Source organism: Cryptomeria japonica, chromosome 11 (genome assembly GCF_030272615.1).
Source record: "Cryptomeria japonica chromosome 11, Sugi_1.0, whole genome shotgun sequence".
In the NCBI taxonomy this organism is placed as follows: domain Eukaryota; kingdom Viridiplantae; phylum Streptophyta; class Pinopsida; order Cupressales; family Cupressaceae; genus Cryptomeria; species Cryptomeria japonica.
The window spans coordinates 54,744,179-54,816,267 of NC_081415.1; the positions used below are offsets into that span (position 1 = coordinate 54,744,179).

The 72,089-nt window shown below is 37.0% G+C and overlaps 1 protein-coding gene across 3 annotated transcripts; it reads left to right on the forward strand.

Moving 5' to 3' along the window:
* Positions 1-9,993: 9,993 nt before the first annotated feature.
* Positions 9,994-57,202, forward strand: LOC131051351 (uncharacterized). 3 transcript variants are annotated; one of them, XM_057985824.2, is made up of 5 exons: positions 9,994-11,048; positions 11,645-13,109; positions 13,218-13,344; positions 13,670-13,737; positions 56,744-57,202. In XM_057985824.2, the coding sequence occupies exons 1-4, from the start codon at positions 10,357-10,359 to the stop codon at positions 13,702-13,704; spliced, it is 2,319 nt and encodes a 772-aa protein (XP_057841807.2). In that variant the 5' UTR covers positions 9,994-10,356; the 3' UTR covers positions 13,705-13,737; positions 56,744-57,202. The 3 variants fall into 3 exon arrangements, with proteins under 3 accessions (XP_057841807.2, XP_057841809.2, XP_057841808.2); XM_057985826.2 differs by lacking the exon at positions 56,744-57,202 and adding an exon at positions 55,469-56,238; XM_057985825.2 differs by lacking the exon at positions 56,744-57,202 and adding an exon at positions 15,912-16,273.
* Positions 57,203-72,089: the final 14,887 nt, after the last annotated feature.

The following is a 72,089-nucleotide window of genomic DNA, read 5'->3' on the forward strand; positions in this document are numbered from 1 at the left end:
TATACAATATGAAAACAATTTGAAGGTGAGTAGTCTAAATGAGCTATTTGAGGCAAGACATCATAAAATAATGCTCTTCTTGATCAAGATTAGAAGAGCTGACATTGAAAGGAACTAGAAAATTGTTAAGGATGTGGCTCTTGATCCCTTAGACTATCGGTCTCATGGATGTCATTATAATTCCTTGATTGATTTATTCATTCATCAAAGTATCTCCAAACAATATCTAGTAAAATCCACCTACAAAGGGGTGTCACAATCTTGACTTGATTGTGGTCTACAACCATCTTGAGTTCTATGATTGAACTTAAATTGTCCCATAATTCAATCTGATTAGACACATTAATGGATTTTGCCTACTTGCAACTGTGGTTAGCCAGGTAATTTTCTACAAAATTGATTCTTGGTAGATGTGCTTTATTACGTAATGAAGGTATCAAATGTTTTAATTTATTTTTAATGATGATCTGTAGATCATCAACACACATAGAAATGTAGAGACACATCAAAAAACTTATAGTTGATCATGAATGAAAAATGTTTATTTATACATGATGATCTAGAACTGAACCAACTAACTACTACCTAATTAATGATAATTATCTTCTAACAACAACTAACAACAATATTTAATATCCTACATTCTCTCCTATAATGAACATTATTTTTATTTAAAAAACAACAAAACAAGGTTGTTGACCCTATACAAAGGTAGGCCAAAAAAACCACTTACAACTGATCAAGAACAAACCTCTAACGACAAAGGCCAAAACAACCCACTTACAACACATTAGTAGAGCAACTAGTAACCCACATCAAGGGTGGGTAGAATTTTCACCTACAACTCGGGGAAGAGTTTGGGAAGAGGAGGAAGAACAATCTTGTCGATAAACAACACTCTGAGTGATACTATCATTTGGAACACCAACACAAAGGGAAGCAAGAGGGAGAATCCCCTTAGTGGTATTTTTAGCACCAAAAGTAGGATGTTGACCAGGTGACAAATCCACCACTGAAGGTTGGAGTAGAATAGGAGCAATAGGCCAAGAAGGGTCCATGGGTCCAAAAGGGGCCACACCAATAGAAAGTGGTGGAAGAGGATCCATAGACCTTGGGGAAGACAAACTAGTAGTAGGAGGCACACCATCATCCTATGAGGAATCATCACCAGCCTATGAAGAGTCATTCGAGGAAGAATCAAAAGCCAAGACAGTCAGGTGAGCATCATTAGCATCCTTCCACCAAGTGGCAACACCTTTATGATGTGAGAGAGAACAATCTGTGGCCAAGTGACCAGTAGAGAAGCAACAACAACATTAAAAGGGGAGGCCCTTATAATCTACTAAGTCCATGGCATATCCTCAATAATGAGAACCATATCCCTAAGAAGAGGTATGGAGATGTTAATATGAATTAGAGTGTGTGCAAATGTAGAAAGAACCATGAAGGAAGTAGTATCATCAACTTTCAACAAGAAGCTAATAGAGTTACCAATGACCTCAAAACAATAATTCTCCCAAAAATGAAGGGGAAGATTAGGAAGGCAAACCCACACTGGATGCACATTGAGTGGTTCAGTAAAAGGGTTGAAGAAGGCTATCCATGGTTTGTCCAAAAGAGAGTGAACAACCCAAACCTACAACTTGCTCAACACTAAAACATGACCAACAGAAGAAACAAAAGAAGGAAAAAAAAAACCCTTAGCACAAGGAAAAGCTCAATGTTACCAGTGCACATTGAGTGGTTCAGTAAGAGGGTTGAAGGAGGTTGTCCATGGTTTGTCCAAAAGAGAGTGAACAACCCAAACCCACAACTTGCTCAACACCAAATCATGGCCAACAAAAGAAACAAAAGAAGCAACAAAAAAACCCTTAACACAAGGAAAAACTCAATGTCACCAACAACTAACAACTTCCAAGAATCCAACACCCATTGATGAAGATCTAAGAGAGAAGGCCAAATACCAACAAATCTACACACCAACCTGCAACATTGGTAGAAATCCACTTTTTCCACCACATCTTGGCCACAAACCACAAAAAGGGAGGTCTTGACACAAGCAAGAGGATGAGATTTGCCTTGGTAAGCATGACAATAACAAATTTGGCAACACAAGAAAAGCTCCACCCACTAGCAGTAGAAGAAGGCCTTGGAGGATGGACCTCACCACCAGAGGGAAAAACACTCTCACAAGTAGGAGTAGTAGCATCACCCAACACCAAAACAAAAGGAGTTGTAGAGGGAGAAGGTAACCCAGACCCAACAACAACACAGGAGGGCGTAAAAACCCCTGTATGAGAGGCAAAGTTCATAGGAACAAGGGGAAAAGACACCAAACTAGACGTAACAAGGACATCGTACATTATTGCAGGAGTTGGAACTTGAAGCACTGAAGTATCTATTGCAACATGAGCCATGTTCAAACTAGATGCCTAGGTGGGAGACGAGTTTAAAATAGATGCATGGGCGAGAGCCATCACTTCCTTATAATGAACATTGATAAAAAAGAGAAAAAAAAACATAACCCCTTTTCTCCTCATAATGAACATTGAGAAGAACACTGAGAAAACTTTGAAGTGCTTGGAAGTGATCATGAATAAGGTGTTTAATGAAGTATTTGCATATTGTGTTGCAATGGGACAATACACATGTTCAACCAAGCCTTGTTGAACCAACTCACGAATATGGTAGTGTTGGATGTCAACGTGCTTAGTCTTGTATGGAACACAAGATTTTTATTCCTCCGATTAGTACTTTGATTGTTAATATACAATGCTATGGGAACATCGTAGTGTTGTTGCAAATCCTATAACTTCCTCCTCAACCAAACAACCAAGCAAGCATCATAAGTGGCAACACGGGGGCTTCACTGGCTAGGCAATATTATATCATGTGCATTCATTTTGGGGGGTTTCATATCCCAAAAATTGACAACAATATATTGCTTATTTGGTGAAAATAGGGGGGTTTTTAATTTGGGCTATGAAACATACAATATCTTGTGAAATATAGAGGGGTTTTTTAATCTGGGTTGTGTATTGGGAGGGGGTGACAAAAAAGTAGTTTAGGGCAATATTTTTTGAAAATAGGGGGATTCTTTAGTATGCCATGAACACACGTGATATAACCCAAGTTCACTAAGAGAAGCCCTCGTGAGTGGCAACTTTGTATTCAACCTTTGGAGTAAAAAGAGATATTGTGGGTTGCTTCTTGGATGTCTAAGAAATGACTACAAAACCAAGAATAAATGTATAACTAGAAGTAGAATTTTGATAATCTATAGAGCCTTTCCAATCAAAATCAATATGTCCAACCAACTTACTCTCCTTGGAATGCTGAAAAATAGATACTATAATGCATTGTACCTCTAAGATACTTGAGAATCCTTTTACGAGCACCCCAATGTTTCTACTTGGCCCTAGACATGAACCTAGAGACCAAGTTTACTATATATACAATATCGGGTCTAGTAGTGGTCAAATAGAGAAAGCTTCCAAGTAACTATTAATAGAGAATGAGACTCACAAAAGAGAATCACCAAAATCAAACAACTTAACACTAACTTTTATAGGTGTAGCCACAAAATTGCAATCTTGCATAAAAAACCTTTGAAGAAGATCTAAAACATACTAATGTTGTGACAAAAATATACACTCATATGTTGCCAAACTTCAAGACCAAGAAAGTAATACATCTAACCTAAATAAGTCATTTCAAAATTTGAAACCACAGTTGCTCTAAATTCAGGAAACAAAGATAAATTGTTCCTAGTGTATATTACATCATACACATATAGAACAACAATTAGAATATCCTCACCATCATGTTTAATGTAAATATTAGAATCAAATTGGCTTCTTACAAAGCCTTTTTGTTGAAGATAAGAATCAATTTTGGAAAACTTGATGAGCAAGACTCCTTGCCCTATTCCTCCACTTTTGCCAACAATGAAGTTGCTATTGTTGTTTAATTGCTACTCTTCAAATTTTTGTTAAACTAATAACTTAATGATTGTTTCATTTGTAAGACTACCTTATATTGTGTGTTTGTTTCCTTTTTTAAGACTACATATTTCAACTGTGTCCTAACTTCACCAATTTAACTCTAATACATAATCTTATACCAACCATATTTAAAAAAAAATATAATACACATTCTAGGAGAAGAGCAATAGTTACCGTTCATGTTCCAATTACTATTCACTCTTTGCAAAACCCAACCCCCCAATTACTAACTTTTAAAAAATAAAAAATAAATAAAAATTAAAAGTCTATTAACAAATTTCACATGTACCAATAGCTGCTCATTTTTTAGCATTTTTGGACCATATTGGCCCAATTGTGCACATTTATTGGTACCCACAATGCACGACTATTGGGGCAATAGTGCATAAGTATTGACAATTTTAAGTGCACGGTTATTGGGGCATCTTTAAACAGGTATCATGCGACACTTTGAAATGTATACTTTTTGACCTGTGCATACATAACGGATCCCACAACATGCATCATTACTACCCAGAGGCCAAAATAATAGCTATAAACAATTAAGTCGCATGAAGAGACAACAAAAAAATCGTCAAAATCAAATGTACCATTTAAAATTTATAAATATTCCAAGTTATTTATAATGACCATTGATATGCTTCCCCTTACAACTAATTTTTATATATAATCTTTTCATAAACAATTTAAACAACATTTTTAAAAAAAAAGAAAAAAAAAGTACATGCACTATTTATTTCATGCTCGAAAGCAGAACTTACAGTCACAAGTGTCTCTATAACGGCTGTATAGCATTTTCAATCCATGCTTGCAATCAACTCTTTGTCAACATCAAAAAAGAATGTGATAATCCTTCAAAATGTAATGGATTCGCATGATAATGTGGGTCTTGAATGTTTTATCCTACGCATGCAACTCTTCATACATCCATCTAATCATACTCAATTACTGCTCTGGTTTTGTACTTTCATCAACCTTCTAATCATAATCAGCTAATGGTCTGGCTTTATGTATACATCTGATTTATTTGGGTTTATTTATATATTCATTTAATATATCTCTGGTTTTATATATGTTTCTGATTGTTCATTTGATCTATTTGTTGATTTTATACATACATATGATCATAATTCATCTAATTTATTTGGTTTTATATATGCCTCTGATTGTTCGTCTGATTTATTTGTTGGCTTTATACATACATATGATAGTATTCATCTAATTTATCTGGTTTTATATATGCTTCTGATTGTTCGTCTGATCTATTTGTCTTGATACATACATATGATTGTACTCATCAAATTTATTTGGTTTTATATATGCATATGATCTTGTTTGTCTGATATATTTGGCTTTATACACGTGTAATATACTTATCTAATTTATTTGGCTTTATACATGCGTCTGATTGTACTCATCTGATCTATTTGGTTTTATACATACATAATCGTACTCATCTAATCTATTCCGTTTTATACATCGGCTTTATATATACATCCCATCTAATCTATTTGACTTTCTACATGCATCTGATCATAATCTTCTAATCTATTTGACTTGGCTTTATATATCTGATCATAATCATCTAATCTATTTGATTTAGCTTTATATATCTGATCATAATCGTCGAATCTATTTGACTTGGCTTTATATATTTGATCAAACTTGATTTTATACATCTGATTTTATACATCTGATCACACTTGTCTAATCTATTTGACTTAATTACACTGGTCTAAAATCTTCTAAACTTGTATTTGATCTATAACATCAGTTTTCAATCATAAAATCTTGTGGTTTGTATTCTCCCTGCAAAATTCTATCATTATTGTTAATTGAAACAATAATTGAAAAAGTTGACATTTTCTCATTACAGAAAACAACAAACTTTATATGAGACTATTCAATGAAGAAAGAAACAAACACCAATTCAATGACAAAAAAACAAGGCAACAAACAGTCTTAATTTCATGTAAGCAAAGTATCAGATTGTCTGGAATATGCTGATGAATGCCAATCAGAAACTTCTAGTGGAGAGATCTGGTGTTTTCTTTCAACTTGTCAATAAACCAAACGTATAATTTTGTTGGATCCACTTAAAATTTGAATGTAGGGCCAGTGAGTGAAATGTGGAGATCCACACACAACTCAAGGATATATAATGGATAGATTAGCCACAAAGCCAATAGGATCCTTAGCAGATTTAATACATGTGAGATTTATCAAACTTTTTCTCCTTGCATGGTTCTTTATCTTTGGCAACATTCAGAGTATGTATTACTGTTTGGATTGGAATGTTTATCAATTATATATCTAGGTAGGTCTAAATATTTGTATAAATTTTTATGTAATAATATTGTCATAAATTTTAATATTATTTTTTTTATTGTAGAAGATTTGAATTCAATATCATTTAGGTGTCTACAACATGAACTTTGTCATTAACTCAAGTGTCTTTCGGCGCAAATTTTGATATTATCATAATGATAATAATGATGATTATGTGTATATATGTTCGATGGAATAAATAGATCTAAACATTTGTACTTACTGTTTATGTTGTACCACTGCCACAAACTCTTTTGTTATGTTGTTGCAAACTTTATTGTTATATCGTACCATTGCTGCAAACTTTAATGTTATATGCGTACAATCTTGTCACATCTTTCAACAATATCTAGCATACAATATGCGTACAACCTTGTCACATCTTTCAACAATGTCTAGCATACAAAAAATTCCAACATTATCTGTCTGCCATCTTATCACATCCTCCAACAATATCTAACTATATTATATACTATTTTATAAATATGATATAACCAATTTATTTTAAATAATTTTAGTCTAAAATTATTTCAAAATTAATATTTTTATTTATTTGAACAACTATTTTTTTATTGGTGGATTAGACATAAAGGAGTTATCACCCATAAAATTGCATAATTTGAATAGCTTCAAAGTGGAGAGTTTTAGCTTTGCATTAGACCCCCTAACATGAGTGCATAGAAAAAGGACCTTAGAATTCAAGACTAATCTAGTATTTGGACATCAACATTATTTTTGGAATGAGATCATAGGTGCATAAATGTAGTGGAAATCATCCCCTAAATACAAGAAGCTTTCTTTTTTATTTTGCATTATTTTGTATGCTTTGTTATTTCTTCTTTTATATGTTTCGAGGAAAAGAGGGGATGTACACTCCCATCTTCAAATGTCCAAAGGGTTTTTTTTTTTTTGGTATTGTTGGTATCTTCTTTTTTATTTTTTCTATGACTTAAAATGAATCATATTATGGACATAATCACTTCTTAAGAAGGCTCTAGATCACTAGAAGAACTATCAATAGTATAATGTTGAGGAGCAACATCTTTCCATCATGTGGTAGGCTGGCATAATCTATAGAATTGAGATTGAAGCGATTTGTAGTAAGGTGGTCAATATTGAATCATTTCTAACATAAAAAAGGTAAGCCTTCATTATTCTTGTAGAAGGTCTTTTGTAGTGTCTAAATCCACTAATATGTGGGCAAAAATTTATGTATATAAAATTAGAAGAGTAATTTCCAATAGGCAAGAAGCAATCAAATGAATCACTGATAACTTCAAAGCGGGATTCATCTCAAAGTTAACTGGGAGATTGGGGCGGCAAACCCAAACATGCATAACATTAAACGATTCAATGGAAGGATTAAATGAAGGGTTCCAAGGTTTTAACATAAGAAGATGTTGATTTCATGTCCAAATGATGGATAATAGTGTTTTGGTCCTCCACATTGTCAAATACCACAATAAAGAAACCACAAGTATAGGGGTAAATTTCAAATTTATATTCCATAATAGCCAGACAACTATCAATGATCCATTAATGAAGCTCAAGGAGGCAAGACTAAAAACAACATGGAACCTAATGATCAAACCATGCTTTGAAAATAATTATTCATTTTCTAAAACTTCCTTCTTTGCATCATCGCCTAAGTTTGAGCTCAATGGGCTTAACCATGCATAGGGGCCTACAAAATTAAGTAATTTTACTATAGGGGGGTCAAGGATTTGTTGAGACTAATGACTTAGTAATGTACCAAATTTTTTTTGTCCTGTCTGAATTGATACACCAAAATTTGGAGAAGGCTCTATGATGCTTAAAAAGAAGGTATGCCCTTTTCAACACCCACATGTTTGCAGAGACTTGTAGAAACCCTGCTCAAATGCTTGGACTTCAAAGAAGGGTGTTTAACCCCCTAAAATTTTTGCTACTTAAAGTTAGAGCCCAAATCCAAGAATGCATTGCTAATTGCACAAATGTCTTGATCAACCAAACATGCGAATGAGCTTTCTAAAACCCTATAGAAAGAAACTTTAGTAGCAACATCATAATCTTTGTGGATATTTGAAAACTATTTTTATTTAATTAACAATTATTTTAGTTTTCTTTAAAACTATTTAAAAATTACTTTATTTTTATTGAAGGAAACATTTTTACTTAAATACCATTTATAATTTTTACATTTACTTTATTTTATTTTATTTTACTTCAAAATTATTATAAGATTTATTTTTATTTAAAAATTAAATTAAATTTTAATTCTATATTTTAATTTCTATAAGGGGAGGAGGGCATATAAGAGGTTAGCACAATCCTACAAGAAAAACAAAAAATAGACCCACATTTGATTTGTTTTTAAAAAGTAAAAATTGGATTTGGTTTGTTTTCAAAAAGTAGATCCACCATATAAAGTAGAAATTGGATTTGATTTGTTTCTAAAAAATTGTCTTAATAATGATATATACCAACAATTTTTCTAAATATAAGTATACCAATTATACGTACAAATAAAAAAAAAATCCATAATACCATTATACCCCTTTAACATAATTACAAATTATAAAATTACTCAATATTTTTCAAAGAACTTTAAACCCAAACATGATTACCTTTACCAAACAAAATGAAGGGATATACTCACATTATGTATGCAAAAACATCTAATCAATTTATTATTATTTTTTAATTTTATATTATTTTATCTTCACTTCAACATCTCGTGAGGTTGGGTTCCATGGAGGGGCTTCCTAAAGAACTATTTTTTAATAGAAATTAAACTTAGATGTTTGACAAGTGGGAGATAACATCCCCACCCCTTTTTTATGGCTCAAATTTGCAAGCCTAAAAAGTAGGAAAAGATTCCAAATAATCCCCTAGCAAGAATTTTTTTATTCATGGGACCACATCTTCCTTAAAAATAGAGCTTAAGACCTCCTCATGGGACCCCGCCTCACTACAAGTTTAACTAATCAATCATTTAAACTCAATCAATGTTATCTATCTCCATCACACAATTACTTAAATTCAACTTCATAATTATCTCAATCAATTCATCTCATCAACTTCTCATCCAATATAAAATAAAACTATAACAATATGATGATGTAATTTTAGTAGATTTTTTTTGCTTTATCAATAGTTTAATAGAAATATAATATTTTTATTATAATATAATAATTTTCTAAATAAAATAATGAACAAATATAATATCTTATATATTCCTTTAAAAATAAATATGCTAATTTAAAATAGACACTAAATTTCCAACACATTAATATTTTATAATTACGGTAAACAATGAGTCTAGTTGCTGGTAGAAAACAACAAATTTCTCAACTGAACCTGCTAAGAAAATTCAGAGTGAATTCTCTTGCTGTCCTAGACTGCACTTTTTTTTTTGTTGGGACCGTCCTCGACTGCATTTGAGTCTTTCGTATTGCATTTTTTTCGACAATGAAAAGAAAAAGTGCTATCACTCCATAGGACCACTGCCTAAACTTCTTTTTGCTGATTTAATCGACATGCCTTCCTGTCCTTACAATGCATGATATGCTGGAAAACTAGGCCACCGTACCATGCCAATGTAGTACTGACTTGATTTTTCCTCTAAAAAACCCATCCTTTTGGACACTAGTCCAATGAATTATCAGTTTCAAAGGTTTGCTCTCGTCACAATCTATCTACACCGCTTTGATATCATAAAAAATATATTCTAACGGTATAACCTCAGTTCAGGCTACATGTTTTTCATGTTTGTTATTATTTCAATACACAAATATGCTTGCTACCCGATTTATTCCTGCCTAGATCTCTGCATTCTACCTCATTTTCAGTGCACCACATATACCCCCACGAACTTTTGCTTGTTGCTGATTGAGAAGAAGAATCCATCCTCAATACCATAGTCCTAAACTACATTTTAGGTCCTTATGTATTACAACTGAAATTCCCTTACCTGAGTTTCAGCTCTGATTCTTGTCCAGTTTAAAGCTAATTGCATAGGACTTGATGAATTCATAGAACCCAAATGGAAGATTCTGGTAGAATTGTGCGGAGAAAGAATGCCTCAAATCTTAATAGCAAGTACTCTGCACCCACAAGACACAGACCTGATATCCATAATGTCAGAATGGCAACCAAGATCCTTGATAGCATCTGCTTTGAAAATAAAAGATTCAGCTCCATGGAAAGAGACCCACATAACCCTGTGGAATACAATGATGTCTTTGGGGGCCCTCCTAGGTGCTTTTCTTCTAGAAAAATAGCAGAAGAGCCTCCATTTCCAAGAAGATCATGTGACGGACTATACAGAACACTTGGAAAGGAATTGAATTCGAACAGAAGTTTCTGCAGCTTACCAGTGTTTGAGCTTCCTGTGTATGAAAATTCTTCTTTGCCAGTGTTTGAGCTCCCTGTCTTTGGGGGTTCTGAGTTCCCTGTCTTTGAATTTCCTTCAAGCAGAGATGACTTGGGTAGCAGAGTTACAAGCCATAAATCCTCTAGTGATGAATTCTATGCTGATATTTTCAGAGGTGGTGATGGGCATCCTAATAGTGTATATGAAGAGTCAACATCTAAAAGTTTGTCTTCAAAGCCTTCAAGGTCCAGATCGAAGTCTTCCTCATCGCAGCCCAGCTCTGAGAACCCAAGCCCACACCAATATGCATCGTCTAGGATGTCAGGAGACCTTTCTTTGTCTGCATTGGCTTCCAAGCTCAGGTTTTTGCTTAATATCTTCCCTCTCAGATCTAATTTTAGATGTTTGTTTTATTTTTTCAGTGAAATGCATCTTATATTACTTCCAGGAACTAAAAAGATACACCAATTTTACAACAGGGTTACAGGGTTACATCAAATTTAGATATTTTATTTTTAGTTGGTGGAGTTCATTTTAGCAGTCTTAACCTACTTTGATTATTTATGAACAATAGTATTGTTTTAACCCTTTCTTTCTTTCTTCAAACTTTTGAAGCTGGAAAGGTTTTATTATTATGGTATGCATCTTAGAATGTTATCTGACCTAATAGTATGTTAGGGAAAACATGGATCTACAGAGTTCTTCATGCCAAATCAATTCTATATATAATTTAATAGACAAGTTTTTATATACTATAGTTGGTGAGATTAGCTTCACCATAACTAGCCCAGAAGGGCTATCCATTGTAAACAAGTTATCATCACGCAGAAGACATTTAGAATTTTTTTTATAAAACTCCGATGTTTCATAATATTTTATGTCTCCGAAGAACAAATTTGAATTCTATGGCTTGTCATGAGGATATAAAATCTTTTGAATAGTTGTTATGGTTTTACAGGCCAATTGCTCTCTCAAAGCGAGATAGGCCTTTTGTCTTTGGCTCCTCTGGTACACAACATACAGGCTATCAATCTCAAGGTTCTGATAATGTTTCTGTTTGTTCGAGTTCTTCCTGTTCCCCATCTCAATTCTTTTCAGATTCAGCTAGTTTTCCTTCTGTCCATCTCAATAAGCCGAGGACATTAAGCAATAGGACAGGAAGGCGGAATGTGGATGATGTTTTTGGTGGCTTCCCCAAACGAAGGCCTTTCCCACAAATGCAAACTTGCCAAAAAACAGAAGAATTTAAGACTGGACCAACACTAGGAAGGCTAGATAGGACAAATGTATTTGAGAAATACCCTGTTCTCCTACATGACTCAAGCAAGAACTCGCTACAATGGGTGAATGCAATTGGATGCATTGCAGATGATGATCTAGCCACAAAACCTATAAAGGAGGTACCCTTTCCAGTAGCCACTGTTCACCATATGACCCAAAATACGTTTGACTCCTCTCCTTCAGAGCACTTTTCTGCACCGCAAAAGGTGAAAAGTTGGAGAGATTGGGTACCAGAAGTAAAATATGCTCAATTAGGTTCGAAAAAAGATTCATCTACTTGTTCTTCTATGTGCATGTCACATGTTTCTCCAGTAACAGAGGCTAGTTATTGGGCACAAGAAGAACCAGCTGAGATCAATTTAGAAACTCCAGGAAGAAACTCACTTGATGGTGGAGACAGTTATGATATCCCTGGATCATATGGAATCAACAGTGTTTTTGACAGAAGAAAAAACATGATGTTTCATAATAAAATTGATAATCATCTAGATGACATTTCAGATATAGCCATAAAAGAGGCCATAGCCTGGGCAAAAGAAAAGTTTCAGGGGAACTTGAATGAAGGGAAAGGAGATGCAAGTATGTTTGTTCAAGAACCTAATGACAAAGATGAAGCACAGGTAGGTGATGGGAATATAAATGGATTAAGACAATGTGGGCATGATGCTTATACGAATGGAGAGGAAAGAAAGCAAAAGGCAGTTAATAGATGTTTACATCAGAGAACTCTTGAAAGGACTGAAGATCATGGAAACAGATCAATAGATCAATCAGACCATAGTTCAGAGTCTGATGATCAGCTCTTCATCTGTAAAAACGAAATAGACCGACATCCACAAGAAACAAAAATAAACAGATCAATAGATCAATCAGAACATAGTTCAGAGTCTGATGATCGGCTGTCTATTTGTAAACAAGAGATAGAACGACATCCACAAGAAACAAAAAAATGTCCATTAGCACCACACCAGTGTACATTAACAGATTTGAAAGAGAGACTGATAAAGGAAGTAACAAATGATGTTACAGGTGATTATAACCCACAGACAGCAAATCAAGACGATGCAGAGACCCTTCTCCATACACCAGAATTACAAGATGCTCATGCAGTGGACACATTGTCTAGTGGGGGAGCTAACCAGGTTGATATTTTCTGCTGTTGTTTTTTTATCTTAAGCGTCTTTTACTGTGCTGTTTGATTGACAGAAAATAATGCTTGTTTTTAATGCAATCTTTTGTATGTTAATCAGATGAGTTGTTCTAGATTAGTGGATGAATGCACCTGTTATGAACTAGAGAGATGGAATGGCCATGCTCATGCTGTGGATTGCAGAATGTCTCAATATGAACGAAGTTGCACTCTAGCAGTATCTTTAGGTTAGTATCAACAACTGGTGTGTCTATTACTTTTAAAGTAGCTGATTTTGTGTCCATTGAAATTTAGTTGGTTCATTCCAGAAGGATATGTTACTTTTTGCTGCAATGCTTGCAATGTCTACAATCCTGGGTCAAAAATATTTTTGGGGATCTACAATTAGTTATTACAGAATATAGTGTAGTGGCACTTATGACAAAAATTTAAATACACACATTATTTACTTGAAGCAAACACTCAAATTGATCTTTTGAAGAGATCTTTTAGCATATAGCTATGAATAAATTTATGTTGATTTAATGAGGGATGATTCTTTGGCGGATGCAGAGACTGCAACAGTAAAAGAAATTCCTGAAGGATAACATGCGCAGTTCAACAATGGGATAATACACATGGTATGCCACTCATTAAGACATCAACGCATAGAATTGCTACAGAATTAAATCTTGAAGAATAGCTTTTAACCATCTTGAATATGACTCATGTATACATCAAATACATGTATACCTGTAGGGTTATTGCTTTTTCATAGAGACCATAGGACAATTGTTTACACAAAGTAAAGGAAAAATAAGATAAGTTTCCAGTTGCATTAACTGCTATTTTTACATAAGTTAATTTGCAAATACTTAGATAATACATTTTGCAGTTCTTTAGAAGCATAATCTGATTTAAATAGGACAACATGAATTTCCCTGTCAAAACGTTCCATTGTATCCAAGTCCACAGTTTGGCCTAGTCCAGGCGTCACCTTATGATCTTTTGTCCTTTCCTGTCACGTCTTTAAGTTTTGTCTTCAATATTGCTAACGTGTTTAACAGTGTAGTCTGTTTCCCTTTGATTAGTGAATTTCTCCAATGTGTGATCGAATGCTTACCTCCGATTTGGACATCTACTTCTCTTTGTTTGTCAAAGTGCTTTTGTAAGCTCCATCTTGTCTAATGATGGCTCTCAATCTTTCTTCCCATTGTTCTAATTTCTTAACTTCTTTAATGAATATTTGGTTCAAGTTCTCAGTCATATTTATTTATCTCTTCAATCTCTTGCTTCTGTTCATTGATGTTTTAGACCCTTGAATTTTCAGTAGTCCTTTCTACTCATCTCCAAATTCATAATAATGTAATTTTCTTGTGTAATTCGAATAGTTTCTTTTCCCTTTCTTGACTTAAACTGTCATTTTTTAGCATTTCTTATTCTATATTGTTATTCTCTGAACGCACTAATTTTTGAAGTCTCTGACTATTTTATCCTTCAAAAGGCCAAAATTGTGGTAAGCTGAATAAAGATTCTAATTCTCAATGAAAATTAAGGCAAGATGAGAAATATCATAAAAATGGTTCATAATAATTAAAATATACTGGACAAACCCTTAGATCTAGTACCATGTAATCCAAAAACTTGGTTTATTTGTGCCCTTAGTTGATTTTTAGTTGCTGTGCTAGATTCAATCTTCCTTTTGAGTAAAATATTGGAAGTATCTATTGGGGTAGTAGGTTTGGTAAATCCCTACCATATTTCGAATCTTTCACTATACTTCTCTTATCCTCATTTTGTATACATATTGGGCCATCTCACAACCCCAATTATGTGAAGGATTGTTATAACCTCAAGTCCATGATAGCGTAAAGGGACACAAATTGAACACAACATTTAAATATGCATGAATTGAGAGATATACTATAATACTACAGTCTTATGAAGCCAAACTAACTAACTCTGACACCATTTAAAAGCTGGATATCAACACATCCGATTCAAAATATAAATCCACTGCTATAGCATTCATTTAGATTTCTATGTAACCAAATAACACTATCCTCAGATGAAAGTGAATTTTTAATAGTGGGCATAATATAAAGAAAGGTTTGAAAAATAAAAAGATTCAAGCTTGGAGCTTTCTTTGCCTCCCTCCTCCCAGAAAGGTTAAAATTATTGACAAAATTCTTCTAGCAGACAATATTTACAATCCATCTTGCCACTTTCAGTTTCAAACCACCTAAAGAATTTTGGAGAAGGTGCTCAAAATTCTTTTGGGGGCAAACAAAGTTGGATGAAAGTGATTCCCTCAGTGCATTGGGATGTCTGCACTTTGGCAAGGGATAGAAGGGTGTTCGGAATCCCTAACTCAAGAGTTCACTGTGTCCCTTGCTGGAAAGTGTGCAGTGAGAATTGTGTAGAGTGATCCCCCATAGCATATTTTCTTCTGCCACTATATCCCAGATGATGAACATTTTCAAGATGCCACAGGCTTGTTTCCGTATCATGGCAATTGATAACGCTAATGAATTCATGCTTTGCAGTTCAGGTTCACTTTAAAAATGTGGGTTTCGTAACATATTTTTTCTCTAACTTTCTTCAATTGTAATTTGAGGTGTCACAAGATGCTTGGAATTTTTTTAGAAGACCTATTTGGATGTTTTGTCTCCCAAGAGTGCAGAGCCATGGAACCATGAGCTTCAACAATGATACACCTAGTGCAATTTAAATGCTCAAAATTTAAATAGAGTGGAGAGTGATGCTTAGCAATACTTGTAAATTGACTCCTAAAGTTATACTTTTTTAAATGCAGCTTCAATGGATATGACCTTTTTGGGATTGGAAATGGAGCAATTTGAAGGCTTTCTACATTCATGAGGCAAAAGATAATGACTCAATGAGACATTTTAACTCTTTCTTTAGATTTGAACAAAAGTGGAAGTTAGGAATCTTCTTGTGTGTTGGCTAAGGCAGCGCTCTTCTATCTGAAATTTTGAATGTAATGACATCTTTCAATCCTAAATTAGTGTGGTGGTTAATCGTTTATCACTGTATGGAAATCAAAACAATGCTTCAGGATTTTTCTCTACACATTCTTTGTGCAAGCCGTGTGGTAGAGAGGAAACTATTGATCATTTGATTTGAATTTAATGTTATACCAATATATTTTTCATTGTTCCCTTTGTTGAAGAGACCCTCTCCATGGTGACACATGGATCCTCAGAGACAACTGCAAGTTCTTATGGCCTTTGATTGCCATTGGATTTATGGGATTCCATAATCTAAGACTAATTTTAATTTTCAATTGATATTTTATTGATATATTCCTCTACAGATATTGAAGAGATGACACTATATTAGGAGACTCTCTACTGGACTTTCAACAAACAAGAACATTGTACGATGCTCCAGGAAGTGCCACATAGTTAACAAGGATTAAGTCATCCTGTCAAAGACATTAATAGGAAGTCAATGGACGGTTGAACAGTGTTAAAAAGGACAAGGAATTAGTTTATATCAGGCTATATTCTCTAGATCCCAGTCCAAAACTGTCAAGTGCAGCTTTCAGTTATGATTGTGCTAAGTTTTATTTATCAGGATTCTCGAAAGATTATTGTTCAAAAGCATGTCCTTTTTGAAAGATCTTCTATTTTCTTTTCTATATATGTTACAAATGAACAGTATTTTTGATAAGGGTAAAAAAGGGATTTTGAAAGGGCTGCGCCCTAAAGATCAGAACAGAGATATCAATGAATCTTAGCAAACAGAAAAAATGCAGCACCACAGGTTAGACAGCATTGAGGCAGTAGACAAATAGCAAGACTCACTACAACTCCCAAAAAGGGACAAAAAACAACAATAAAAATCTGAATAAAAACTGGAGACCAGCCAACTCAAGGCAGCTTGAAGCTATGTTGCTCCAAAGAGCTCTAAATACAAACAATAGCCCCATCTATAGAATCATTGAGGCAATTTTCCTTCCTAGTTGTTCTCCCTTTTTTATTGCCAATCCTAAATCTGAAGCACTTCTAATAAACCTCTCATCCAAATTCATCTTCCTTATATTCTTATTAAAAGAAAGTGAGTTAGGAAAAAGTTGAAATTCCCACATACAGTTGATAGCATTTTCTTCTTGGAGTGCTCCTTGTAAATGATGTTCAATTTACAATTCAATATGCAAGATGTATTCTTAATTGTATTCTCTATATCTATGTAATTTTCTATCTCTATTATAAATCTGACTATCTTCTTTCTTTGACAGGTGAGAGGAGTATTTTTTGGATTTCAATATCCTCTTCACAAATATCAAATGATATATATATGCAAGAGGGGAGGATCAAGTAGTGCCTTGACCGGTCATGTCTTATGGACATGACCGATCAAGACACTACTTGATCGCACCCTTACTTGATCGCACCCTTTGATATATGTTATCAACCGGTGTTTAATTTATTACCAGCCCAATACTAATTGGGGTTCACATAACATAGTGTATATGCCAGTCGGTATTCACAATGGTGTTGGCGTGGCATATTAACCGATGGGAATCGGTGTCTAAGTTAATTGACACCGATCACTAACTAAAGGTTATATATCCCAAGCGGTGCATACTTTGCCACCCGAAAGCAACTCGATAATTATTTGTTTATTGCTGGGAACATATCCGATGTGAATCAGAATACATAGTTAACTCGATAACCATTAGTGATCACCGATATACCATGCTATAACATGATTATCGATATTGATCGGCTAAGTAGATTTGATATTTAAAAGAGGAATGATTATCAGATGAAAATAGCTTGAAGTTTTCTTGATGGTTTATCGATAGGATAAATGATTGAATGAGAGACTTCATTTATCTCTCATTCAATCATTTATCTTACCGAAGCTATCATGCATTAACACTCCCTCTTAGCTAGGTAAGATAAATGAGAGCAGTGCATCAAGCATCACAATTCAAATGATAGTTAGCATTCTTTACACAATCTAACTTTCTAGGAAATCATATCACCTAATCCCATGATATGAAGTATCACCTAAACACGTGATACAAAGTGTCTATCACATCAATCTTGTGATGACAGGATATCACCTCAGCATGTGATATCAGTATTGCCTAAGCACGCAATACTTAAGGATAATTATATGAGAAAATATTCAATTCTCATCTTTATCCAAGTTGTGGTAGGTGCACTAACATCTCATATAAATGTTTTACCACAACACAATCATGGCTCATCCATGACACACCAGAGATCCAACATGATAACTGGTTTGGACATTATAAGATCGTTACCTTATAATGTCTCCATACAAGTGTTCATTATCTTGAGAGATCGTCACCTCTTAGATATGAACCCAGGGGATAAAAATCCAAAATGTCCTATCATGACAAAGAGGTTTACACATTAAACATCTTATTGATGTGTAAATACAGATTACAAAGCAAATTACCTTTCTATCATACCTAAAGCTTTTCTGAAGTGATCAACCTTCACTCTGGAAAGAGGTTTGGTCAGAATATCTACCGTTTGATCTCCTGTAAAAATATTCTAATTGAATCACATTTCTGTCTACCATATCTCGCACATAGTGGTATGGGATCTCAATATGCTTGGATCTGTCATGGAACACTGGATTAATTGAAACTTTTATGCAGCTCTGATTGTCACAATGTATAATAGTGGGTTTCAAAGGTTCTCCAAACAACCCCACAAGCAACTTCCTAAGCCATATTGCCTCTCGAGCAGCCATAGAAGCTGCAATGTATTCTGCCTCGGTGGAGCTTTGAGCTACAGAGGACTGCTACCTGCTGATCCAAGATATCATGGCTAAACCTAGACTGAAGCAACACCCTGAAGTGTTTTTTCTGTTAGTTACACTTCCAGCCCAATCTGAATTTGTAAATCCATGTAGGTTTATGTCAACTTTCTCATATTTGAGACCAAGGTTTAGAGTACTTTGTAGGTATCTCATGATGTGTTTTACTGCAATCAGGTGTATCTCCTTAGGTTCACACATGAACTGACTTAAGGCATTAACTGCATAACAGATATCTGGCCTTGTATTCACTAGGTACATCAGGGACCCAATCATCTGTCTATATTGAGTAGAGTCAGTGGGTTGTGACTCTGTTGCTGCTTCTTTAAGTTTATGTAAATTGGTTTCCATAGGAGAGGTCATGGGCCTGCAGTTTAGCATTCTGAATCTCTTCAAAATATCCAAGGTATACTTTCCTTGGTTTAGTATAATGTTGTCAGAATTCTGCCATACTTCCAATCCTAGGAAGTAATGAAGGAGTCCTAAGTCTTTCATATCAAATTCTTTGGATAGATCTTTCTTTCATTGATCTATAAGATGATCATTTCCTGTGATTAATAAGTCAACATATAAAATCAACATTAGCATATCACCTTTATTTCTTTTGTAGTAGAGATTAGGATCTGCATCATTTTTAGAGAAGCCTAGCCCTGAGAGATAGGTGTCAATTCTTTCATACCAGGCCCAGGGAGCCTGTTTAAGCCCATAGAGAGCTTTCTTGAGTCTGCACACATGAGACTCTGCATTATAAATTTCAAACCCTTCAGGTTGCTCTAGGTAGACTTCTTCTGAGATCTCACCATTTAGAAATAATGTCTTAACATCCATCTGGTGTACCTTCCAACCCTTAGCTGCTGCAATGGCTAATACAACTCTTACTGATGTATATCTGGCAACAGGTGCAAAAGTTTCTTCATAATATATTCCTTCCCTTTGTGAGAACCCTCTAGCTACAAATCTAGCTTTGTGTTTTTCAATACTACCGTCTGCAGCATGTTTGATCTTAAAAAGCCATTTAGATGAAACAACAGATTTCTTAGTTGGCCTAGGAACAATCTCCCAGACATCAGTTTTCATAATAGACTGATACTCTTCAGACATAGCATCTTTCCATACTTGATGTTCAAGAGCTTCTGATACATTGTTTGGTTCTGCTTTAGAGAGATCATTCATAAGAGCAACATAGCTAGTGAATTTGTTAGGCCTTTTGTTTTCCTTGAAGGTCCCTGAAGGAGTAACAAATTTCTGAGCTTCTGCTACAGTCTTGGTGGCCCATAGTGGTCTTTTCTTGAGGTTTTCTCTAGGTGGACTTTGAGTTTCACTTATAGTTTCCTCAGGATTCTCCCTCTGAAGCTCAGGAATAGGATCTCTATCTGTGCTAGGGGTGGGGATATAGACTTTAGGGTCTAGAGAGCTTTGGGCTCTTTTGAATGCTAAGTCTTCTTCAAAGATCACATCCCTGCTTAGTTCAATATTCTTTTGACCAGGTATATAGATCCTGTAGGCTTTGGAGGTTTCACTATATCCTACAAAGATTCCCCTTTTTCTAGAAGGCTCTAATTTTAATCTTTTCTCCTTAGGTACATGAATATAGATAGGGCATCCAAATATCCTAAGGTGGCTAATGTCAGGTTTTGAATTAGTAAATACTTCCTCAGGGGTCTTATCTTCAAGATGAGAGTGAGGACATCTGTTTTGAATATATACAGCAGTGCTAGTTGCTTCTGCCCAAAGATTGACATTTAGATTCTAATCAAGAATCATAGCTTTGGCAGCTTCAACGATTGTCCTATTTTTCCTTTTAGCTATCCCATTTTGTTGAGGGTTATAAGGTATTGTTAACTCCCTCTTAATCCCTGAATTTTTACAAAACTCTTTAAATAATTCTGATGTGTACTCCCCCCCATTATCAGTCTTTAGGGTTTTAATTTTATTTCCTGTGTAGTTCTCTGTTAGTGATTTGAATTCTTTAAACCTATTAAGGATCTCTTTTGATTCTTTACATTTCAGAACGTAGATCCAAGTTTTCCTAGAGTAGTCATCAACAAATATTACATAATGCAAAAAACCCCCCAATGAAGGTACGGACATAGGTCCACATACATCATAATGAACTAACTCTAAAATTTTACTTGTTTTCCTAGTACTATTCTAAAAAGCATCCTTAGTATTTTTACCTAGGGCACATCTTTTACCTAGGGCACATCCTGTGCATGCCCCTGAATGATATTGCTTTAACTTAGGTAGACCTGTGACAAGGTCTCCCATTGATGATAGAGCTCTAAAATTTAGGTGGCCTAGTCTTCTATGCCATATTTCATTAGCATCTGTAGTTTCATGAATTAGGGCTAAGTTGGGCTGTATACATAGCTCATACAAATAGCCTTGTCTTTGACCAATTGTTTTAGCTTTCTCGATGGATGAGTTCTTTGGCCAAGCCAATACTTTGTTGTCCATGAAGGTTACTCTGTATCCATTGTCCTCTAGTGCTGATATTGAGACTAGATTTCTCTTGATGCCTGGAACATATAGTACTCCTCTAAGTTGTAATGATACACCCGACTTTAGTTTGATGGTGCAAGTTCCAACTCCTTTGACTGGGTGTGTAGTATCATCTCCGATAGTTACTTCCTCATCATTCTCCTCTTTCATGGAGTCTAGTACTTCTCTGAATCCCGTGATGTGTCTGGATGAGCCACTGTCGATCACCCAGGAGTTCACTTTGTTTGATGCTTGGTTTGTGAGTGCTGAATAGAGTACATACTTCTCGGAGTCCTCTTCCCTTTTAGATTTTCCTGTTTTGGCAAATGTGGCTTGCTTAACTCTTTCTGGACATTTGGCAACATAGTGCCCAAATTTGTCACATCTGTAACATTGAATCTGAGAAAGGTCCTTCTTGAAGGAGTTCTTGCCGTGACGACCTTTTCTCTTCCTGAATTGCTTCTACTTGCCTTTCTTGTTTGAGTTCGTATTTAGAACTTGAAGATCTTCATCTATATTCTTCTGTTTGATCCCTTTCTTATTTTGCCTTGATTCCTCTTGGAGACAGTCAACCTTTAGCCTATCGAATTTTGGGAATTCATCCCTTGCACTGATGCCTTGGACGAATGTTTCCCATATGCTAGGCAACCCATCTAGAGCAATGAGGGTTAATTCTTTGCTTTGGATCTCATATCCAAGGGTTGCTAGTTCATCCCTTAGGGCAGATATTCACATGAAGTAAGCATTGCCTGATTCTCCTTTTATCATGGCTATGTGATTTATTTCTCTTTTTAAAGCCAAGGTTCTACTGGCATTAGATATCTCAAAAGCATCTTCAAGTGCTTTGAACATGTTGAAGGCTGTTTCATGTTTCCTTATAATGGGCATAATATTGTTTCTTACCCCATCAACTATGATTTTAATAGCCTTATCATTTCCTTCTCTCCAAATTGCTTTGTCAGGTTCAGTCTCAGGTTCTGCAGTTTCAGTCTTTACAAATGACTCGACTTTATTTTCTTTTAGAATCATTTGAATTCTGAATTTCCATGTGGAGAAGTCATCACCTCCTCCGAGTCTGTCTTCAAATCTGATAGCGCTAGCCATTGAGAGAATTGTGATGTTGAATATATGCTTGATTTGAATTTTACGTAAAATTGAACAGCCTCAGGTTCAATTTAACTATAGCTCTGATACCATGTAAATGATGTTCAATTTACAATTCAATATGCAAGATGTATTCTTAATTGTATTCTCTATATCTATGTAATTTTCTATCTCTATTATAATTCTGTCTATCTTCTTTCTTTGACAGGTGAGAGGAGTATTTTTCGATTTCAATATCCTCTTCACAAATATCAAATGATATATATATGCAAGAGGGGAGGATCAAGCAGTGCCTTGACCGGTCATGTCTTATGGACATGACTGATCAAGACACTACTTGATCGCACCCTTTGATATATGTTATCAATCGGTGTTTAATTTATTACCAGCCTGATACTAATCGGTGTTCATGTAACATAGTGTATATGCCAATCGGTATTCACGATGGTGTTGGCGTGGCATATTAACCGATGGGAATCGGTGTCTAAGTTAATTGACACCAATCACTAACTAAAGGTTATATATCCCAAGCGGTGCATACTTTGCTACCCGAAAGCAACTTGATAATTATTTGTTTATTGCTGGGAACATATCCGATGTGAATCAGAATACATAGTTAACTCGATAACCATTAGTGATCACCGATATACCATGCTATAACATGATTATCGATATTGATCGACTAAGTAGATTTGATATATAAAAGAGGAATGATTATCAGATGAAAATAGCGTGAAGTTTTCTTGATGGTTTATCGATAGGATAAATGATTGAATGAGAGACTTCATTTATCTCTCATTCAATCATTTATCTTACCGAAGCTATCATGCATTAACACTCCTTCCCAACCCTTACAAACAAATTTATGCTCCCTACTAGCCTCCTCCTCAACCCTTCCATCTATGCCAATGGTCTCTAACAATGGAACATTATTGGTCAGCATACATCATCTCTACACAGCAAGGACAACCCTTTATTTGTCTGAGGATGATCAAGCTCTTGAATTTCTTTTTTCTTTTAATTTTTTTTCCTCTTGTTTATTGACATTTTTGACACATCCATGGAATCCTTGTATGCAATCTATTGCACCCATTCTCCCAATTTAGATGACAAGGTAATTGAACAAGGAACTGCCTTATCCACATATATACTCACACAAGATCTGGGAAACAATAGTTGTTATCTAGAGATGGTCAACGAATCAAAAGCTATGGATTTACCAACAATGTTTGCAATAACCTTCAAAATCTCATCCACACAATATCCCAAAAAGAAGTTTGGAAGCCTATTCTTTCTATGGATCAATACCCAATTTCCATCTTGAAAGGAACCTTGACTTGCCTAGAAACCATGAGCCATCCAACAAGGTGTTTGCTCCCACAATCATTGCACACACTCCTAGAGGAATCAATACACTTCAAGGCTAGGGAAATGTTGTCCTAAAGGGGGATTGATCAGCTCATATTTAGAATGTGAGTGATTTAAGGCTAATTGCTAAGAGTGGATATTCTCTCCTTTGCTTCCAATTCAGCTAAATCCAAGAGGCCTTAATAGTATTGATCACAACTAAAGTTAAACAAACTAAAATTGTTGTAGTAGTACATGTTATCACAAAAGCTTGCACCCTTGCTAAACTATCAAATCAGCAACCTTGTGAAACATGGAAACAACCTCGAAGTGTGGGACCTTGCGCAAGGGGTTGAATCTCCGGAGAAGGCCGGCTTCCTTCTTCAATTAGGTGCAGGTGTTGAACCAACTCAACATTTCAAAACTAATTCTTAAGCCTATCCTAACAATTTGCAGAGGTAAAGGGAAGAGAGAATTGCTTGAAATAAAAGGAGGTGATGCACCAAGAAGAGATTGTTCCTCTCCCTACTGAAATGACACAAGTAATTAACCGAAACACCCTGAAGATGCACAACTTTTCAGTTGTATGAGTGACCCCAATGCATTTATGAAGGTTAGAATTTACTGAATGCCAAAAGGGGAGAAGTATTCCCACAAGTCACACTCAGAAAACTAGTTAACACAACATATATGAAGAGAAAAAGCCACAAGACATACACCTATGATGGAGGTAAGGAAGCATACACAACATACATAAGTTGAAAAGAGGCAAGAATGGTGATTTTCAATTAATCATAAGGCCAAAAGTCAATCTTACAGTTGTAGAAATGCAAAAAATTACAAGTCTTCAAGAGAAGAGAAGAGCATAAGAAAGCTCAAGGCAGCAAGGAGAGAACCCTTTACAATGAGGCTAAACAACCTTATATAGAAAAATGGGTTACAATGGTGATCATGACCCCTGCATGTTAGTTTGGAAGTGCATGCACTTGACTTGTACATGCAAGCAACCTAGCCATACCACCAAAGGCAACTCTGAGGAAGGTAGATTGACTGACCTTCCAAAGTCAGACATGACATAAGTCACCCAGCATGGCCCTTGTACCTCCTTGATGGGAACCCTGCCAAAACACTTAATGCACCCTTGTGGCTCCACAAAAGAAAGTGCACAAGTCACCAAGTTGTTGGAGCATTAAAAGCCTTGAGTGTTGATCACACCATCCGGAAGTGTCGCCAGTTGGAAGGAAGCCCGGAGACTTCGGAAGCTCGGATTCCCGAAGTGAGGAAGACAGGGGAAGGAGCAACGAACTTCAGAACCTCGGGGTTTCGGGATAGGGAGAGGGAGAGAAGGAAAGGAACTTCGCAACCTCGGGTTTCCGGAGTTGAACTAAAGAGAGAAGGCAAAAGGGGAAGGAACTTTGGAACCTCGGGGTTCCAGAGTTCCGAAGAAAAGGAGGAAGAAGAGCTAGGAGGGAACTTCGGAACCTCGGGGTTCCGGAGTTCCGAAGGAAGGCAAGGGAAGGGAACTTCGGAACCTCGGGGTTCCGAAGTTCCAGGATAGAGAAGGAAAGGGCCAAATAGAGAAGGGGAACTTCGGAACCTCGGGGTTTCGGAGTTCCGGGCAAGGAGAAGCTTAAGAGAAGAGGCGAAGGAAAGGATGGCTAGGAACTTTGGAACCTTGGGGTTCCGGATTTCCGAAGAGGGAAGGAGAAAAGGGACAAGGAACTTCGAAACCTCGGGGTTCCGGAGAAACTGGAGAAAAGCTAAGGGGAGGAAGGGAACTTCGTAACCTCGGGGTTCCGGAGTTCCAGAGAAGGAGAAAAAGAGGCTAAGGCAAAGAACTTCGGAACCTCGAGGTTCCGGAGTTTCGGAAAAGAAAGAAGGAAAGAGACAAGGGCAAAGAGAAAAGAACTTCGGAACCTCGGGGTTCTGGAGTTCTGGGGAAGAAGAAAAGGCCAAGGGAGGAACTTCCTCCGGACAAGGCAACACTTCACACTTCATGATTCCTCTCCTTGATCAACTGGGGCCGCGCTGGTCCATGGAACATATCTTTGATCGGTTCTCACTGATGGACCAAGGGTGTCATAAAATGACAACAATACCAAATGTACGCTTGGCCACAAAGATTTTCACTAGACCAAAGACTAACCTATTGCACATAAAACCTCTTTTAAGTTGATATAAATATCATTGGACAAATGCAAGATAAAGCTATGCAAAACATGATTCCTTAGGATAAGAACTTTTATTGCTCATTGTAGATGTTTCACATTGAACCATGATATGAATACATACTTCTGACCTAATCCTAAGATATTGGTGTAAGATGTTTTCAGTTTGAGTGCATGGCATAAATTTCCATCAACCGATGTCTAATCCATCAGGTTACAAAGTCATACTTTACCAAGAGAAACAACTTTGAAATCACAGCAAAAGATGAGCTATGCATATACATACACCAAAGATATGATATCAAATAATTGAACATACTTCATAATCCATCTACAAACTATAGAAATCCATGTGCAATAGGAAGAGACCATTGCAAAGCTTGCAATGAATTAAAATGCTGTTACATTCACATTACAATTACATTAGAACATGTGGCAAGAGGAAACCCTAAATTAGAATATTGTCACACTTCATTACATCGAATTCACATGAAGATCTACAAATGGAGTATAGGAGACATTGGTTAACTAACACCATTTACAATACAAAGACCCTCTGATTTTATAAAACATGTTACTCTTTGGGCAACTAAACTTGTAGGAGTTGAACCCCTATTATTTTCTTGGCACCCTCAATCCTAGGAAAGTCCAAAATGACCAATCTTCATTTGAAAAACAAACTTTTATATATAGCCTTTTGCTTGGTTGTCTAGTTGCTTTTAGAAATTTGACCAAGAACTTGAGGTCATAAATGTGGTGTGCAAGACAAATGAAATCCCATGGAATCCATAGAATGGGTGATTTGGAGCTTCTATGAAGTCATCAACATCTAGAACTCAACTACTACATTTATGGTGAACTGGACTTCATCATCCACCATTGAAATAATAGATGTGAAACTTGCAAAACTTGCAAGTCAAAAATGGTAGTAAATAACTTGCCATGTGGTGACTTTTCAGAAGAACTCATCAAAAAATCATTATAACTTTGCAATTTTTCAGGCAAACTCACCAAATTGGTATAAAATCAATTTTTCCACCCAAAGTTAAAATGTTACTATGATTTTAGCATTTTGGGGATGTGATTGGGGACAACTATGAGGACTTAGGAAATGCAATTGAAAGCGACTTAAGACAAGTGAATACAGAAGTTTTCTTTTCCTTTTATCTACTTGGCCCTTGTAGTTGTATATGAGTGTGATTTGAAAATCTAGAAATTTTATAATTAAAATTTTTAAAGTTACATCCAATTTGAAAGTCAAAGAATGACTGAAATTAGTATCATAGAAACACAAATATTAAATTGAATGTCAAACAAAAATAAAATCTTTTATAACACAAGATTCTAATTACTATCAAATTATTAATGATCATCATGCTTACAAATTAAAATATAGCTTTTCTAAAGCCATCTAGCTGACAACCACTAAAACTTTCTGCTAATTTCTCATTTATAAATTCCAAAGCTGCGCAGTTTGCTAAAACACTTAATAGATGCTAACTGAAAACTTCATATGACGCAAATCTTCACACAATGATCAAAAGTTATATTTTACAATAATTTATTTCGTTTTCAGTCAGCATCTGTTTAGTGTTTCTGGGAAAATTTACAGATTCAATCTAAATATCTGTGATTCTATGATTCAAAATAAAATAGTAAATATGTGATTCAAAATAAAAAGAATTACATATTAACTCGGGAGAGTAGTTTGTGAGTTTCACATCTATGAGTTACACTACGTTTAGTTGGTAAGCCATCAAAGCTGGGTTCCTTGCATACATAGCTTGATCCTATCACTATCGATGAGGCACCTGATGAGGCTTTTGGTGAGGATATTGCAGCTATACAATAGACTTTGATATTGAAACTCGAAGTTCATATATATTCAGGGGTTGAAATCATTTTTTGGCTTATGATATGTATTAAACTCTAATTTTGATTGGTATATAATGGAAATAATTAATATGTTCTACAATTCAATAATACGTATACTTCTGAATTTTTTTTTAGAAATTTATGTATTTTCAAATGTTTGATAAATTTGCTAAGTGATTGTCAAGTCTTGAATTTTTAAAACTATTGGCCCTATTGAGCATTTGCCGAGTCTGATTTTTTCAACTATTGTTGAAATTGCATGTAGATTTGCATTGTAGTCGGCATAAAATGCCTATGGTTATATTTGATAATATTTGTTATCCGACAATGTATTAATTGATTGTATTAAGTGGGTTGTCACTCTCGGGTAGTTAGGTGTCAGTTGGTTGACGGTTGTGTACCTCTCGGCAACTGTTGGGTCCTTTAAATATGTTGTGTACCGCCAAGGAAGGTAGTATGGTATAGTTAGGTGAACAATAATTCTTGGTCGACCATCTCTGGTCTTCTTCTCTGTAATAATTGCATATGCGAATAAAGATATGTTTTATTGTTGTGTCTGGTATGCATTGTCATGTACATTATTATTTCCTGTATTTAATTTATCAGTTGTAGCAGTAAACATTTTGGCGTCATTGCCTTAAAAGAAGTCAGGTCAGTCTTGAGTGATTCATGCCCATAGACCCCAATAAAAGTGAGAAGAGACCACAGGGTGGTCAAGACCAAGCGATTAGGTGATTTGCCAACCCTTAGTTGAAGGGAGTCACAGGGACGAGTCAGAGCCTAGAAGTACTCGGAGTGTTGGGATGTTGGAGGTGGACGTGTACAGGATGTGAGCGTGGTCGGGAGTGCAAGGAAAGCACCGAAACTTGGTGGTTCGAACAGTCCACCCAGGTCTGGCACCTAGAAGCTAAGTCACAGAAATCGGCGATTTTCAAAGATGAGGGCCGATTTTTATCGAATTTCAAACTAATATGAAAATTTCGTTCAAATTTGACCAAAAAATCGGATGGCCATGACGTCATTTTTTTATTATTAAAGTTAAAATTTTAAAAAGGTTTTTCTAGGGTTTTCGAAAAGCATTTAGGGTTTTTTTTAAAGATTTTCGACGGATTCTCTATAAAGCGTTGTCGCGGGTATGCTTTGTATCTGCAACTGCTGGGTCGCGATTCGTTGGTATTCTCCGCAACTGCTGGGTCGCACTCGGGTATTCACTTTCGTGGCTTCAAAGGTCGTCGTGGCCGTCGGATTTTCTCCAGCTGCCGTTGCATTTTCTCCTACCCGAAGTATACATATATTTAAAAAATAAACAAAATTATATAAGGCGATTTTTATTCGGATTTTTTTTTTCAAATTTTTCCCTTGTCGAATTTCATCCGAATTTCATGGCCGTCGATTTTGAATTCGAATTCGAACCTTGTGACTTAGCCTAGAAGTACCCAAAGTGTTGGTGACGCTGGAGGTGGATGTGTAGAGGAGGCGTGCATGGCCAAGAGTGCAGGGAAGGCACCAGAACGTAGTAGTCGAAACATTCTCCCAGGTTCGACACACAAGGGAGTAAGCAGGCAAGAAACCAAGAACCGAGAGTAAGGGGGCCTGAGACGAAGACTCCTCCGATACCTTTCGAGTGAAAACAATGATGAACACCCAGGAGAAGTAGAAAATCCCTAAATTCATAGGGGATGGATCGGAGGATCCCATACGCCATTACAACACATGTATAACAATATAGGAGGCGAATGGCCAAGATGACAAGGACTACTGGCTGAAGGCATTTCTTGCCACCCTTTGGGGGATTGCCATTGATTGGTACATAGACCTCGACGCTAAGCACAAGGTGAGATGGAGTGATCTAAAGAAGGCGTTCGAGGAGGAGTTCAAACTGTTGAGGGATGACAACGAGATTGTAGCAGAAATCTATAATACCAAGTAGGGAAAAAATGAGAGTGTACGTGCTTAAAATCACAGGCTCAAAGAACTGTTGAACAAGATGGAGAACTAGCTAGCCGACAAGTTGAAGAAGAGGTGGTTCACTGAGGGATTGATCCCCTCCCTACGCAAGAAGATGAAAGTAGTGCCTTTGTCCTCATATGTCGATGCTTACAATTAGGTGATGGACATTGAGAGTGAAAACAAAACATCCTCCCAAGGGAAGAGGAAGACTGATGATGACGAGAGCACCGAGGGTAGCAGTGATGAAGAATCCAAAACCGTACAAGCTCTTTGACGGGATATGTTGAGAATGATGAAAGAATTCAAGGCCAAGAAAGAAACCAATAAAGAATGTAATGAACTATGGTGTACTGAGTGTAAAATTAAGGGGCACACGAAAGGTGTAATGTCCCTGATTTTGGCTTGGAATTGTGTTAGATTTTTGGAGAAATAAGGGGAAAATTATTTAATTTAATATTATATAAGTTGTCTCATTATATTTATTTAAAAACATACGTGAGATGACTTTATACTCGATTACCGGTTCTTGCAAAAAATGGCCGGGTCCTGGTCCTGGTTCATGCCCAGTCCTGGTTCATGCCTGGTTCGACTTGGGTCCCACTCGGGTCCTGCTCAGGCGGCTAGGTTCCTTGTGGGTCCTGGTAGGACCCACAGGGAACCCAGCCGCTTGGGCAGGACCCAGGTGGGACCTAGGTCGAACCAAGGGGGACTCGGGTGAACCCAAGCCCGTGGGTTCTGTTGATGTGTTTTTTTGTACACATGCGAACACAGAATAAAATACCTAAAGGTACCTTATCCTCTCTTGAACAAAGTTCCCGACTGCTAAAGATCTCGCCGAAGGATCAATCGAGGCAACTCCAAGGTTCTTGTATGTAGGTTCTCTACGTGTGGATAAGCTCTTTGCAGTACGATGTGATTTTGCTGGAATCACAAGGGGACTTACTTTCAATGACTTGAACGTCTGATTTGCTTTGGATATTACTGGAACGTGGAATTTCACTGGCCCTTGATTTTGAAAAAAAAGGAAAAAGGAGAAAGGTTGAAATGAGATCTATTTCTAATACTAAGAATGTAAGAGCAATGAATGACCTTTGATGAAATTCTAACTAAGTCTTGCTTTGACATCCCAGGACCATCTCCACAAGGTTAGTGCGATCTTTTGAGGAAAGCTTTATGATGTTTAGATCACCGCTACAAGCATGGACACCATCAGGCTGATGCATATCAATGAAGAAGCGACAATTGAAGTTAAGCTTAAGTTGAATGATTCTAGTTGACTACACAAGGCAAGGTTGCAATCAACAAACTGCTAGTAGTATGGATATGCGAATTTCACCATCGATCATACACGTTTCTCCCACTCATCTAATAACATAAAAGCAAATTTGAGAAGTATAGAGACCATGCAAATTGTTGAGTCGACCCATAGAATTCACCATTTCTTCAATGAAGTTTACAAATCTTTTACAACAATATCTTGGCAACAATCTTTGCTTTCTCTTTCTATTCTACTCTAACTATTTCCTACTCTCTGGCTATTCACTATTAGCTATTCTAACCCCTATGAACTAACTATTAACCTTTACAAATGAGAAGCTAGGGCTTATATAGAGAAACCCTTTACAAATAGACGGCTCTGATTGATTTAGAATCAATGGCTAGGATTACAAGATAGAAACCCTAATTAGAGTTTGTTACAACAAACTTCCTCTAGCCAATGAGAAAATTACATTCCAGGAATGAGGACCAATAGGAAGTAGGGGTAGGTGCCTCGAAGTTTGTGCTGCCTCTGGTAAATTAGGTACATTGAATCTAGTCATGCTGAGGTGGACCAATCCAACTGGAGGAGTGATGACTGGGATGCCACCTTGTCTGACACTTGTAACTTGGTTGATGTTGAATTTGATGACGCTGAGAAACTAACTTTGATTAACTCTTCTAAGACTATTTGCTTCTTCAACGGACCCTTGCTTTGACCTCCTTTGTCTTTGATGTGCTGGATGGATGGTGTACCTTTCCTTGAAATGTTGGCATCGCCTTTCTTTGTCATCTTGTGGTTCCTTAGTGTGGCGAAGTGAAGGTTCTGGAGGTAGGTGGCAATTCCTTGAACACCTTGAATCTTCCCTTTTGCCTGTGGAACGTCCTTGACGATGATGGACTGGAATTGGTTGTCCTTGCCCTGGCCTGGTTTTCTCCATTTGCAAAATAAACCAAAAGGTGATTAAGTACATATGACATGTTCATTTCAACAAAGCATTTTCCACCTTAAATCATCAACAAGAAGACTTCAAAATAAAGTTCGTTCAAAATCCTTCCCAGGGACAGGTCCTATAAGAATTTCGCCCTGGACCTTTTGGAAGGATCAGGAGCGATTTTTGCATTCTTGGCCAATTTAGACCTCATTTCAACATTATCTCACAACTAGCTCTTCGCCTGGCCCAAACAAGGTGAAAAATAGGAGTTTCAAAAGATTTTGCCCTGGACCCTCTGGAAGGGTCAGGAGCGAAATTCAAGTCTTAGCTCAAAATCCTTACCTCTTGGACCCAAAAATTACTCAAATGCATGATTGTGGCAATCTCCAAGTCCAATCCTCCTTGACCACTATCCTGGCTTAGCTCAAACTTGAAGGAAAAAAGGACATTTTGTGAATTTCACCTTGGACCCTTTGGAAGGGTCAAGAGCGAAATTCACTCTTAAGCTTGATTCTTCATCTCCTTCACTTCACTTCATTTTGCAAGGAAAAGTAACACCATTCCATCCTCAACCACGCCCTAGGAATCAAAATCCTGGCCTCATACAAGGGAAAAAAAGTTGATTTGAAGAATTTCGCTCTAGACTCTTTGGAAGGGTCAGGAGCGAAATTCATTCCTAGCTTGTCTTCCCTCACCCAATTCCACTCTTCTCACTCTGTCTCCCCTTGATTCCCTCATTTGGATCCATCTCTCAATTTTGACAACATTTGCTTGATCCCCAGAAGCCCTGAAAGGGAAAATTCGCTCAAAATCAAGGCCAGGGACAAGACCTATCTAGGATTTCGCCCTGGACCCTTTGGAAGGGTCAGGAGCGAAATCCTTGTCCTAGCCTAAAATTCAAATTTTTGGTGGTCAAAAATCATTCAAGGGCAATCCTAAGAGCTTCTCTCACCTTGGCCTAGGCCTGACTTCACACAAATTTTGGAGAAAAGGATGGTTTTAGGGTTTTTCGCTCTGGACCCTTTGGAAGGGTCAGGAGCGAAAATCTTGTTTTGAGCTTATTCCTCCATCTTTCAACCTCAATCTACTTCAAAAGGGCAAGAACATGTCTCCTCACACCCATCCAAGCTATAAAAACTCAAAGTTTGACTTGATCTACAGGGAAAATAGGTGATTTTAGAAATTTTGCTCTGGACCCTTTGGAAGGGTCAGGAGTGAAATTCATGATTTGGCTCAATTCCTTCAAATTTGATAATCACTGGCAAGTCAAAGTCACACCTAAGGACACTCCCAATCCTAATTCACCTTGAACCACCCTAGACTTGGCATAAAATTGAGGGAACAGAGTGGTTTTGGGGAATTTCGCTTTGGACCCTTTGGAACGGTCAGGAGCGAAATTCACACTCTAGGCTTGACATCTCATCCTTTCAACTCTAATCCTCTTTGTAAGGCAAAAATACATCATTCTCCAACCAAGGAACAAGGTTTGAAGCCCAAGCAAGGGAGCAAATGAGGTTTATAATGAATTTCGCTCTGGATCCTTTGGAAGGGTCAGGAGCCAAATTCATAATTTGGGCAAAATCTTCATCTTTCAAAGCGTCCAACTCCCTCTCAAGGCAAGAACATACCAATCCACCTTCCAACATGCCCTAGAGACCAACACTTAGCCAAAATTAGGAAGGAAATGAGGGTTATGAGGATTTTCGCTCTGGACCCTTTGGAAGGGTTAGGAGCGAAAATCTTGATTTATCCAATTCTCTCTCAAACTAGATCAATTTCAAGGTCTTTTCAAACTCTATTCAACATTTTAGGCAAGATAGAAGGTCAAATGGAAGATTTCGCTTTGGACCCTTTGGAAGGGCCAGGAGCGAAATTTCCATTCTAGCTTGATTTTCACCATTTCGTAGTCTCAAACCTCCTTTGAAAGGCAAACATGTATCCATGGCCTCCAAACCATGTCCTAGAAGTTACAAATTTGGTCATGTTAAAGAGCAAAATAGAGGAAATATGAATTTCGCTCTGGACCCTTTGGAAGGGTCAAGAGTGAAATTCTCATTTTAGGCTCATTTCTTGATTCCATTCTCCTTTCCTTGGCTTGGACATAACTTGTTAGGCCTCCTTTGATCTCTATCAAGCTCACCTTGGCATCCATTTGGAGACTTTGTGAACAAAAATAGGGTTTTATATGAATTTCGCTTTGGACCCTTTGGAAGGGTCAGGAGCGAAATTCACCTTAGGCTATGATCTTGACTTCATTTTTTTACATTTCTTCATTCAAACAAGTGTTTTTACCTTCATTCAAGCCTAGGAATGGGTTAGCTTATATTTTGGGTCAAGGTGGAGTGTCTTGTAGAGGAATTCGCTCTGGACCCTTTAGAAGGGTCAGGAGCGAAATTCCTATTCTAGGCTCAATTCACCTTCAAACTGACTTGACTTTGTCTTAGACTTGATCCTAGATCCATTTCTTTCTATATCCTTGCCCATTCGCTCAACCACTCTTTGACTTAGGTGAGATCCAGAGTCCTTGGTGAATTTTCGCTCTGGACCCTTTGGAAGGGTTAGGAGCGAATTTTGACATTTTAGCCTCTCCGTCAAGATTATTTTATGGAATATTCCATATATAATGTCAGGATGTTTGAGAGTGGTTTCAAACCTCCAGGAGTTATAATGCAGAATCTAGTTGTTGGAGGATTCTTCAATTTTCCAAACTTAGTCAAATTTTAGGATCAGGACATTCCAGACTTAGCCAAATTTCAGGGCATCTGAAGATCAGGATGACATTCTAGACTTCATCACTCACCAACTTGACCTAGCTCAGACCTTCAAGGATGATACTCACCAAGAAAGACACAATTAGCAACAAGAGCAAAACCAGGCCCTAAGGAAGACTCTCAAAGAAACCCTAATTCTGGGGCCCTGTGGACTCACTCTAGCTCAAGCAGAGCCTGCCATCCTAGTGATCCCCCTGGCAACACTCAAAATGCAAAGGTTAACAGACAAAACCCTAAAAAACCTAGAAAAACAAACCCCAGAAAGCAAAAAGTAGGGATCCCCATTTATAATGGGGTGATGTGTGAATACGTCATAACAGGTTCCCAAAAACGGGGCCCACGGGTTAGAAAACAAAGAAAAACAATTAAAAAACAAATTTTTAAATCTTATTTTAACATCTTGAAACTTGAATCAGTTGAAACTTGAAACTTGAATATTATCTTTTTTGCAAATTATGAATATGATATTACATTTATGATTTACGATATATCAATATCAGAATATTTATTGGCATTGGCAATTATGGATTTATGATTTATGATTTATCTGTTATCATTTATGTATCATTGTATGGGAAAGTTACATTGTATGTTTGAACAGTGAACATATATAATTTTGATGTTTGAAGTTTGAACATATATATATAAAAAAAAAAACTAAAAAATATATATGTACGGACGAACCCGTACCTGTACCCAAATATTTTTTTTTTGCCGAATCCGCGAATCCGTACTTGAATCCGAACTTGAATCCGAACCGGAACCGGTAACTTAAATTAATAAAGTGACTTATGTATAAAATAAAAATAATAAAAAAAGTCACTTAAGAAATAATTGTGTACCTACCCTCTTCTAGAAGGAATCTTATGATGGGTTATGAAAAGAATAAATAGAAGAGGGTAATTCAGGGATGATCATCAGTTGTTTGTTATCTTCTTGAATTGAGTTGTGGAGCCAAGGGTTGTCTGCAAATTCGATCTTAGGGAACGGTACCTCCCTTTGATCTGCATAACTGAGGAGGTGAAAGATCCTCTGAAGGGTTGCTTTGGGAGTGAGGAACATTCAGTTCTTCACATTGAGCTAATTGGAAAATTTCATGTCAGATTATGGTGTACGACTTGGTTGAGTCTTCAGACATTGGATTGTGGTGATTTCAGCTCCTCATTTGGCATTGATTATTATTGAAGACTAGTCGATCCCAATGGGGTTATTTGGAGGTGAAATCGTGGAGATAACTGCATGTTTTCAGGTCTGAGACAAAGTCCGTCCATTACCCAATGTACTTTGATTTAATTGTGAAGGCATCTTCTCATAGGTTGGAAGACAGTGATTTCATCTAGAAGGGAAGGCAATTCTCTTTGATGCTTCTTTGGGGTGATCTGGGTGAAGTTGCAGCTTGTGCAACAGTCTGAAACCAGATCCGTACCCTGCCTCTTTCCCCACGATTTGGTTCATATCATCCATTTGGAGCACCGAACTTGGCTAAGGGAAACAGTTAGTAGTTTGCAAGCTTCAATTTTCTTTTTACACATCGAGGTTGCTGCCTAAGTATTACATGATTACTACACTTCTTTTCTAAGTTGTTTATAAATGTCCTTTCATGAAGAAATAGTCCCTTATATCCAACTGAAATTAAGATCAGCAAACTGAGAGCTTGGCCAAGTGTTTGACGAAATTCCTAGACCAAAGAAATCAGTATTTTATATCAGAATTGACAAGGGACATTACAAAAGGTATTTGTCGTAGAAATATGTTTTGTGAGATTTGCCAAGTTCTGGGTCATTCAATCAACGTGCGCCCATACAATTTGAAGATGAGAAGTACGCAAGTACTCTTCACATAGGGAGAGTCTAGCTCATCAAAACCTCAGAATGTATCACCTGGTGACAATGGAAATCAATGAGGGCGAAACCAAATACAGTACAACTCCAGAGGATGTCCTATCATAGAGTGCCGACAATGTAGCGAATGGGGGCACTTTGTGAGAGATTACCAGAACAAGAAAGACAACGTACAATTATTGTGCAAATGGTGTGAGTTAGGTGACCATGAAGACACCAACTGCCTGAAGCAGAAGGGTATTAATATGCTGGACATGGAGGAACATGAGGACGCAGTTTTAGCAATCACGAGAGCACAAACAAAGAAGGGGATGTATTCGGACTCTTGTACGGAGAAGGAATGACTTCAAAAAGCCAGAGCCGAAGTAGAAAAAGTGTTGGCGAAGGAACGAGTAACCTCCAATGGAACCACAAGTACGTCATTGCGGGAGTCAGAGAAGAACATAGTTTGGCAAGTGCTACAGACAACCATGGCCCATCAAGGTGGCAAACCTTCTTCAAACTATGCCGCAATTGAGAATGGCGATTGCCAACACAGTCAGTGACGAGACAGTCATCCATAAACAATCTAAGCCACAAGAGGAGGAATTGATGGGAAAACCACCACCCGAAGGGAATGAGTCCAGTGATCCAATGTTGCTGACAGTGAGCATTGGGAGGAAGCCGACGGTTGTCGAGATGGAAATAATGGGGAAGATGTTGACAAACACCATTGTCAATGGAGGCTCGGGAGTAAACGTACTACTAGAAGACACTTGGAAATGTCTGGGGAAGTTGACACCTTGGCCGTCGACCTTCCACTTGGTAGGTGCCGACCGGAACGACATCGAGCCGTTGGGAACATTGATGGCGCAAAAAGTAATGATTGGGACACAACAATTTTTCTTGGACTTTGTAGTCATCCCGTTGCAGAAGAAGGCACACGATGCACTCCTCGGAAGGGGATGGCTAATTCTTGCCCAAGCGAATCATAATCAGAAGCAGAACACACTCTCGATCGAGAGTGACAGAAGGAAGTACGTCATCAACCTAAGGAATCAAGCTATGAGTAAAGAACTGACATCCTTCGACTCGAAGTCTGAGGGTGGAGAGTTATGTATGGGCGAAGGGAGGAAAGGCACCGAACCCAATGATGAAGGGGTGCCTAAACTGGAAGATTGCATTGAAGATGAGACGAATTCCTTGAATGGACTATTCCACTGGCAAATGGAGGACTATGAGGTATTTTTGCCAACGTGTAATTTTCTTGAAGCGACAACTCTTGGTGAAGGGCAATCCATGCAAGCGTGTAAAGCTATGGATGATACATCGGACAACACAAAGATGGAAAATAAAAGGAAAAAAATCATAAAAGAATTTCGGCTTGTAGAAAACCAAAGACCATTTGAAGCATTCCATACTAGGTCAAGTGGTAGGCAGGAGAAACTATATGAGATCAAGCAGTACCAAGGTGAGAATGGGTCGTACAACAAGAACTTGTTTGAGGTTGGGAAGTCATATAAGAATCTATACGGTGATCAGAAGTCATATGAGGGGGTACCATTGTCGTAGGAAAAAGTAGAGCAGCCGTACGGGGTCGTGAGGGCATTGTACGGGATACCATACAGGTTGTATGAAGGACATAGAAGGATCATACTGTACAAACAAAATCCATACGCCATATGAAGTGTTGGTTGAAAATTTTGTACACTTGGGGAAATATACAAAATTGTGGTTTCAACCACAACACACGAGTAAAAACTCTCCTAATTAAGGGAAGGCTCCCCCTATCTAACTACAACTTGGAAAGTAAAATGGGATGGGACAGCAATCTTTCTTCTTTTTTCAAGAAAGACAATATCCTCTTCTCTTCACAGAAAAGGATAGCGATTGAATAACAACAGTAACGACTTTAAAGTGAAATAAGAGAAAGGAAATGAAGTTTCCTGAAAGCGCAAAGACTTCCGTCACTTCCTTCAGGACGGGACAGCAATATCAAGCTCAAAGACTTGACTATTGGAAGTCCTATCTACCCTTTTCTATACTAAATTTTACAATGAATAAACGACAACAGCTCAAAGACTGGAATAATTTATTCTTTTAACACAAAGACAAGAACTAATGCAAGCTCAAAGACTTGCTGATATTTCTTATCAAACAGTAACTTTTCCTCAAGAATAGACGCAAGCTCAAAGACTTGCTGCACCTTCTAGAGATTTTCCTATTTTAATTAATCTTCTCTACTTGCAGCTCAGACTTCAAATCAGATTGGACTAAGTTCCTTTAGAAACACTTTGCATAGAAGATATAAAAAGATTCAAACTCAAACATGTAGCTCAAAGACTCAAAACTTGAGTAATCCTTCTTTATTATTCTTCAAAAACTTTCAATCTACATACATAAGCTCAAAGACTTCTTGCTGTAAATTTGGCAGAGTTTTTGCTTGTTTTCCAAAAGATAAAAATTACAAAGGACCCTCTCTTCTATTTATAGGAGAGGAGCCTTGAGAAAAAGGTGGGAGGATCCTAACTAACTTGAGAAATTCCCTCAACCACCAAGACCTATTCAACAACTAATTATGACTTTATTAACTAACTAAGACTTATTCTAACTACAGTCCTAATTGGACACAACTTGTAGTTGTCTTACTAGTAATTACAAAAATGCAAGTGATGACAACTTGCAATTACAAAAATGCAAGTGATGACAACTTGCCGAAAGGGAAACTACAATTCTGAAATTACAATTTTTAAAAATTTACAAAAAGTGTTAAAAACACTTAAGTTGCAACTCTTGAAGATACGAACAAATCGAACTTCTGAATAACTTTCTGCAATTCATCAGGATCTGGTTCATGAGTGTTCATAGCCACCACCCTAGTTTTTACGATGACATCATGGCATTGGCATAGCGTGGAATTCCCTTTTTCCAATGCTGACCGGATTTCCTACAACTCAGTTTGATACTTAATCAATATTCATCATGAATCTTGAGTTGCAGGTCTGCAAGAACTTCTTCCTCGGGCAGCAGCTCATCATTCTGATTGAAAATGTCGCAGGATTCCTTTTTGCAATGGGAGGTTACATCTTGAAAGACTGCTTCTCGCAACTTTAAGGTTTCATCAATTTCTTCAATGAGTGATTTGAGAACAAGAGATTTGTTCTCCAGGAGTTCCTCATATTCAATGTACGTGACTCTGGAAGGAATCACATCATGCACCTGAAGAACGCTCAATTGATATTGAGGCATCTTTCGCCAAGAGACTAAATTTCCCTCAACCTTCTCCAAATTTAGCTTGAAAGCACCCAAGATTTGATTCAACTTATCTTCAATGATCTCCAATTTAACCATCATTTCAAATACCTGTCTTATGACTTGTGAACATAAGTCATGCAGTTGATCAACCTAGGTGTCTAAGGCTTGAACCTTTTGGGCGGCTCTCTCGATACCTTGGATTGGTTCACTGACCCTGGAAGAAATAGGTACTTGGCCTTCTCCACTTGAAGGTTGAGTAATACTTTGGATAGCTGCCACGAGTCTTTGATTCTCTACTTCTAGTTGATCTTTCTTGGTCAACACCTCATCATATCGTTGTACCAATGTAGCCACTGTTTGTTGAGCATCGTGCTTGCCAACTTCATGAGTCTGCTTACCCAATTGAACTTTGGTGATCCGATAATCAGCTGCTTGCATTTCTTCAACTGGTTTATCTGATATTGGTTCAGCAATCTCTGCCACTCTCATCCGGTTTTCATCAACGATCACCCTCGAAACTGTCTTTGCCTTCTTAACAGCTTTAGGTTTTGATTGTTTCAACTGTTGGTAGTCGAAGGGATCAGGTGATATCACCTGCTTCTTCCTCTTTGCAGTGAAAGAACTGAGCCATGGAGGTAAAGCCATTAACTCTGATTCTGGGATAGAGGGAGAAGCAGTTTCTGTTTGAATAACAGTGGTGACCTTGGGAGAAGTGTCCGTCTGGATAGCCACCATAGTCTGCTGAGTGACGACAGGATGTGATGAAGATGTCATGAACTCATCAAAACAGGTCATAGAAGTATCAATATCAGACACAGGTACATATGAAGGATCTTCCAAAAAGATATTCAACAAATTTTCCTGAGGATGGCCTTGAGATGGTTCTGCTGCTGAAAGTGGGAGGACGTTTTGTGGAGATTCCGAAACTGAAGGGGCAGATTGAGAGCTCACATCTATCACAGGAGGAAACATGGGTACCTCAGTAGGAAATGAAGAAAGAAAATTATGTGGAGACTCTGTAGAAAGTGACTGAGGAGCATTATCAGATTGAGTTTCTTCCTCTGAAGCTTCAGGATCAATCACATGAATTTTCAACTGTGGCTTCTCCTTGCCTTGAACTGTTATTTCCTGAGGAGGAAGCACCATTGCACGGTTGACTCGCAATTTAATCCTCGTACTAGAAGAGGATGCACCTTCTTTGTTGTCTAGTTGAATTTTAGACTTCCGCCCAAGAGGACCTGTAGAATCATCTTCTTTCCCCATCTTAATCTTAATGAGCTTGACACCATTATTCTTAAGCCAGATATTGGTATTGGCAAGAACTGACTGAAATCTATCCAAGATAGAAGTGCCTTCCTTGTGGGACCAGTAGATAGAAGGAAGCGGAGCCTCATCAACATTCTGATTGACAAACTCAGGATCAAGAACATTACCATCATCAATCATACCTTGTGGCATGTTCGCGAGGTTTAGATCAACAATCTGTTCTATAGTGAGTCGGCAGTAATCCATCTTGCGAATCTCCTTTTCGGTACAAAGGTCAGCCCAGATATCTTCTATCCGGTGTACATGGATGAAGGTCTTCTTGATCTTCTCTTTCATGCCTCGGTAATCGAAATCAGCTCTAGGTTTGAATCTTGAGTCTGATTTCCTACAACTCAGTCTCCATAGCCCTGGCCTTGATTGAAGTCATTAGAGAATATTGACCAATCTTCAATGGGTTGTTGGAAGAAATACCCATGCCAACCTTGTGCTTAACTGACTGGTGTGTATGCACAGCCATGATCTGCCTTCCCAATTCCATGAGAATAATCTTGTCTGTTGGGTACTGTGGGAGCATGTAAGGCTGCCCGCCATAACACCCAACTCTCATGTAGGTAAAAGTTGGAAATTGGAGAAACAAACAACCATATTCTTTCACCTTTTCCCATGCTTCATCTGAGACTCTTTTGTTCTTCAGGTTCTTGTCAAATTGACACAAATAATGACCAAAGAAAGCGTCCTGAACCCTTCTGAAATGAGACCTACTTGATCTTAGAGGCAACTGATCATAGGATTCCCAAACCGGTACAGGCATGCGATCACCCTTGGTGGAAAGACCTGGGAAATGTCTAAGTGATGCAACAATATACACGAGATATGAATTCATGTAGAAGGTGAAGGTAGTAGGGACGACTGCAAGTTGTTCACACAAAGCATCACTGATGATTTCACCCCAACAGATGTGCTGAGACTGCCTTACTAACATAATAAATTGGTACATCCAAGGTTCAAAAACATTGGAATGCTCCAATCCCATCATACGGCTAAGAAGAGTAATAGTATCACCGATCTCATTCTTAAAATCAGACCGATATAACTTTGCCCATCTGGTAAGAGCAGTGCGAGGTTCATGAATCCATTTGTTGATATGACGCTTACAGTCTTTCTCCCTTTTGGCAAAGTATTCAGCTGCACTTTGCTTGGAGATCTCTATATAAATGGTTTCGGAAGGTATTTTGAAAACCCTCTCTATAGCTTCTGCATCCAGGCGAATGATCACTTCCCCATCATCATTTCTAATGACTCATGACTCTTTGTCAAAATGATGAGCACATGCTAGAATAAATTCTGGTTCTAGGGCAGCAACTGGAAAGGATGCGGCATGATGGATATGGCTGTCCAGCAACCGTTGCATATCCCCCTCCTTCGGATCTTCAATCCTTCGTATGAATTCAGTCATATCAACATGCCCTATCTCAGTATCCTTGATATGATCAAGGGAGGAGGAGATCTGTGACTGCGGAACTTCATTCTGGTATTTATCATACCTGTATTTCATCTTTTTTGGAGTGGGAGATGATGATACATCTGTCATCTAGAAACAACCGGGAATGCTGCAATGTAAATCCAAGAGTATCAAGGCAATATCAAAGTTAGTATCTTTAGACATCTTCACTCCTCCAAATGAGAAAGTTCAACTTTCGTATTTTGGCTTTGTGAGAGGAGATATAAGAGGTGGAAAAATAAGCTTTTGACTTATTTCGGGTTTTGAAACGTGTTTCGCAAGTACACAAGAGGGAAGTACAAACGTGCAATCGGATTTTAAATTCCGAATGCAATTATACTTGCGAAACACGAAGCATGATTGAATGGAAGGAGAATGAATTTTCAGTTTGGAAGTTGGGAAGAACACATTTGCAATTGGTTTTCTAAATCCAAATGCAAACTTATTTACAAACTGAAAATCAAAGGAATGGACGGAAAAAGGTATTTAGGCATGCGGGAAATGACGAAGATGATAAGTACGGATGAGGGAATTGGAAGTGGATAGGTAAAAATGAATTTCGGGAAGATCACTTGGAATTTTGTCATGCCAAAATGGGAAGGACTTTCAACTTGCAATCCGGATTTCAAAACCCGAAATTGGGAAGAACTTGATTTTTCCGTCATTGAAACTTGATTTTTGGACTAAAGAAGGTTAAGTCTTTGTCCAAAAAAGGGAAGAACGCATCTTGAGGTAGAATTTTTCACACTTGCAAATTTCTTTGCAAATTGGGAAGATTGCAAATTGGAAGAACACATTTTTCTTGTTTTGAAACTTGATCCTTTGGATCAGAGAAGGTTAAGTCTTTGTCCAAAAAGGGAAGAACACATATTTTCCTCTTACTTGCAATCGGGTTTCTAAAACCCGAATACAAGTAAAGAAGGAGAATTTTCAATGGGGAAGAACAACTTTTTCTTTACAAATTTCTTTGTAGAATGGGGAATTTCCTCTCATAAACCCAATATGAACATGAACAAAACCAAAACTTTAACAAGGAAATTGCAAGGAAAGAAACAAAAGAGAAATATAAAAATAAAAATTACCTTGCAAAGATGAGGAGAGATCCAAGCTTGTGGAGTCAACCAAACATAGAAGATGAAACCCTTTAAATAGAAATTAAACAAAGGAAGAAACTTAGCCACGCATGGTGACCAAAGAAAAACCGATTCGCTATAAAAACTCCATGAAAAATGCCAAGGAAGTAATTCAAAAATGATTTGATTCATCATTACATAGAAGAGAAAGCAAAAATGATTTAGAATTGAAAGCATACCTTGAACGAAAAAGGTGCGAAACTTGCAAAAAACGTGACTGGTTTTTAGGGCGTTTTTGCAAATCGATTCCCCAAAATGCGCACAAAACGGTTTGAATGCAGCTTGAAATCCAACGCATTAATGATTAAATCAAAAACGCCTTAGGTAAGAGCAGATTCGAACCTCCAAACCGTGGCAAATGGCACAAATGCATGATTCAGAAAAAAAAACGTTGAAGAAGACAAATGGCGAAAATCAATTTGATAGATGCGTAGAACAAGGGTTTGAATCCTTCAAAGTTGCAGCAAATCCGCCTTTGGAAAGAATCCCTATCTTTCTTCCAAAAAAATTCGAACCCAAATCAATTTGCAAAGGCATGGGAGAAATTTCGGGTTTTAGAAATGGAAATACAAGTTTTAAAAATGTTCATATTTTTGCCTCTAAGGCAAATTTCGGGTTTTAGAAATGGAAATACAAGTAAAATTACTTGTAATGGGGCAATAGAATTCCCTTTACAAGTGATTTTACTTAAAATATGTAAAGGGATTTTAAAATCCCATTTACAAGTTCTATTTAAAAATGAAAAATAACTTTAAGTCATAAAAACATGTAAAGGGGTTTTAAAAACCCATTTACAAGTTTTACAAAACACTTAAGTCATTCTACTAGTAAAGGGGGTTTTAAAACCCTTTTTACCAGTTTCCAAAAACTTGTAATTGGAGAAAAATTCCCCTACAAGACCAAAAGCTTCAAGGGGGTTTTGAAAAACAAATTACCAGTTACTGGTAATTATCGAAAAATTCCCCTACATTGAAGCAAAAACATAGCAAACAGACTCGAAACGCGACGAAATTCGAAACGTAGCTTGGGGATGGATCAACAATCGATCCAGTCCAAGGATGGGACGAATTTCTACCTCGAGAAGCGTGCCATAGAGTAAAATTTTTCATTTTTTAATAAAAATTTCCATGTGATAGTCCAATTTTTGAAATAAAAAATTGAGGACAACACGAAGCAGGCTTGGAAATAAGATGTCGTACAAGGGGAAACCGTACGAGTTGAAGTTGTATGCCATAGATGTTCGTAGGGTAACTTGCAGTTCGTACACAAGTGACAAGTTGTTCAAAGGGAGAAAGTGGCTGCGCGAAGAATGGCCATACAAGGTGGGTGAGAAATTGTACAGGAAAAAAGTGCCAAGACCATACAAGAAGGAACTTTCAAGGCCGTACGAAGTGTCAAGGTTGTACGTGGGAAGTACGCCGTATAGGAAGACATGAGGGTGGAGGAACTCGTATGGACTGAGTGGGTAGTCGTACATGAGCAAGGAATCTGTACATTGGAATCCGTACAATCACAAGAGCAAAAGGTTGAACATCCTACAAACACCGTAGGGGGTTGCAATAAAAGAGCCATACGTGAACACCATTAACCCATACATGAATAACATAGCCGTATGGGCATGGGCACATTTGGAAGGTGGTATGTATGTGGAAGAGATCAAGTCGTACGGAACCATACGTGAGGAGCATCAAACCTTATGAAGAGTGCATCAAGAGTTGGCCGTACGTAAAGACAAGCTTAGGTCGTATGGGCCAACCATTGAACCGTATAGGCACAGAGGTGTGCAAGCCATACATGCAAAAGAGCTAAAGGTACTTGTTATGTTTCAGAATGTACGTAATTTGTATCAGATCATACTTGATGCATATGAAGTTGTACTTGAGGTGAAGGGAGTCGTATGTGGTTAGAAGCATGTGGTAGGAGTGAAATCTCTATTTGTTGGCTTCATCAACAATGTTTTTTGTGTCTTAAAAAATCACGAAAATCATGTATGCCATGGAGTTTCGTGTGGGTTTGAAGGTTGTAATTTGGTGTTGGTGATGGGGATGCTACCCTTCGACCTTGCCTTGTACTGCAACAGGGAGTGCGCCCCGGGCGCTGCCCTAGGACCCCACGAGGGCACTACCCCTAGACCCCACTAGGGGCGCTGCCCCCAAACCCCCATTTGATTTGGCAGGTACACTACAAGTTGGGGTTGTCCAGTACAAGACATTACCTACACCCTTGTCATTAGTCTTTCCAGATATTACTTGATGTTTACATGTCGTTTGGAAGACAACTTTTTATTTTGGGGGGGATGATGTAGTCAGCATAAAATGCCTATGATTATATTTGATAATATTTGTTATCCGACAATGTATTAATTAATTGTATTAAGTGGGTTGGCACTCTCGGGTAGTTAGGTGTCAGTTGGTTGATGGTTGTGTATCTTGGCAATCGTCGAGTCTTTTAAATATGTGGTGTACCACCACGGAAGGTAGTATGGTATAGTCGGGTGAACTATAATCCTTGGCCGACCATCTCAAGTCTTCTTCTTTATAAAAATTGCATGTGTGAATAAAGATATATTTTACTGTTGTGTCTGGTATGCATTGTCATGTACACTATTATTTCTTGTATTTAATTTATCAGTTTTAGCGGTAAACATGCACTCTTGGGATGAAAATGGTTTTTGGGTAGGAAAATTCTCTTGGACCACTGAGTCAAATATGTCATTAATGGCATTGTAGGAAGATCTAGCAAGTGACGAAGGCAATCTGAAGGAAATATGAAAAAACTCGATGTGAGACAAGAGGTTGGGATGGGAGATGTGGGATTTTTTGAGACCTGAGGTCAAGATATGACATTATAATGGAAGTCCAAAAGTCCATCAAAACTTTGCAAATGAATGAAAATGAGGGAGTTGAGTATGTGGGAAAGGATGTAGAACTAGTGTTATGAACATTCCAAAGTTCTGTTGTGACCAAATCACACATCGCCCCATCATAAATGGGGACCCCTCTCTTTTGCTTTTTTAGTTGTAGAATAAGGTGTCTGAGTCCTTGATATAGCTTAGCGTAGAGTAAGTAAGAGTCATTTTAAGTCAAAAAATTAAAAAGTGAAAAATTCAAAAATTCAAAATAAATTCAAAATAAAAAATTTGGTGAAGGCATGAGAAAAGGTTAAGGCATTTTAGCCGAGAACCCCGTCCTTTGAACGAGAGCTCCATCCTTTGAACTAAGCAATCTTTCCAAGGCTAAACTCAACAGGGTGTTCCTAGAGCTATTGTTAATAAGATTGATCACAATTGAAGATAAAAAAATGAACTATTGTAGTAGTGCTCAATGTACACTTGGCCCTAAAGCTTTTCACTAGACCAAAAAGTTACTTGCTAGATATAGAACCTCTTTTTAGCTAATATTAGCATCATTGCACAACTACAAGATGAAGGTATGCAAAACATTGTTCCTTAGTGTTGACGTATTTTTTATGACAGTGTCGAACACAAAATAAAGCTGCCTAATGGTCACTTCACTCTCTCTTGATCAAAGTACGATTGTATGCTAAGATTGCCATGGGTTCAAACAATCGACTCCAAGGTTCCTTTTCGCAATGGATGTGATTCAATTGGCTTGATGTGATATGCTAGTAATCCAAGGGGACTTAAATTTGATCATTCTTTCACTTCTTTACTATGGCTGGAACTCCATCATCAGATATAGCAATTCTATGATGCTTCTGCCTAAACTGAGATGAACTAAAAATAAAGGGTAAAGGGTTAGAAGGATCTAAATGTACTCCTAAGGGTAGTGATATCAATAGATAATGCTTTAGTGGGCAAATTCCAAATAAACCAAGATCTACTTTGCCAAGTTTACAACTTTGCAAGAACTAGTGCAATCTTCTAAGGATGTTGAAGGATTTTCACATTGAGAAAGTGCATTTGAATACCCAACACGATGCAATCCAAACAACTATTCACAATGGAACTTAGCAGAAATTTGGTGGCTCGGGCTAACTTTACATTGCAACTTATAGTCAACAAGATGCAAAAAGTATGAACCATGGAAATTCATCAAACACCATTGCATTCTCCATTGAAATCAAAGCACTATACTACTACTCTAAGTGAGGAAGGTGAACCCATGCAAGTCTTGAAAAATAACTTAAGTGGACACCATCAAAGAACAATGTTTCACTGTTATTATCTCAAAAACTTATTGCAACAATTTCATACCAATCTCCCTGCTTACAAATGAAGGGGTCACCCCTTTATATAGGCTTCAAGCCTTGGCTACATGCAAAACCCTAATTAGGGTTTGCCCTTAAAGATTCCCACACATGATGCAACAAGGTGGGAATATTCATTAAATGCCCACTTTTCCCATTTACAATAAATTCCTACATGCCCAAAATGGTGTTCACTTGTGCATTAAATGCACCATCTTCATCTAATTCGCCCAACATGCAATAAAGATTCCTCCATGCAAAACTGCTCACGCTGCCATAAATGCCCATCATCTCCACATGCGATGGCTGTATGCAAAAAGAGTCAACCATAATGCCTTAAATGTGATGGCTACATGCAAAAAGGTGTTCCACTACCTCAACATGCATTGACTTGGCTGCCACTTGGCGAGAAACCCCTAGAGAGAAAACTTTATCTGGGAAGAATCTTCTTGAAGTTTTGAAATTTCCTTGTTTTGAAGAAGATTTTTCATCAATTTTGCACATTTCCTATTTTTTAGGAATTTTTTCAAATTTGAGTTCCAGGGTTGAGGAGAGAAAATTCTCTCATGATTCCAAATGTGTCATCATTTTGAAATCTGGATGATTTTTGATGCCCGAAAATTTTTCAAAATTTTCGTCAAAGGGATTTTCTTGTTCAATTCATCCTTGATTCCTTCCTTGTCTTAGAATTTTTTCTTTTACCTTCAATTCATCTTGGTGTGGAATTCATGTTGTCGAGGAATTCTCCTTTGGAAAGAAATTTCTTCCTTATCCCTGTCTAGCACTTCATCTCCAACTTGGGTGCTAAAAACACATGGTGAAGGAATTTTGCTTGAGGAGGAAAAAATCCTCCATACCCTTCATTCAGTGCTCATTTTTGACCTTGGTTCTACTTTACCCTTGAGGAAGGAAATTCTTCATGCCTTAGCCAATTTTTCATGATTTCCAAGAACTATGTCCTGAAGGAAGGAATTTCCAACACTTAGTCAATTTTTCCACTTTCCTAGAATTCTATCCTGAAGGAAGGAATTTCCAACACAACGCCAAATTTTCACTTCTTCCAAGAATTTTGTCCTGAAGGAAGGAATTTCCAACACTTGGTCAATTTTTCACTTTTCCTACTTTTTAGGAATTTTTTTCAAATTTGAGTTCTAGGGTCCAGGAGAGAAAATTCTCTCACTTAGCCAAATTTGTCATTATCTTGAAATTCGGATGAATTTTCAGGCCTGAAAGAGGATGTTTCAATTTTTTCCTGAGGCGAATTTTCTTTTCAATTTCATCTTTGACTTTACATTTCCATGCCTTGGAATTCATCCTTCAATCTTGGGTGTTGGAATGACCAAGTGGAGGTATTTTCCTTTGGAAGGAAATTTCTTCTCTTCCTTGGTTTGGCACTCCTCTTTATCCTTGGGCGTAGATTCCATGTAGTGGAGGAATGTTGACTTCGTTGACTTTTCCTTGACACCCCCGTTTTGGTGCCAAACTTCCTGTCTGGGCAAAATTTTGGCATGAAGGAAAAAGTGGTGTGGAGGAAAATTCATCCACACTCTTGCTTGAGCGCTCTACCCGACTCTTGGTCGCTAAAACACTATTGTCAAGGAATTTTGGGGGTGGAAGAAAATTCCTCCATCACCCCATTTTAGCGCCCTACCTTTGACTTGGGCGCCAAATCCACCATGCCAAGGAATTTTTGATTTTCTCGATCATACTCACATTCTTCTTCCTTGGCAACGATCCCTGCTTGATTCTTCATCCATACTTAGCCAATTTTTGACCGTTTTCCAGATTCAAGATGCCACATTTGGATTTGAAGTGATTTTGCTAGACTTAGGAAATTTTCCATACTTCCCACTTATGGAATGGGCTTCCATACTTAGCCATTTTTTGATCACTTTGCCTACATTTTGAAGCTTCCAGATTTAGAATGTTCAAGAATACTCAATCTTCAGTGTCTGCCTGTGAAGAACCTGCCACAAATAGACTTTCCACAAATAGAAAGTGTTTCAAAATGTCAAAGTTAGGGCAAAACAGGATGTAGAGACACTCAAAATAGAAATTACTAAAAATAGTAAGTTTGATTTTTGACAAAATTAGACCAATCCGGGAGGCAGTGAAATCCCTAAAAAATAGGAACTTTCTAAAAATAGAAAGTTGCTTAGAATTCGCTCAAATTTCACGAGTAGGTTCCTTAAAGGGTCCTGATTTCAATGCAACATTCAGTTTTTCCAAAACCCTAAAGGAAAGGCCTCAAATCCAAGTCCGAAGGATGAAACCCTAAAACGGACAAAACAGGTTCCAGACTTGGCCAAATTTGCTCAAACAAGCTGCAGACTTGATCAAATTGACCCCCAAACATTTGCAAACTAAGAGGACTGACGAGACTACCGCGAAAAGACCCAAAAACCAAAACCAGAAGACCGAGAGGGCCTAAAAAGTAGGGGATCCCCATTTGTAATGGGGCGATGTGTGAAAACGTCACAACACTTAGGATAAGAACTTTTATGGTTCACTATAGATGTTTCCTTGGACAAATCACTAAATCATGAGGTGCATACATATAACTAACCTACTGCTAAGCTATTGGTGTAGATGTTTTCATTTTGAGTGCATGGTCGGTTATAAACTTCTAGGACGAGTGCCTAATCAATTGGGTTATAGAGTCAGTTTACCAAAATAATTAACTCTTCGAAATCACAATAAAATATGAGTTGCCCATATACATATACCAAGATATGATATCTAACAACTGAACGTTCTTAGTAGTCCATCTCCAAACTACAAAATCTGTATGCAATAAAGAAGAGACCATTACAAAACTTGCAATGAATTAGAATGCTACTAAATTGATCAAATCTTCACTACATTCATACTAGCACACGTGGGAAGAGGAAACCCTAGGCTAGAATATTGTCACAATTCATCACGTTGAAGTTCCTTTGAAGATTTAGAAATGGAGTAGTGGAGACATTTAGTAACTCACATCATTTACAATACAAAAATCTCCTTGTGATTTACAAATTGTGTTACTATATAGGCAATTGAACTTGCAAGAGTTGAAACCCTATAAGTTCCTCAGCATCCTCAATCTCATGGAAAGCCAAAATGACTAACCCTTTGTTTGAAAAACAAACTTGTATATATAGCCTTTTGCTTGGTTGCCTAGTTGCTTGTGGGAATTCAACAAAGAATAAGAGGTCATAAGTGTAGCATGCTAGATAAGTTAAATTCCATGGAATCCAAGAATAGACAGTTTGGAGCTTGCATGAATATCATCAACATTTGAGACTCAACTACCACATTCATGGAAAATTGGACTTCATCATCCATCGTTGAAATTGCATGTAGATTTGCACCCTTGAGATGAACAATGGTTTTCAGGTGAGAAAGTTCTCTTGGAGTAGTTGTAGGGGTCAGATTTGGTCATTAATGGGGTCTTGGGAAGATCTAGTGAGTGTCAGAGGCAATATGGAAGAAATGCAAAAATTTGATGTGAGACAGGTTGTTGGGACAAGAGGTGTGGGGTTTCACTTCAAGACTAGAGATCAAGGTAGGGCATTACAATAGAAGTTTGAAAGTCCATTGAAACTTCACAAATGGATGAAAATGAGTGAGTTAAGGATAGGAGAAAACATGTGGGGAAAGGATGTAGAACTAGAGGAATGAACATCCCAAAGTCCAAAGGAACACTGCATGACAAGAGGAAAGGAGCAACAAAGCCATTGGTTCATTTTGTAGGAATGCAATGCAAAACTGGAAGTTAGGATAGGACATTGAAATAGTAGTTTGGAAGCCCATTGGAACTCCAAAAAATGAAGTAAGCAAAGGAAACACTTTGGGAGAAATGCAGGATCTTGCTAGAGAACTACAGGTCAAGACAGGACATTGAAATGGTACTCCAAAAGTCCACTAAAAGTCTACAAGGAAGGGTTATAAGGGAATGTGAGAAAGAAGAATGAAAGGTTTGGATGTGGAAAGATGAAGTGGAAGAAGTCCAAATGAACTTCACAAGTCCCCGAAAGAGAGGTGAAGTGAAAGGAGTGAAGTACAAAAATGGATCAGAGGTTAGGAGATCAAGAGATGGAGAGGAGATTGTATAAGTCCATCAGAACTCCACATAAGAGATTGGAAAGGATGTGCAAAAAACATGTGGAATCAGAAAAGGGAAGTGGAGGATGAATTGGAGGAAGTCTAGAGGTCCAACAGTGCAACAAAATTCTACAAAATGAACTCAAAGAAATGCGTGATTGAGGAATAATAGGTTTGGATGTCTAGAGGTGGAGGGGAGATAGAAGAATTCCAGACGAACTCTGCTATAGGGAAACAAGGAAGCAAGGGTTGTAGTTATCAGGAGAGGAGAAGAAACAGAGGTTGGGAGGAAGAGAAGAAGTCTATATGGATCTCACAAGTCCACAAAGAACATGAAACTTGACCATAAGTTGGGACAAGAGAAAGTAGGGGTGTGGAAGAGGACAGGAGGTCGGGACATGGAAAGGAATCAAAAGAACTCTAGATGAATTCCACAACACTGCAAAAGGGAAGAGGGTAAAGGAGCAAGAGAAAGGGAGAATGTGGGAATGCAAGAGAGGACAAGAGGTCAGGAGGTGAGGACAAGGAAGTTGAGCTTTGGACACCTATTGAAATCCTACAAATTGATGGAATGAAGGAAAATGAAAGGAAGAAGGGATCTGATGGACTTAGCAAAATTTTTGTGGGATAGGCAGACAGGTTAAGAAGTCAAAAAACTAGAAGTCCAACAGTCCACTAAAACTCTGCAATTGCACAAACACTAAGGAAAATTTCCAAAACCTTCATAGGCTTAGAACTTTCTTGGACTGTTTACAACTTCCAGCATCTGATATGAACATAGAGGGTGATGAGGAACAGCATTTAGGCACATTTGACCAAGGGAGACCCATTTAAAAATTTATCAAATCTGTTATAGGTGATGTGAAAAAGGAGTTCTAATGCACAAGGAGGCTGCAACTCAACCAATTTTTTGCATTGTCAGAATGAGTCCCAATAGAGGGTCCAAACATAATCTTCATGGTTTGGAAAGGAGATCAAAAAGAAGCCATTCCCGGTAGCTGAGATCTCAAAATGGTCAAAAAGGATCCATTTTCACTGCGCCCATTTCCTAAAAACATCACTGTTAGGCCTGGCACCTATAAACTTTCCAGTGAGGGAATTCTCTAGCCTTGAGGACACCATATCTATGATTGAATCAATGACCCTAAGAAAAATGCTCTTGCCTTCCCCAACCAGTTCAGATGTTAAGGATTGAACAAGCTTGGAGCAAGTCTTCCCTATAATAGTTTCAACCCAGGATTTCCTCAAGAGCAGTCCATCACCTGTTCCAACAACATTCAAAAGATCTGGTAGCACCACAGAAGCTTCAATATGTCCGTCCTCTATCTCCATGCACTGAGCATCAAAACAACAACCACCCTGTACTGTAGCCTTTTGCATAACTAGCATAGCCTGTAATACATTAACAGCCTTCCCAGCCCCAGAATTCTGTCCAGCCCAAAGAAAGAAGAGCTAGCATTTCTTTCTTCAGACACCACATGAGGGGCAAGATAGTACTTGACCCCCTAGTTCTGCACCTGTTCACAAAAGGCGGATGCAGCAGCATTAGCACCTTTCCCAGCACCACTCTTCGGAGAAGGGGAGGAGAAAACCTCTACACAACACATCTCAAACCAAAATATCAGAAATGCCATTGATTTTCATCCGTATTCAAAGATTTTAACAATGACTCAAGAACAAAGATTTTTGAGAATGAGAAACTTGTCACACCCATTCCTTGATAGTTGATACCATGTAATTATGAGTTATATTTGATAGGAGTATACCATATTTCACGTAGACATATATATGTACCTTTTTATGTTCATCAATATCCACATTTTTTATAATGCACCATTTTTTTTATCAATACATTTTTTATTTTTGTATCCCTTTCATGTTAACTAATATGAGCCTTATATCAGTCACTTATTAAACCTAATAACCAAATCATAACAGTCTATAGACTAACAATGATGGATAGATCTTTCACCTATCTTATAATTCATCGAGCCTCAGAATCCATGCCAATACTTAAAACATTCAATATAGATTACCAAAGAATATTGTGAGCAATATGGAGACTAGGCTCACAGAAAATACGTAGAAAAAACATTTTACATACACTTTGGGATCCACTTATATTCTGGTAGTGAAGATCCTCGACAATCAAATGAGAAAAACAAAAAGAATTAATCAAATTACAGATGTTAGGCTACAAACAAACGTTCTTGAAAGGGAAATTTATAATTTGTAAAATTTCAGAACTCAACTCATCGAGGATGATGAAGCTTTCAAGACAGGTGTTATTATGGATGCTTGAAGCTTTTCATTATCAGAGAATTTTTTTAACAATATCAAATCTAAGAGTGCATAAGCTAGGAATAGAGACTCAACTATCTTATATCTTAATCATAATGTTTTTGAGTATGAATATGACCTTTTTCTCTTTTTATTCAACATGCCAATCCTAGGAAAGCATCTATTTATGGTTGGCGAACACCCTTTTATTGTACCGAGAGGCTTTATGAACATAGACACATTTTATGGACTGGGAGGCAATGGAAACCTGGGGTAAATGACTGACTACTTCAACTCATGATCCTGCACCACATAAAGCTTTCCCAGAGTTGAACCTCAGACCTTTTCCTAGGTGGAGTGCCCTCCCCACCAGACGATCTGGCCCAATGGACGATAGGAAAACATTTTTAAGCATTTGAATAGGCAACAATTAGTCTCTTTAAACTTATTTCCAATTCAACCTGTGTTCTGTCCATTGATTAGCAAAGAAGGTGAAGATGGAAGGGGTTTGTGAGAAGCTTGTATTTTTGTAATAAATAGCCGATGATAGCAACAAATTGTCTAAAGATGATCTATACTTTTGCTTTACTGTTTCTGCACATATTGGTTTTGCTCATATTGGCAACATAGGAAAACATATTGGTTGTGCTCAAATTGAGAAATTCTAAAATTTATAGTTCATGTCTTGGGGATTATGAAAATTTCATCAAAGAGATGGTGATAGCAACAAATTGCCCAAAAATGATCCATACTGTCGCTTTATTGTTTCTGCACATATATGTTCTGCTCTATGGGGTGTTAGAATATAATGCTCCAACAGTCAGAGTTAAAATAGGAATCAAATAAAATTTGTCGATCTGTTTGAGATAGCTGTCAACAATCTCCAGTTAATCATCAATCAGTTTTAGTTAGTTGTCAATCATATCTAGTTTGCTATCATTTCTATTAGCATAATTATAGGATCTTGTTGAAGTCAGTTGAACCTATATATTTGTATTCTCCTATGATGAATAACAAGCTGTGAATTCTTCTTTTCTCTGTATTTATTTCTGCTTTTGCATTTTTCCTTTAGTATAATATCTTTGTTTTTAATATGGTATCACAACAGCTTGATCTGCTTCAGCTGTTGTAGTCATAGTCTGAGTGATGGAAGAGAAAGGAGGAACTTTTCCTACAAGAAGAGAAGCATTGATTTAGAGAAGGAGGTGTCAAATGAGGTCTGCAAAAGAAGTACCAGATATTTCTGGCTTCATTGAGGATGAGGCATTTGTTCTATTTTGAAGAGACAAGGAAGGATGCAGTAGAAAATGGTTAGATGCTCAATAGTCTGATGTGCTTGTAGATTGGAGAAACTAGACCTCATTGGGGTTTTGAGACATATATGTGGGGATTGGTGTCCAATAGTTCAGGGGAGATCCGAAATCTGGAAGTTCAGCATTATACCTTTATGAGGGTGATGAGACACTTCATGTGCAAATGGTGCCCAATGATTTTGGGAACTTGGATGATAGCTGCATGACTATACCTGCAGTTGGGGAGCAACTTGAAGAATTCTTATTGATTTGAGAATTGTTTTCAAAGAACAGCTTTTACATATATCTCCTATTAGTTTAACGTTGTAGCATTAAGAGGGGGTGCTGGAATATAATGCTCCAACAGTTAAGAGTTAGAATAGGAATAAAAAAAGATTTGTTGATCTGTTTAGAGTTAGAATAGGAATCAATAGAGATTGGTAGATCTGTTTGAGTTAGCTGTCAACAGTCTCCAGTTATTATCTATCAGTTTTAGTTAGTTGTCCATCATATCTAGTTTGCTGTCATTTCTATTAGCATAATTATAGAATCTTGTTGAAGCCAGTTGAACCTATATATTCGTATTTTCCTATGATGAATAACAAGCTGTGAACTCTTCTTTTCTCTGTATTTACTTCTGCTTTTGTATTTTTCCTTTAGTATAATCTCTTTGTTTTTAATATGGGCAACATGGGAAAACATATTGGTTGTGCTCAAATTGAGAAATTTATAGCTCATGCCTTGGGATGATGACAACTCCATTCTATCCTGGTAAATATGGAAGTTCGGAAACTAAAACAAACTTTTACCAAGTGAATGTCTGTTATCTTCCAGCTCATGTTCTTTCCAACCATTGTACATAGCTTCCTTGCCTGTTTAAGTCTCATATTTTGTCAAATGCCCTCCATTGCATTGTAAAAACGGGTGACAAGATTTAGATGAACAAGCATAGAATGGTATATTTTAATGACATATTAGAACATAAAGCAAAGATGAAAGAACACCATCCAGATATAAAAGCACAAATCAATACATATTAGTGCTATATTTATGTAATACAAGCTTCCCCTGATCACTTTCCTCTTGTACAGGAAACATGCAGAGCATTCAACTCAAGTGGATAATTTCTGAAGAGTTTTATTCTCTTAAAAATGAAGATCCTTGTTATTGTATGCAATGAAGAAAAAAAATTTCTCCCAGTACACCCAACAATGGCAGCGGCATTTGGGCTCTTCTCTTTGTTAGTTGTATAAATATATGAGCATTACCATTCTATTGAATGGATGTTTTAGCATAAATTTACCGAGAATTTCTGTATGTTTTTAATGTTTCACTTTGCAAAATCTTCATAAATTCCTAACAGCTTACATTAGAACAATATCTGATAGAAAATAAATGTTTTGTATGAAGAAAGTATTGCCAGGTCTGTGCTGTTGCTTGTAGTGCTGGCAGCTTCTTTTTACCTATGTAATCCAAGAGCTATAATTATTTCCTCACCGGCAGTTTTCCTGGCTGCTTACTTTTTAGTGTTAATCAAGAATTGTTCAATATATATGTTTTATTAAATTATTATTGTTTTTAATATTAATATTAATAAATAATAGTATTTTATTTACATTATTGACAGGGCATCATAAAATTATAAATGGAATTCAATTATTAATTGGGAATAAATAACAATATAAATATTAAATAAATCAGTTCATGTATAACACTTATATTGATAAATTTAAATAATTGAATGTGAAAAATGTAAATAGAAACTATATGTATTTAACTTGATAATTCAAGAACGAATTAGTTTTATTATTAATTTGAATTTGATGTATCTGGAATTTAGCAAACAACTAATTCACTTAGGAACCAAGATATACTATCATACTTGTGTAGTGTTGAGTCTAACTATTAGGGACAAATTTGTGATTGTGATGTTGTCATGTGCCTACGAACTCACCCTACTTGACCTACAAACCATTCTTCTTCACTTCACTTAAGGTATAGTATTTTGTTATACCTTCCCCAAAAATGAAGGGAAATGTGGTATTGTTGAATACCTTGATAGGGTTGTACAACCAAGCTCTGAGAGGACCATGCATGCAATTGAACAATATAAAAAATAGCACTCTAAGTCATGCAAATGTTGATAAAACAATTGTGTAATGCTAGATTCTTTTTAGAGCATTGTTTGAAGTGTGTAGATGTGAATGGTTTCTCTCTTTCTTCATTTTTTAGATTTTCCTCATTGATTAGAATTAATTCATCGATTGCCCTTAACTACATATCATGCAAATTTGCCATTAAGTTGTCCCTAGGAAGGAAGGGTAAAAGTTGGAATTTGAATTTTAAATTTTAAATTAGGGCAAGGCAAATTTGCAACTACAAGGATTATCACATGACCATGAATTAGTCCTAGGATAGAAAGGGGCTAGACCATAGCGAATAGCATGTGCATGGGAATAAGTGTGAACATAGGAATATCAAATAAGTGGTAGAGTGAATGCATACATAAGAAAGGCAATAAGTGGTAAGTGTATAGATACATATGTAAATGGTAGCTAGATAACATGGGGTAAGGGACTCAACTTTGACCAAGGTTACACCATTTGTCAACTTGTCTATGTATCAAATCACCTCCCTCAAAATAGACACTAAACTAAATAGGAAATGGCATGGTATGCAAATTTCATCTTTACACTTTGACCCCACTTTGAGGTGCATGTGAATCCTGTAATGATCATGTATCTTGAAGTGCATAGCATTCTAAAACATCCATGTAAAGTAAATATTCAAGCATCTAAAGGATACTACCATGGGGTCTATATGAAGTAATAGACCCTCTTAGGATATGATCATGTTTCTATATTTATTTTTGCATAAGACGAGTCTTTGTAAGCCCATGGAATCATCTGCATATCTTAACATAGGAACATTAACGATTAGATATGCAATGCCGCCTAGAAATTGGTTGTATCACCTGATGCAAGGAATATCCACTAAATATAATGAATTGTTGGAGAAAGAAAAAATTAGTACATGAAAAGTAGACGTAATATAAGCATGTAGACATATAATCATGTAAATGTATAAATATTTAATCATGTAATCATAAAATCATTGAATCATATAATAATGTAAGCATGTAGAAAGGTAAGTATATAATAATGATTATAAAGAATGCATTGTGTAATGTCATGTCCCTTTTGAAAAATGAGATTAAAGTTTAATTTAATCAAAAGTCAAGGAACATGTGAAGAATCATGACTATTGAAGGAAAAAGGATATATAAGAGAGACCAAACAAGGAAAGTAGAGAATTATACAAAGAATACACTTTTTACTTGTCTAATAATCACTCCTTTGGAGCATAGAACTACAAATCATTTACTTGGAGGATGAAACCCGTCATGGTAGAAATCGAAGAACCAAAACCCATAATTTCTCAAGAATTATTTCACACGGAAATCACCATGTGTAGATCTGATTATTTTTTAGTTTGTAATCAATTAATTTAGTTCTAAATAACCATCTACCCCAAGCTATTAATCTAGGTCAGTCCTCTAGCAGGTTTTTTCAGATCTCCATGGTCAATTACAATACTTTGCAAAGGTAGTGGTTCCTTTGGAAGGACTACCATGGCTATAGCCACAAGCCATTTGAATTGTCCACAACTCAACCTATAAATTGGCAATGCCATACTCTTGACCAATTGTGAGTCTGTCATATGTAAATTGGAATTAATAAACAAGGAACTAAGCATTGAGGTAGGTGACAAGGGCTCTATATATTGATTTTATTATTGGTGCAAGTTACCTAGTGAAGAATTGTAAATTTCAAATTGTATTTCCAAATGTATTAAGGGTACTGAGGATTATCAATGCAATAATATAAATAGAAAATATTATTTTCTAGCAACACAATTTATTTGATAAGTGAGGGATTATCATACTACCCATCAACTTAGAAGTTCAATATGAGGCTTAATCATATACTATTGATTGGTCAACGTTTATATCATTGTCAATTATTTCTTTCAATTTGTACTTTGATAAAAATTCAAAATACAACTATTTTTTTAGTAAATTACAAAAAAAAATAGAATAGGACTTTACAATTGGTATCAAAGTAGAATTCCTACTAGCTTATGGATCTAAATCCAATTTATGTAGTGTAGAAAATATTAGAGGCAACATTACAAGAGGTTGGCAATCAAATTAGAGAGAATTAGATGACTGATCAAGAGGAAGAATGTGAGAATGAGTGAAAGACTTATATGCAAAGAGATTAACAAAAGACACAATTGCTCCTTCAAACGTTTTAGAATATGAATAATACAATCAATTCCCTTAGGACTGAATGAACTAATGGAGGAGAAGGTGGTAATTTAATCATTGAAGGGTCATAACATAATAATATAAATCTATTTGGATCACCATCAAAATTACACAACCCGCATTCTTATCTAGAGTTTAGTAGTCATGGGAAGAGGAAGAGCCAAACATGTCAACAAATGCATTTGATGAGTGCATAGATGTATACTCAAGATTTGATCTAGATATCAAAAGACGGATTCAATTTATACAATTTCATTATGCAATATCAAAGAATATTTTAAAAATAGACAAGAGAACATTTAGAACCAAAACCCCTAGAAGTCATAAAAAAGCTTACAACATAGTGAAATCAATATCTTAGGTCCAATTCCATTCTAAGGAATTTCCTCCCCATCGACAAAATAAGATTTATCCTATTTCAAGAAAGACCACAAACAACCTAAACAAACTTGAAAAAGAAAATATTTTCTTCTTATGCAAGGAATCTTGGCTACCAAGCCACAAGTGTCGGAGCAAAGAAGCAATGACATTAAAAAGATTCATGGAAATCTATTGTAGAATCATGAAATAAGAAGATGGAATAGGAGGAAGTAAACACATTAAAGATGTGAGCTAAAGAAAAAAGATAATATTTATTACCATTAGTTTTGAGTATGTAAGAACTGTTAGATTGGTAATAAATGACAAGCAATTTGGAAACATTGACACTAATTATGAATAAAAATTGAAGGATTCATAAAGACAATTGTTTAGACCAATACGAATGGTCTAAACAAGAAATTAATTTTCAATTTGATAATAGAAGTACCTTTTATTTTTTCCACTAGGTTGTAGATGATCTACTTTTTGGAATGGACGTAGAAAAATTTGTCCATTGGGATAATCCACTTTTTGAAATATACGTAGCTATATAACTTGGTTCAAGTTTCACAACTTGTAATAATATCAAAGTAGCACAATAGAAGATGAATGGTGAAATTTGCACAAAATCTAAAACTAATCCTTGCTTTTACTAGTGAATAATTTGTTCTTTTAAGGGTGTATGATTAAATCACTAGTTTGTTGGAACTAGTTGATGGTATGATGAAAGAATGAGGATCCAATCAACTACTGAGAGAGGGGGGTGAATAAGTAGATAGAAAACTGTATAAACTTTCACGAATCTCTAAAACAACCTCTCATAGAAAACTCTAAACTGATAGGTTTAAATACTGAACTTCAAATGCAATATTACTGATAAGTTAAACCGGTTGACTATTATAACAAATTAACAATAAAACATCTTTGAAACTCACAAAACCTTTTAACCAAAACATCCAAATGCTTTACTGACATAAGTAAAACATATTTCAGATTGTTGTCGATTAACATAACATATCAAAGTGGATTTAACAGTTAAGCAATTCAATCATAGTAAACATAACCACAAAAACATTCACCACTTGACACAATACTTTTGACATGGAAACCCAAATGGGAAAAACCATGGCACGGATGAATACCCACAAGTATTTTGAACTCTTTTGAAGTTCACCCCGTTAGGAGCCTAGCTTGTTAAAGCTTTACAATAAGTCCTGTTACGAACAGACCCTGTTAGGGACCACCCGGTTAAGGGATTGACTATAATGCCCTATTAGAAGCAATATCCTGTTAGAAGTAACCTCGGTAGAGGATTTGAAATCCAAGCTAATGGACCACCTGGTTAGAGGATTTGAATTACACTAAGCTTGTTAGAGTTTACTCGGTTAGGGGATTTGACTGTTGTAATTGTTAGAAAACAACAGGGGTTTGCTGATCTGTTTGAATAGTACTACACTTGCTTGTTCAGATCCTTTTCATGCTCCTATTTTCCTTTACACAAACTCCAGATACATCATCTGGTTCGGCAACCACACTCTCATTGTCAACTACAAATTGCCAACTCTTTAACAAAACAACTCATCGACCTTATAAACAAAACAATAGGTCGATAACACATCACAAACCTAATTCTCTCATAGAGATTACAAACAAATCGGTTCAAGTATGACCATTGGATTACATAATAATCATTGCACATCATTCAAGATGTTCTTGATCGCTCCTTGATTGACGCTTCATCGAACATTGTAACTCATCTCACGGTTTACATTACATGCAATGAACTTGCTCATTCCCAAGATAAAAAACCATTATCTCTATGCACCAAAAACCATTTGAAACTCTTCTCATACAACATGCATACATGTCATAATCATTACCGCTCATCATTAGATCATAAACCAATATAACCAATTCACCAAACTCCATCGGTTAGGGTTTATCATATCAACAGGTAGGGTTTACCGATTGATCTCACTCCTTCTCTAGTAATACCAGTTTCCTTCACAAGCTCACATACTGGTTGCAAAACATTATTATAACAACATCATTACCAGTTACAATTGACATCAATGACAAAATAACATTTCATTAATGCAATCTTCATGCAAATGCCAATAATCTCCCTCTTTGGCATTGATGGCAATACAAGTATCAATACCCTTGATTGCTATGATTGTGAATAGGAATCCTGGTTTACATTTTACCATGTATTCACCTTCAACTGAGTCTCCATGTCTTTAGCTGGTAACTGGCTATAGATCAATCATACAATTCTTCTCCCTCATAATCACATAGTTCTTCTCCCCCTTTGACAACAATGCCAAAGTGAAAATAAAACATGCAATGTCAAACTTCACTGCTAAGCATCATCAACCTGCAACTTGATGCTCCCCCTATGGAATAACTCCACTTTACACCAATCCTGCTGTAAAATTCTGCAAGCAGCTCCGGAACTGATGTAATCTACATCATGCTCAATTGACCTCATGCAGGGGTACAACCCCTAGCTAACTTCTAAGATACTCAAAAGTAGTCTTAGGCAAAGGTTTTGTAAAGATATTTGCAAGTTGCTCCTTGGTAGAAACATGCTCCAATAACACATCTTTACTCTGCACTTTTTCTCTCAAGAAATGATACTTCAATTCAATATACTTGGTTTGTGCACACAAAATAGGGTTCTTTGAAGTATTTATGGCACTGGTATTGTCACATAAGATCTTTACTAGATTTGAAAACTTCATCTTGAATCCTTCCAGAATGTGTTTCATCCAGATAGCCTGGGTACAATTCATATAAGTTGCAACATACTCAGCTTCAGCAGTAGACTAAGATATACAACTCTGCTTCTTGCTACTCCATGAAACAAGTCTTCCACTAAGAAAGAATGCTCCATCGGTTGTTCTTTTCCTATGATCAACATTACCTGCCCAGTTTGTATCTGTATACACCTCCAAATCAAAGTTACCTGCATATGGATACCATAATCCATAGTCAATAGTACCTTTCAAATATTTGAATATCCTCTTGGTTGCTATCAAATGTGTTTCCTTTGGATTCTTCTAAAATTTGGCAACTAGACCAACTACATGAGCTATATTCGGTTTGCTGTGAACACCATAGTGCAATTTCCGTATCATTGACCTGTACTCATTTTCATCAACAGATGTGGCTTCATCTTCCTTAGACAATTTACAACATGTAACCATTGGTGTCCTAACTGGTTTACAGTCACTCATACCAAATGTCTTCAATACTTCTTTCACATATTTAGACTGTGTGATAAAAATACCACTCTTCATTTGTTGTATTTGCAAGCCTGTGAATTTTTTTATCTCTCCCACTAGAGACATTTCAAACTCACTTTTCATTTCATTTGCAAAGTCATTTCTTATGTCATCATTGCCTCCAAATATGATATCATCTACAAACACTTCACTTACGAGTATCTTATCTCCTTCAAATTTGAGATATATGTTGATGTCTTCACTATAGGGAAAACTTTAAGAAACCCCTCCCTTGGACAAGGTGTAAAAACCTGGCAAAAGTTGTATAATTTCGAAGAAAATTTTAATTTTACTGACGAATTTTTGCGGTTTACGGAGAAAAATAATAATCTCCATTGGCGAATTAGCTGTGATCGCTCAAAGTTTGTGAAAAATCCTGGCGAATTGTACTATTTTTAAAACCCAAAAAATAATTGCATGGGCGAATTGTAATATTTTTAAAACCAGAAAAATATTTGCGTTGGTGATTTCAACCTATTTTCAAACCATTAAAAAAAAATATTGGCGATTTCAACCTATTTTCAAACCATAAAAATAAAATATTGGCGATTTCAAGCTATTTTCAAACCATAAAAAAAAAATATTGGCAATTTCAAGATATTAACTTCAATTCCAACTCGCAAGCTGAAAATGCTAAGCCTTCGTAACCTCGAGATCTAGCGACTGAGGGAAACTAAACTGGCACTCGCCAATTCTTGACCACAAAATGTTAAGTCCTCGTCACTGCTGCGACTTGGAGATAGTGGTAACTTTAACCCTTGTTGCGTACTCGCCAACATAAAACTGTTTATCTCTTAACCGCTAGCACTTCACTCACAAGCTTGCGGCTTGATCAGATCTTCAGACATTTAACTTCGCGAGTTGGCGATAACCATTAAACCTAACCACAAACTGTCTAGTCGCTAGCTCGTGACCTAGAAATGCTAACATTAAACAAACATGAGAGCTAGCGACAACTGTATGAAATGAGTTACTCGCTAACTCTCGCGGCTATAATGTATGAGATCAGACCAACTTGAGACCTCGCGATCAAAGCAATTTCACTAACAATCTCCAGCTCGGTAACATAAAACACTAACACCCAAAAAGCTAGAGACCTCGCGATGTAAACCCAAACAAACTTGTCGCCAGCTCGCGACTTGATCATGTCTTCAGACATTTTACCTTGTGAGCTAGCGATAACCATAAAACTTAACCACAAACTATCTGGTCGCTAGCTCGCAACCTAAATTTTTTAAGGCTTGGATGCTGACTCGTTCTTGAGGGACTAGTTTGAAGGTTTCTGTTGAGTCGAGGTTGATTAGACAAGTGAGGACGACGATTTCAGAGGCATAAAAGTATTTGATAGCTTCTGAGTTAGAGATGGGAGATCACAGATTTCTCTGAGAAATAAGAGCTCAGGTTGCTTGTTGTCAGGGATTTTGAAGCAGAATTTGTCCAATCAAGGAGGAATAAAATCAGAACAAAATCGTTCACAATAGATGAGCCTTAGCGGGATGCAGTGGATTTGATAGGCATGACTTCTAGAGTCTACAGTCATGTTGAAAAACACCAAAATGATGATTTTTCACGTGAATGAGCATCACCAAAGAAGTGTGAAAATGTTATAAATACAATGGAGTGGTGACTTAATTGGTAGAAGAGAAACTCAGAAAAGAAATCTTTTTCATTTTCTGAGAGTGGTTTTTTCCTCAGAAAGGAAGATGATGTTTGAGCAGGATCGTGCACGGAGTTGTTGTGTGCTCTGTGATACCGGATGGGTGTTTTTTTGTTTTCTTCTGTGCGAGTTTTTTTATTGTCATAGGGGTTGTGAAAGTGAGAAGGATTGCCTGAGGGGGTGTGAAAGCCTTTTCTTGTCAAGAAAGGCCAAGCATGGCACATCCTCTGCTTCTACTCTGCCATAGGATGGCAAGGGGTTTGAAGAAGGAGCCCACAGAGGAATGAACGAAGGATTTGTTTGGGTGGGGAGTGGCAGCCAGTCTTCTTTGTGATGACATGGAAGCTACAACCCCTCCCCAACATATTACATTTACCTTAAAGCTCATGTTTTCACTTTCCCTGATCGTGGGCATGAAGGCTCGAGCTCCTCTTTCCATTATCTCTATTCTTGGGCATGAAGGCTTCCTCCTCTATTTGGAAACAATCTGTTGGACAAAACGTACATCTCACATTCCATCCGAAGGCATCAGGGTGATAATGGCATGGCTCAAGCAGTTTTGCAAGTTGTATAGTCATTGGGGTTCCTTTTCTGGTTCCAGTAGTGATTCTAGACTCTAGGTGAAGGGAGCACGTTGTATACTGTATAGTCATTTACAGAGCAAATGAAAAGCATTTAGTGTCAAGCTTTGTGCAGGTTCTTGAAGGAGTTATATATAGATTTATTTTGTGTATAATTCTATCATAGTTTCAATGAATATTTCATTCTACTATTTTATTGATCACACATAGCAAATGAAAAGCATTTAGTGTCAAGCTTTGTGTAGGTTCTTGAAGGAGTTATATATAAATTTATTTTGTGTATAATTCTATCTCTTTCAAATGATCAGAATCATGATATTTAACTTTTTTCATTTGTTGCATTGTAATGGTGTATGTAAGTTTTCATCTGTTAGTCTGGAATCATATTAAGGATTCACCTCATTGTAATTGGTAGGCGGATTATAGACATAGTCATAGAACACCTCCATATATATTACATAAACATCCATAGAATATAAAATCATAAGAGTATTAAGAATGAAAGTATTAAACACCACAATAGATATGAATACAACATAATTAGTAAAACATCAAGACAACAGACCAGTGCCTTATCCTAGGGCATAGAGTCACTTACAATTCAAAGACAACCTGATAATAAACTTCAATAAGATTCATTTGCAGATAAATGGGAATGCCGAATGAAATTATGAATAATGCCATTACATACACAACCCAGATACATATGTAAACTGAAAAACCCTTGACCATTCAATTCACAGTGAAAACATAAATTCAACACAAAGACAATTATGTGAAGATCTCAAACTGCAAATTATATTGATATTATATTCATAATGATATAAGAAAGTAAATTCACAATGCGATTCAACTATGCACTTATCAAATTCTTGAACAGTTGAGCTATTATAACTATATAAGAGTTTTCAAGTTCAACATCATTGATCAATAAAAGTGGCAACCTCAACCCGAGGATTCAAAAAGCTTAGGATTACTGTGAGGAATCTTGGGTAGCAACCTCAACCTGAGATTTCTTCTTTGGCTTTAGCATGGCTTGCCACCTGTCCACCTCTTTGTCTGTTGGCCAATTGAATGCCTTTACCTCTTCCAACTTTGCAACTGAATCTGTCCATCTGGCATCTGTAACTGCCTTGGACTCAACAATAAACTTTGCATGGTCAACCTCAACCTTGAACAGTGAATCAAGCAGACCGTTAAGGAAATCGGCATCAACCTGTTCATTTACATGCTTGATTACTTCTTCTTGCTCCAGAATCAAATCAAATTCACTGGTCCAATCAGAAACTGATTTCAAATGTCCATTACTACCATAAATTGAAGGCACCAATTTATTATAACCTTCCCCAAATGTCTGTAATTTTTCATTTATAAGCACATCCTTCCCTGTGAAAAATGCATAAGCTGCATTCATTACCTCCACCATGTCCTTAGTGTCACTGATCTTGGGAGGGAACTCGTCACTATACATCATTGCAGTATCTAGCTTATCCATTAATCTGATTCTTCCTGACCAAACATTGAACAAAGGTCCAAGAAAAGTGACAACCTCAGAGGATGTTTTGCTCACCTCTTTCAAAGAAATGTGCAAATCATGCACAACCATCAATTTGTCTTTCAATACATTAATCCTGTGTTTCAAAATTCCTGACACAATAGAGATAGCCTTGACATTTTGTTCCTTTTCTAGCTTTTCAATTTTCCCTGTGTATTCCTCCATTTTTGCTGTCACGTCAGCTGGTATTTCTTGTACTTGTTCTGTAATCTGTATTAGAGGGGGCTCATTTGCAATTTTTTCTTTCAATTCCACTAACTCTTCCTCCAGAGAGCCCTTCTTCATCAGTGTCTCTTCATATTTTTTAGACAATGCAATCAATTGGGTATATGTTTCTGTGTATCTTCTTGACAAATCCTCTATTTTTGATAAATTCATGAAAGAAACTTGAGTAAAATATGAGGCAATCTTCGTGTCAGTTGTGTTCTGCAAGTTCCAGATCATTCTATCAACTTTCTTTTCTACTTGGATATTTAGAAGGTGGGGCTTTTGAGTGGAAGGGGCCAAAGACCAAGCAACAAGTGTCTTTGACTTAGGATTAAATCCTGATCCTCTTATTACATCTCCAATTTCAAATTCAGTTCTAAACATTGGGTCCTCTTGCTTCCTAATTTGATCAATAATAAAAATAGACTAGATATCCCAGTCAGGCATCATAATCATACCAGTACTCTTTATCAATTGTCTTTCCTGTTCCACAAATATTTCCTCCCTGTCAGGATCATATTCCTCCAGTGCCTTGATGATCTCCTCTTTCTTTTCTTCATTTGTTTCCTCTATGATCAGATTTTGTTTTAATTGATTTTGTTTCAACCTTGTCAAAAAACTTTTAAATTCATCTGACTTAATAAAGTCATCATGGGATCACAAGGGTTTCGTTTGTTTCTCCCTTTCATGAACTCATTTGACCACATCACACGCTCATCAAAGCCTTGAGCAAGGGCTTCATTTGTTTCTCCCTGTTCTTCATTCTGCCTTGCTTCTCTGAGATGTGTCCTTATTTGATGAAAGTAGTGTCCTTGTTCTGTAACAATTGCTCTAGCAAGGTCTCTCCTCACAATTGTACCAACCTCAATGGTTTTTTGTTTCTTTGCACCTGGCACTCGGGTAGATTGAACTTCATCCCCACTCTCTACATCATCAGCATACACACTAAGTGACCTCTTGCCATTTGAAGAATGTCCTTCTTGGGGGTCTTGCTGCTGAGCAACCACTTCTGGAATTTGAGGCATTTGTTCCATCAGAGTTTCATATAAACTCAACATTTTGTTAATCCTCTCCAGGTACGGGCTATCAGGGCAAAAACCTGAGAAACTAGGGTCAGCAACCTTCAATTCTGCTTCAACTCTCATCAAATTTTTCCATTTTCTTCTCCTTTCTTGTAATTCATCTTTTCTCAGCAAATTTCTAACCACATCTTCATCATCCAATGGTTCATGGTCCTTTATGTTGGCCCAAGGTGTCATTTTTGGCAATGCAATTTTAATAAATTGTTCAGGATCACAGAATCTAGACACAACATCAACCAACCTATATTGTTTACTTCATCAAAGGAACTCCTACCAATGGTAAAATCAGATGCAACCCAAAGCCTAGGAAGAAGAGAACTCTTCCTGTGTTTGTCAAGGTATTCTTTTTCAACTAGGGTCAATTGCCAAATAAACTCCATAAAAGCAATCCTAATTGGAACAAATTTCAGTAAAATATGGGGAGGCTGAGGACACCCATAGACTTTGATCACAGTAAAGTTATCAAAAAAATAAAAGTCCCCCCAGTTATGTGAAATAGACTAGTTTGGAACAAACTAGTAAGGTCTCAAAACTCTCCTAACATTAATTGACAATCGTTCCCTATTTATTCCTAGCATTTCCATAATTGGCGAAACAATCCAATTTTCAAAGAAAAGGAAAGAAGAATGGGGAGAACTACTGTCCCAAACCTGGGTCCATCTTTGTATTGGCATCAAGACACTCAATTCTTCTTTGAAAAGCTCCAATTCTTTATCCATGAACTCAACATTATAGAACAAGATTAAATGCATCAACAATGAATAATGCTTGAATGTAGGGCTGGGTGGACCACCACTCTGAATTTCAACTAGAGCATTATGAATGTGATCAACCACATAGCCCACATAATTGTAATCTTTGTTAACATTTGGGTGTTGAATGGCCATGGCCATAATCAGTAATTCAGCTGACACTGTTGAATCTCCATCAAAACCCAACACATTGTATAATCCATAGATTGTACAATGCATATGATGGTGGAAAGGTTTGATGTCAAATGGTGGTTCGATACTCTCTGGAATTATAACCGGCTTCCTATTCACCCTAGGCATGTATCTTGGGATTGCATGCTTCTTGATAACACCTTTGTATTTGTCATAATCCTCTACAATCTGCTCCAAATCTATATCTGTACATGTAACACCAGTAATCTGGAAAGCTTCAACAAAGCTAGCTCTGTTAATTGAAATTAGGGCAGATTGGTTCTTTCTTCTGATTACCCTAGATACTGGGCAATAGCATTTGGCCAACTCTTTGATCAAATCCACATCAACATACACATATGGCACAATTAACTTTGCCATATTTAAATCCCAAGGGTTTGACATCGGGACACCCTTAACCCTATTTTTCCAGAAATAATGAAACAAAGAAGAACCAGTCATATTAAGCGTGGTAGGGTTTCTGTATTGGCTCCATAAATCTCTCCATGCCAAATGATTTGTATTCAAAGCAACGGAAGTCCCTGGCATCAAATCTACAAATTCTTCTTTGTATTTCTTAACCATCGTTTCCTCAGTGGCACTGGCCTTGGAACCTCCAGGTCCTCCTGCTCCACTTGTCGTGGGCTTGGGCTTGGGCTTAGAACCTCCAGTACCACTCGTTGCCTAGCTCATTTTAGCTGCAGGAGAAAAAATTAACCAATTTTCTGAAATTTTCTCACACCCAACACTCTGAATTCTCCAGCGTTGTTGCAGAGCTCAATTCACTAGATTACCTCGAAGATAGAATGCATTAATACAATTATACAAAACCTCGGCTCGATCATGCAATTTATGGTATTTACTATTTGGGCGTCGTCACTTCTCTCAAGTCTCAAGTCTCATTAATTGCCACACTTGCATGAACTAGCTACTGTGGCATTAATTCAAACTTCAAATTGAAGTACTCGAGCAAAATTTGAATTCATGCCCTTCTATTTGATTGGTGATTGGCATTAAAAACTTTTACAGAACCCGACAAACAAGTCCACGTGTTAGCAAGTTAGCGACAATGCTACCAAATCCTCTTAATCACAAGATCGCAACCCCTTTTACGAATCCTCAAAGAATCTCGTGAGTGAGCGACAACCGTTGATCTAACAAAATAACTTAACTCATCACAAGCTCGCAACTAGAAACTTAACTTGACTTAAACCCTTGTGATCCCGCGATAACAAGACACTTAACCGCCATTGCATGCTCGCAACACTTTTTGACTTAAGACTTACAAACCCGCGAGCATGCAATGACCACAAAATCAGACCAAAACTTACCTGTCGCCAGATCGCAACTTAAAATGCTAAACAACTTCAAAACCTGCGAGCAAGCAACTTAACCACATCGCATGATCACAAATTAAAAGGACTTAACCGCAAACACCTCGCAACCTTGCGATAACATAAAATCACACCCAATCGCAACCTCGCAACATAAAATGGTATTTGGGCGTCATCACTTCTCTCAAGTCTCATTAACTGCCACACTTGCATGAACTAGCTAGTGTGGCATTAATTCAATTAAACTGATAGAATGCATTAATGCAATTGTACAAATGTCAAAATCTCGGCTCGATCATGCAATTTATGGTATTTGCCATTTGGGTGCTGTCACTTCTCTCAAGTCTCATTAATTACCACACTTGCATGAACTAGCTACTGTGGCATTTGATTGGCGATTGCCATTCAAAACTTTTACAGAAACCGACAAACAAGTCCTGTTAGGAATAAGGTGTCTCAACCTTGGATAATTCCTATTCGTATTATTTGTTTTGTAAAATGTATTTCTTGCAAATAATGTAATTAAGTGTGAGTGTACATGTCTAGTTGGCATGTTGATGTGTCACTCCACTTGATGTGTCGGCATCTTGAATTGTGTGTAAGGAGATCATGGCTAAAACGATTATGATGGATTCCTATGACACATAAGAGCTATTTCTAGGAGATTTCAATGACGGGTGAAGACATGCAAGACATGTGGCAACTGATAAAGTTGAGTACTATACACTCTTCCTCAATAGTGGGGTTCAAGGCATCGGCCCGAAAATTTTTTTAGGGTTCCTATTTTCTCGGAGAATGGTAAAACCCTAATACGGCTATCTTTGGAAGTTGCCCTAAAAAGGAAAGCGCATAAGCATTTTTTAGTGTTACAGATTGTGATATGAAAAGAGTGTATTGTTGGTATGATATCGTGCTACTGGATTTGTCTTTAAGGGTTGATTGTCTCCTGAAAGGAGTTGCATTGCAAGTGTGTTGTAACCATTGTGTTGAAGATAATACATTGTGCAGGTTTTGGAGTGCTGGGGTTTTTTACCGAAAGGTTTTCCCCACGGTAAATCATTGTGTCATTCTCTATTTTTTGTATGCATGGTATATGGCTGCAATATCTTTGTTAAAGTAGT

Excerpts from the sequence above, each read along its gene's own strand:
- LOC131051351 (XM_057985824.2), top strand. The coding sequence starts at position 10,357 with ATGGAAGATTCTGGTAGAATTGTGCGGAGAAAGAATGCCTCAAATCTT. Across the intron at positions 11,049-11,644 it reads GCATTGGCTTCCAAGCTCAG|GCCAATTGCTCTCTCAAAGC; the intron begins GTTTTTGCTTAA and ends ATGGTTTTACAG. Across the intron at positions 13,345-13,669 it reads CACTCTAGCAGTATCTTTAG|AGACTGCAACAGTAAAAGAA; the intron begins GTTAGTATCAAC and ends TGGCGGATGCAG.